Source organism: Pogona vitticeps, chromosome 11 (assembly GCF_051106095.1).
Source record: "Pogona vitticeps strain Pit_001003342236 chromosome 11, PviZW2.1, whole genome shotgun sequence".
Classification (NCBI taxonomy): domain Eukaryota; kingdom Metazoa; phylum Chordata; class Lepidosauria; order Squamata; family Agamidae; genus Pogona; species Pogona vitticeps.
The window spans coordinates 16,001,889-16,073,977 of NC_135793.1; positions in this window are offsets into that span (position 1 = coordinate 16,001,889).

Consider the following 72,089-nt stretch of genomic DNA (forward strand, 5'->3'; position numbering starts at 1 on the left):
AAGATGTCCAATGGAGGTGATGACATTCCAGTCGAACTATTTAAAATCTTAAAAGATGATGCTGTTAAGGTGCTACATTCAATATGCCAGCAAGTTTGGAAAACTCAACAGTGGACAGAGGACTGGAAAAGATCAGTCTACATCCCAATCCCAAAGAAGGGCAGTGCCAAAGAATGCTCCAACTACCATACAATTGCACTCATTTCACATGCTAGCAAGGTTATGCTCAAAACCCACCCAGATTAGTGCTGTGACACTAATGGGAGCAAGATACAAATTGAATACATGCATACATGCATACATGCATACATGCATACATGCATACATACATACATGCATACATACATACATACCGTGGGGAGAAAAACCTTACACTTTCCAAAAGGTGGTTGAGAGACATTGTTGCTTTCTCATTGAAGCTTTCATTGTTGCTTCTCAACGAGGAACAACCTACAGATCCTTTTTTTGTAGGAGAGACATGTCAGCATAAGATTTTCAGAGGTAACACTGAGCATGTGTGACCTTTAAACATGTCTAACCACCCATATTTGAGACCACAAACTATAAAAATAGGCATATTTCCTTTTTTTCCAGTGAAACATCCTCATTTCCAGTAAATGGCCTAACAGAACTTCCTCAGTTCCAGTAAATGTCTTAATTACTGTTTCACCTAATGACACAAGTTTCCAGCAAGATTTCTTGACTTTCATCCACATAATTGCACTTTTTCAGGCAAGAAATTACTTTTATACATTGATACCTTTAATTTCAGCCTTCAAAATGGAGGATGTCGCTCCCCAGAATGGAGACTGATCTCCTCAACACCCATTGCTGCCTTCACTGCCTCTGCTATCCGATAGATAGATCCGATAGTATCAGATAGATTGACAGTGCGGAGGCTATCTTGCTGAGACATTTTACTCATGATGTAAACATGTCAATAAACGTATCTGCCCTGTTGTTATCGTACAGCATAGCAACCATGATTTTAACATGAGTGTATCTTTGCCCCATGAAAACAGCTGTTCACTCTCAATTCTTCTGAATTATGAATTACTCTGAGATAATCTCTATTTTTTCAAAAGGATTCCAAACAGAAAATTGGGTATTTCACTATGCCACTTTGCTGTGAAGACACAGTAATTATAAACACATCCCTGGAATTTGGAAAGCTGCCCATGAAATGCCAAACATTTAAGGATGCAAATGCTGTGATAATGAAAAATATTATTCTAGCTGTTTTGAAGAGCAGCCATGGAGAGTACGTATGTATTTTTTTTCCTTTTACCCTCTGAGTTTTTATAAATGCACACTGAGTTTTTATAAAAATATGCATTGATGTTTGCATCCATTATTTTAAAAAAAATGAAAATTGTGCTACCAAGAAGCAAATAAATAGAGTTCCATTTATTAAACATCAAATTAGCTGTCTATAAATTCAGCTGCCAACACAATACAGTGCTTAGGAGAAATTTGATCAAGATAGGGCCTGATCATGCCAGCCAAATGTACCCTGGTTATGCTCCATTTAAATCATTGCATCAATTTCCAGTCACGTGCTTCATGGCCATGATCCAATCATTTTCCCATCCAGCAGTGGATCCGCTGTTTATTTACCCCTCACCAGGAGGGTTTTTTAAAAATTTTGTACCTATGTTGTATCGATGCATTCCTTACCGATACAGGATGTGTGCACCTCCCTATTGGTTCTTTCCCCATGCAGCAACAGCAGCAGGATGCCCAGAACCAGAGGTGTCTTCATCACTAGGAGTGCTGGCAGCAGCAGTAGCAATGGTAGTGGCCATAGCAGAAACAGAGCCTTAAAGCCTCTTCCTTTCTTTGAAGGCATAAGTGCGAAGCCAGCGTGGCTTGCTTGCCTAACCTTGTGGCAGTAGAAGCTGAGGCTGCTGCAGCTGCACCACCCAGCAGTCTGGTTCTGTCACCTTTTTTTAGTGCCACTATTGGTCTTCGTGCATGTGCTCCTTCCTCCCCCCACCTCGCCTGTGGAGACTGGAGGGGAGAAGCTACTGTAGTTGAACTGGAACTTCCCAGACAGGCCCACCAAAAAAAGGCTCCAGAGAGTGTTGGCACTGAGATACCACCACCTTCTCCACCCTCCCCACCTCCTGACTTCTGTAACAGTAAAGGATGTAAAAGAAGGAATCGCCCCTCAAGTCATGCGCATCTCCCTGCGTACACACAAGCACTCCGCCAAGCATTTCCTGACTAGGTCCTCACCCTCTCCAATGAGGGGGAGACATTGTGAGTGGACTTTTGCAAGACCATTTCAAATAGGAAGAAATGAATCCGTAGCGTGAAAACAAATGGGATCATTCACCCAACTACATACCACATGACCACAATTCAGTATAACAAAGGTATGGAAAAGTATCATTAGAACTGGGATACGTTTGACTGGTGTGATTAAGCCCATGGTTGAGTGCTTACAGGTACTTTCCCCCCTTAGTGATTGCAACACCGTACAAAAAGGTCAAATGGTACAGAAGGAGCTTCTGCGTTAGGAAATACAAGGAAATTGGGTTTGGGGAAGTGGGTGTGGCTCATCAAAATGTAGACGTAGTAAAAAATTTGTTCGTTTGAAGTTAGCAAAACTATATTAATGAAGAAAGTGAGCAAAGGGCAAAGTACACAAGCTGGGACATGTAGAAGGAGATAAATGAGCAAAATTCTGCTGATCTTTACCGCTGGCTAGAACAGTAAAGAGAGATTTAAAGGAAGGGTGGGAATGGGACCCATAAGTACTCAAAGGAGGTTTGTTCAAAGCAAACTTAGAGTGTAAGAAATGTGTACCTGGGGAATACGAATGCAATGTGTAACATATATTCTCACAACAAAGCAATTGTAACCATGTGTAATCATTAGAAGAGCTACCAAAAAGCAAGTGTAATCAAGCAAAATCATTAGAAGAGATTACAGTCAATGCTGTGTGTGCAATTTTTGTCTATACAGCCTGTATAGAAAAGTTGTTTGGAGAGGCACTGATTTGGGCTCAGAGGTCCCGTGTGTCCTCATTCTGTGAAGAATAAAGCTTTTACTTTCAGTTGGTGTGTTGTGCCTTGTTTTTATTTTCCCCCTTTTAGTCTTTTTGGGCTTTTTGCCTGACAGGGGTATGCAACTGGCAATTTTTTTTGCAATGTAGAGATAGACACGTGGTTTGATTACCAGGCATCTATGGTTAAAAGGGTCCTGTGTAGTGGTAGTGATGAAGATACTGATATAATGGCAAAGACACTTTGCTTGAAACTCTGGAAAGCTGCTGTCAGTCACAGTGGATAATACTAGTCAGGATGACCTGCTATGAGGCAACTTCCTTTCTTCCCATTTCTTGGCAATTCATCATCCTCATTATGTTAGAACTACAGAGCTGGAAGGGACCCCGTGGCTCATCAACCATATACCATGTTATTATCGTACCAATAAAACCACACTTCTATGTCAGCTTCTTAAATTATTTGAATTGTTCTCAGGTGCAAAAATGAAAAGCCACATAATTTTATGTCCTTACCTGTGAGACACACAGTGAGATACGTTTTACCAGTCTCATCAGAAGTCGTCGTGTTTTTTTGCACAGACAGTGTTTCATAAATGGTGTAAATTGCACCGATTTCACAAGACGGACCCTAACACAACTTCTAACTTAGCCAATGAAATCACACACAAGGAAAACACAAACATTCATTCACAATCACACACTATCGCACGGTAGTAGGCTGCAAGCGAATATGTAGTGTGCAGTGACCTCAGACCCCTTCCCACTGCATTGATAGTTAGGAGTGCCCAAGGGAGATCTTAGGCTTTATGTGGGATGAGCTGTCAGTCACTTTTTCTTTCGGTAACACAGATTCATCTGCTAATCGTGTCTGCATGGAAATAAAGAACCTGAGATAGGTAGGTGGGAGGGATAAGAAGCACAGAGCAGAACTATCTTGGAAGACAGAAGGAGAAGACAATGAGAAAGAAAAGGCAACATGGGGCTGAGATAAGGTAAAGGTAAAGTTTCCCCTTGACATTTAGTCCAGTCGTGTCCGACTTTAGGGCACGGTGCTCATCCCCATTTCCAAGCCATAGAGCCAGCGTTTGTCTGAAGACCGTTTCCATGGTCACATGACCAGCATGACTAGATACGGAACACCGTTACCTTCCCACCATGGTGGTACCTATTTATCTACATGCATTTGCATGCTTTTGAACTGCTAGGTTGGCAGGAGCTGGGACAAGCAATGGGAGCTCACTCCGATGTGTGGATTCGATCTTATGACTGCTGGTCTTCCGACCTTGCAGCACAGAGGCTTCTGCGGTTTAACCCACAGCACCACCACGTCCCTCTGCATGGGGCTGAAGTCAAATCTTAATCCTAACCTACTGAATCAATGGGACTTAATAAATTTACATTCAGTGGCTGTGATCTGGTTTCGCCCTAAAAAAATGGATTTAGACCACGCTGAACCGGTAACCAGAACAGATACACAGATTGTGGGGAAGGATATTCTTTCGTAGTCTGCTGATACAGTAGCTTGGGGGGAAGCTAGTTATCCGTACTTTAATTTACACAGGAAAACATTTGCTTCAGGCTTTCACTTATTTTTTAATAACGCTGAATGGAAGCCATATTGACTTGCTACTCGCACAGTCACCTATGAGGTATGGAGGCAGGAGATACTGAGGGATGTGTCAGCCATTAATCCAGGCCGGTGTCATTTTGTAATATGTCTAGGCCTTTTCAGCTTGAGAAATATTTTACATCAAGAGCAAGATGTAGGACCCAACAAGCACTGCAACCTGAATGTAGATTAGCAGATACAATGAATACATAGCTGTTTTTGTGTATATAGGTCCTATGCTTGTGTTCAGAAATCACAAAGGTACCTGTGCACAGTGAATTGGTATTTAAACATCCATTGGGCATTCGAGCATGGCTGTGTAGTCCACCCTACCTCCTCATGCAGTAAGATTTAAAATTGAGTTGTAACTCCACCAAGCAATTGCCTGTGTAAGGCTTAGAAGATGTGATGATCACAGATAATGGCCCACAGAGAGGCGGCACCCTACGGTGAAACAGAAGTTTCATAGTGGTAAAATTCTGTAGCTTAGGGTAGTAAATCTCACTAGATCAGGCCCCTTGAATCAATGGAGATTCAGTAAGTCAACCCGTGCATAAGTTTCCTTAATTAAAATGAACCTGTTCTAACAGTGACTTACTATGCTATACTTTGTTTTAGTAGAGCTTCAGAAATTGTTCTTACAAGTGGGCTTCTACATATATATTGGTTGATGTCTCATTGGTCAAATACTTAGCAACGAATGTGTGAACTCACACACAAGGGAAACATTAAGTGAGTCCTTTTTCTTTAACATTAAGAAGAAAACTGAGGATCATGCACACGTGGGAAGTAGGGTCTCTGCATTACTGTAACAAAATCCACATTTTTTCTACTTATTGTTATGCCTGGTGGATGGTTTCCTTGCTTTAACTAGAATTCTGTGTAGCTCAAGAAAATTCTTCAGACTGTCAGTCTCGGAATTGTACAAACTGAGACTGTAGAAAATGAGAACTGGACCATAAAGAAGCCTGACCACCAAAGAATTGATGCTTTTTAACTGTGGTGCTGGAGGAGACTCTTGAGAGTCCCCTGGACTGCAAGGAGAACAAACCTATCCATTCTGAAAGAAATCAACCCTGAGTGCTCACTGGAAGGACAGATCCTGAAGCTGAGGCTCCAATACTTTGGCCATCTCATGAGAAGAGAAGACTCCCTGGAAAAGACCCTGATGTTAGGAAAGTGTGAAGGCAAGAGGAGAAAGGGATGACAGAGGATGAGACGGTTGGACAGTGTCATTGAAGCTACCAACATGAATGCGACCCAACTCTGGGAGGCATTGGAAGACAGGAGGGCCTGGCATGCTCTGGTCCATGGGGTCACAAAAAGTCAGACATGACTAAACGACTAAACAACAAAAACTGTTTTCCTATATTTGAATAGTGAAACTGACATGATGGCAATACCCACCAAGCTACAAACATGTTTATCTATTTAAGATCCCCGTGGATGAAGGATGATGCTTGAGTTACAACATGAAAATATTGGGAATTTATGCATCCCATAATGCATGGTAAGCATGGATTGTGGGATGCATATAGTATGTACCATGATCCACCAATGTATTATTTTCCACTCTGAGTCCTTGTATAGTGATTAGACAAAGCATAAGAACAGTATGAATGATATACACCCTAATTGAGGGACAGCTGTGAGACAACTACTCATGTCTTCTGCTATTCCATGGTGAGCATCCAGAATGACCAAACAACTTGGGAACTTCCATCAGATGTTTCATGTCGTTATGCACCATAACTGTGTATTAATCTATACAATTGCTGGGGCTCATACAGCTTCAACATCCCAATCACATTAACTCTGATACACACATATTGGCTTGAATTTTTTCCCATAAATATCTCTACCCAAATAAGACAACCAGATACTTATACATTTTGGCACTTGTGAGACAAAATGTAGACACCCTTATTGTTCTTGTAGCATAATTTGAAGTGAAGTGCCAGACTAAAACAATTCCTGTTAAACTGCATCATTGAGACAGCAATTGAGTTAAACACAAAATTAGACCTATGTTGTCAAAGTTTGATAAATATGTAATATCTAATGCTGGCACTCTTGTATGACAATGACACAAAATATCTGCAGTGTTAATGTTAACTATATTGGATGAATTGATAAGCAATCCTTGGGAGAGTCTCTTCTGTAAAATAATTAAACTTTCATTTAGTTTAAGGAAGCAAACAGCTGAAAGATGAAACTTCCTCAGGAGCAGAAGCCTAGGTTCATTATTAACATACCTAAATCAAAAGGTTATAACTTTACCTCTCCTCACTCTCCTTTCTCCTTCCACATTTTCTTCCTATTCTCTGATTGCACTTCTCTAAATCTGCTAGCACATCTCAATTCTGGAATGACTCTAAAACACTTATTTAATAGATGAAGGTATATTCTATCTCTGCAAAGTGTCATGCTTATAATTTTTCTATGCGAAATTGCATTCATTATCTATCACAATTTTATGGCAGCTCTTACAATGAGAGCGAGTGAGTATCTTAACAGGCTTCTTTTCACCCTTTTTTTCCTGTTGGGTTAACTGTCTATCTCTATGTCTCAGAAAATTAGACTCTCAACAGATTTGCCATGAGCTTATTATTAAATGTGATCATCTATTGTAAAAAAATAATTTAATGACTATATTACTATCCCTGCTTCAAGAGATACAATAAGAGCTAGTGCCTTCAAGGGATTGCTCAGTGTGCAGATTGTAGTCTTGGAGCCAGTTGCAAAACCAGGAACACACCGGATGGCATTTAGGATGTAATGCAGTAACCTAACTTCATAAGAAAACTCATAAGATGTAATAGCCTTTTTTGGGGGTGTGGGGTGGGGTATCTGAAGGACTCTCATGTGAAAAATGGAGCTCCACAGAATAGGACGTGCAGAAAGGATGTCAAATTACAGGGAAAAAATAGTTTGATGGTACATTAGAAAAGATGGTAAGAATGATTTGACAGTGAAATCGCTGCCTTGGAAGGCGGTGGGCTGCCTTTTATTTGAGATTGGAGGGTCATGTGCTGGGGATGTTTTATCAGTAGATTTCCTGCATTGCAAGGACGTTGAACCAGGTGGCTCTTAGGAGTCTTTCCAACTCTATGGACCAGGTTCTTATCTTATCTTAATCTATGAAAACTCACTGCTTGCCTCCCACCCCACCCCAGCTTGACTGTGGCAGCTGCTGCTCTGGGAGGCAAATACAACATAGTTCCACGGTGTCATTCTGAGGAGCCTGTGAATGAGACCTGGCATTGTGAGTGACTTTCAGCACAACACTAGAAACTGTTTATACGTTCAAATATTTCTATGTTCAAAATTTTATATAAATCTCTCTGTGTGTGTGTGGGGGGGCTTTCTTCAAGCCAAGAAAGATGATCATATTGTACCTGTCAGCAGATTGAGCTGTAGATGAGTAAACTGGAAGATTCAACCCTCTTAATATGAGAATGGTGAGCAGGGCATGCTTGACCTTTGGAAAGAAACCACACACACAGTTTTTGTACAAGAAAGCTACTTTTTATACAATGAATAAAAAGCTACTTTTTATACAATGAATAAAAAAGATTTTGGGAATCCCCGTTATAATAACAAAGGTGGAGATGAAGGAAGCCAGGGCTATTTTTGGAAATATAAGTAGACAAGATGTCTCACCTCCAAGAAAGGGTTAAGGCAGAAAGCTAAAAATGGAGACACTAGTAATTATTTATTTATTGTTTATTTAATGCATTATTATGCTGACTTTCTCCCTGTGACAAGATTCAAGGCAGCTCAAAAACTCGTTCCTATAACAACCATGAGATGTATCATGGAAAGTTACCATAGGCTACAACAGTCTAAGATTTTCTATCTACTCCTGTCCAATGCAAAAAGATGACTCTTTGGTGCAAGCTGAGTTGTCACGTGCAACTATATCTCTTGCCATAGATGTGCAAGTCAAAAGCGGGCAGCCTTTCAAGACCGCCTTTCCGGAAGGAGTTTCAAACCCAGTTTGAAACTCAGACATTTGAGAACCAAGCACTCTAATGTTTGGGCCTGGATGGACAAACCACTTTCCTTAATACTCTCAGTTTTGAAAAATTCTTATTAAATAAAACAATTCAAGCAGAATTCATCCTAGCCTTATTGCCACCCATCATTTAAGGCGCTTGGAGGCTGCTTTTGAATGTTGCTGCTAGCTTGCATCATTTATGGGCTGGCTAAATGTACATTTGGCCAAGCTAGTGGAACTACACCATGCAAGAGGCATGGGGCCACTTAGCTGCCATCAGCCCTCACTATCTGAAGGCAGGCAGCCACCTGTATGGTGCCTGACAGCAACTCAATGCATTCACAATCCTAAACTGGGCCATGGAAATCAGGATTATTGGCATGAATTTTGTTATCCATCAGAGAAAGGCTGTTTATAGCCTCTCAGACGCTACAGAGCTACAGATGTTTAGCTGAGATCAGAATTTGGTTGCATTGTCTGGCACACTTTGAAATATGCACAAATTAATATAACTGATTATTAGCCTCTTCAGCAACAGTTTTTTTGGTCTGTAATGAAATGTCACATATTCATTTTAATAAAATTATTTTTATTTTTGGCTTGCATAAGAAATAGAACTGACAATCAGCAAAAGAATGAGTTCTAATTTTTTTTATTATTAAAAAAAAGCTGGTGACGATGACAGCTGTGCCGAATTAGTCAGTGCATAAGTGATGCTGAGTTAGAACAAAATCCATTTGTCAGCTAAACCTAATACAGTTTGTATTATCACTCTTCAGACGTAGGCATTTATATTGTAAGATTTCATGGAATATTCACCGGTGTCAATTCAATGTAATTGAGTGAGTTTTTCTAGGTCGATATTTAAATAGTAATGTGTCAGTGGGATGAAGATACAGGCAAGCCTATCTATTTCTGGTTGGGGACACTCTCACATGCAGCTACCCATAATTCCATTTTGTTCCATTTCAGCATAGCCTGATTTTGTTAAAAAATATATAATGTCCTCAAAATAGTATATAAGTACTTGTTTCAGAACACATTCTTCTTTCAAACCCATACTTATGAGTAATGCTGGCCCACCAAGAATTTAATTCCTCCTCATATTAAAGCATAACTGTTTGTCTCAAACTTGTATTTAAATGAGCCTACGTGTATGTTTAAAAATGATCAGTGGAAAGAAGCTGTTCTCTACCCACATCTGATGTGAAGGCTGAGTCTCTAGAGAATGACTGAAGTGGGGAAGTTGCTTCAGTGACATAGCTTCTGCCTGCCCATCTTTAAGAAAGGTGTAAGATCTGGTGCAATGTCAGGTATGTTTAAATAGTTGGGAACAGTGTTGGAACCCTAAGAGAAACACAGATTTTATATAGCTAGGTTCCATTTCCATTGCCTTCTCATCAGAACCATAACTAGCAATTCTGGAACCTGCCCAGCCACCTGGACGAGAGCGAGCACAGGAAGGGGGCAGACCTAGAGGTGATCCTTTATGAGGCCACCTCCCCTTGCCTAGTTCTCTCTTCTTCTGCCCAAGATTGAGACGAGGGTTTGCTCAGCAGGGCAAGGAGATAACAATAACAACAACAATAATAATAGATAACATCATGCACACAAAAGTTCAAGGCAGATAACATTGTGCACCCAAAAATTAAAGACCTGAAAGAAAGTGAATATATCAAAAGACTGCGGAAAATCTTAAAAACAAAATTGGTGGTAATACAATCAAAGCCGTAAACACATGGGCAGTTCCAGTGATTAGATACCCAGCTAGAACAATAGATTGGAATCAAAATGAATTAGAAGAATTGGATTGAAAAACACAGAAACTAATGAACATGCATCACATACTACATCCAAAAAGCTATGCGGACAGATTATATTTTCCACAAAAAAAATCGGAGGCTGTGGATCACTGCAAATGCAAGAGGTAGTAGAGGAGGAAAAAAGAACCCTAAAAGATTATATCAGTACAAGCAGAGAAAAATTACTGAAAGCTGTGAAAACGGAGAATATTTTGAAATTAACAGAAACAAAAGCCTAATATAAGAAACAACAATTTGAAAATAAATTAAACAGTTGGGAAAAAACCCACTACATGGACAACACCTGAGAAAAACTGATAGAAAGCATGATAACAATTTAACATGGGCATGGCTTAAACTGGGAACCACTGAGAAAGAAACCAAAGCCTTGATTTTTGCTGCACAAGAACAAGCACTCCAAACATACATGATGAAAGCTAAGATCTAAGGAATTACTGCTAACAGCAAATGTTGACTCTCCGGAGAAAAACATGACACTGTGTCACACCTCATCTGTAAATGTCCAAAGAATGCAGAAACAGATTACAAAGTTAGACATTGTAGAGTGGCAAAATTAGTGCACTGGTTGTTATGCAAAAAAAATTAACTTGCTGGTCTCTAAAAACCCATGGTAACATCAAGTAGAGAAAGCATCAGAAAATGACAAAGTCAAGGTATTTTGGGATTTCTGGATCCAAACAGAGAGATACCTTGAACATAACACACCAGACATAGCAGTAATATAATTATGAAAGGTCTGCATCATTAACATCACAATTCCAGGGAATGCAAGAGTTGAAAATAAAGAATTGGAGAAACTAACAAAATACAGAGGCCTAGCAATCAAAACATCTTGCCTCTGGAAGAAACAAACTTCATTGGTCCCCGCAGTCACTGGAGTTTTGGGAACAAGATCAAAAAATTTCACACAGTACTATAAGCAGTTGCAGATCTGGGAAATCACACCATCAGAGCTAGAAAAATGGCAATATTAGGAACAGCATATATACTGTGCCAATATTTGACAGATACATAGGTTTATCTGTCACATTCGCAGGGGATTCAGCAAGCTAAAGTCCAACAAACCACTCCAAGGTCCGAGAGATCAAAACAGATGTTGAATTGTCAAAACCAAAACACAAACCATAGTCCAAAGTCAGAGTCCAAGAGCCAAGGGTCAGGAGAGCAAGATTCAGGTAGTTCAAGATAAACAAGAGTGTGGATGCAAACCAGGGAAATGACATGTTGCTTCCACAAGTTTCCAGACTTCTGTGTGCATGTTCTATAGAAACAACAATCATATAGTTCCAGGAAAACTCCATCCTGCTAAAACTTTGGACTGGTTGATCCGCTGTTTCTATGAGAAGTATGCATGCGAGCTTCAGATCTCTGTATTGTAAGTTTCTGCCAGAGCCTGTCTGTAACTCTGGCCAGCAGGGGAGAAGAATCTGGCAGTGATTCATCACTAATTGCAGCTGTCTGTGACAACAGAGGGGCCTCCAGTTCCACTAATTGCCCTACACTTCCCTCTGCTGCAATTAACTCCTCCAATTCCAGGACTTTTTCAGCTGAACTCATGATAGCATCTGTTACATAATACCAGTCAATGTTTTTATAGTTTCGATTGACTGTTCCTGGAGTTTTTGAATAATAATAATAATAATAATAATAATAATAATAATAATAATAATAATAATAATAATAATAATGATGATGATGATGATGATGATGATGATGATGATGATGATGATGATGATGATGATGATGAGCAGTGCACTAATTTTGCCAAGCTTTATGACAGGCTGGCATTCAATGGTGGAAGTTTGGCACACAGTTATTTCATATTGGTAGCTGCTCTTGGATATGGAGTGGAAGGGATTTTAAAAAGTGGGTCGGTGATCTTCCCACAGGTACTGCACTTATGTGCATCCCTTGCTACAGTGCTAGGTTACTGGCATTTGTGTGTGTGGGGGGGTTTCTTTTCAGGTCTGGTGATCCTGTTGTCCCCGTTTCAAGTTATGTTGTGGGCTGTCAAGTATGCCAGCCAGAGCAGTTGAGGATGGAACTTGGGTCTGGATGCTTGGGCCACTTTGTAATGGAAGGGATGGAGAGGTATGCTCTGGGACAGGTTCCTCCAGCTGGCATCCTAGGGTACTCTGAATGTGCCCCCTGACATTGTAGTGATTCATTTGTACAGCAATGACTTAGCTTGAAGGACAGGTAAGTCACTTATTGTGGAGATCATCAATGACTTTGCAGGCCTTGGTGGCACATTTATGGAATGAGGATAGTGTGCTCAGCAATTATGCCATGACAGGTCTGGAGGGCTGAACATGACCCTTAATGTGTTGAGGAGTAAACCCTGAGGTTGGTAGGGCCGTGTGGGCTGGCACTGGATCTGTTGTGATGTATCCAGACATTAAAGTGTCTTGATCTATCTAGAGGTGATGGCACCCATTTGTCAGACAGGGGACTGGGCATCTTTCTGCACAATTTACAAGGCCCTTAAGACTGAAATCTTGAGCTGGGTTGGGGGCATGGGGCATACTTAGTAACCCCTATGCTGTAGTGCAAAAGAGAAGTGTTTGGGGTGAGTTCCATGGGGGCACCTGGGGGGTGCAAGACATCCCACCTCTCAGAATTGCAGAACCAGAGGTTTTGGTGACGGGATGGGGAGGCAAGGGGGTCCCATGGGCTGCGGGGCACCTAGATTCAGGAAGCTTGGGTGGACAGTGGTCTTTGCAACACCTGCTTTGTTTGTTTGGCCAAAATGTTTGGCTGGCTGAATCATTCTGTAGAGAGGACAGCATGGATTTAAAGCAGGGAATTTGCTCAGTGAATGGATGGGCTGGAGGTCAGGTTGACTCTGGTTTCAGATCAGGTTTTGCACTATGATAGGCCCCCTTGTGAAAGGGGAAGGTTCAATGTTTAAAGGTTTAATACAGTTATTGCCTTAGTTTAACCCACTTCCTGTGTCTCACCTCATTGTTCCAGGCTGGGTGAGCAATGCAGTGTTCCCCAAAGAAAGCTTATACTTTCAAGGAAACAAGAAAGGAAAATGACTTGAGTCAGGACATGTTGTCATGTAATGGCTTGTAAAAGGATACAACTTTATTGACTCAAATAACTTCCCCCTTCACACATGCAGAAGAAACAGTTTATTAGCTGGTTCGGTGTCTTTAACCACACAATCATAAATGCTTCTTCACTGGTTATCAAACATGGCCAGCTAACATATCTCCAGCAGCAGATATATGACTGGAAGATGACTTGATACTAGGGCTGCAATCACTTATATTCATTGTCTGTGATTAAATTTCTTGTGCTTTGCTTGTGAGACAGTTCAATTGGTAGATCAAGAGTGAACCCCAATTAGATCAGACTCACCAGCTCAGTAGCATCCCATTCACTGCTATTTTGGAGTCAGAGCCTAAGAACTGGTTTGTAAAAGGATACAACCGGAGAATGAACCCTCAAAAATGAACCTCAGGGCCAAAATCTAAGACCTGCCAACCCTACAAATAAGCTCTAAACCCTTCATGGCCCATCCGGGGCCAATGGAAGTGTGAAGTACACGTGTCAAAACAGCTAAATCAACATTGCAATCTTTGGCTTTATCTCCTCCTACATGCCAAACAGAGAATGCAATAGGTGGAGAAGAGTGTCATGTAAGGTCAGCTCATATGCAGCTCCCCCCAAAATTACTGGATAGACATCCTGCTATCACAAAAGGAGGTCAGAGATTGTGTATCCCTAGGAAATAATTGTGTTGCATTGCAGGACAGCTTAATGTTCATGTGTATACATTTGCATGTCTGAGGGGGGGGGAAGCAACCTCTCCCACTTGCAGAGATTGAATTTCTTGAGAGCCTGGATGGGGAAACAAATTTTGGTCAAAGAAAATTGGAACAACTCAGTGGAATGGGCAAAGGTATCTTTAAATTGTATAAGAACAGATGTAAGAGGAAGATATCTAACATACTGAAAGACTCCTCTCATCCGGGATATCAGCTCTTTAAACTATTACCATCAGGAAGGAGATTCAGGGTATTGAAAGCAAGGACAAGCAGATTCAAGAACAGTTTTTACCCAAGTGCAGTATTGAGTTTAAATGTGGGGCCATAGGTTTTTGGTGGATTTTAATTGCTGAGAGAAAACGGGGTATCTATATTTGGATGATGAAAGTTGTGTATATTTTAACTTTTTTTTGTAGTGTTGTCCAGTTTTACCTTGGGGAAGAGCACCTCATTTCGTTGCACCCACTTGTGAGCGCAATGACAAATAAATTTCTTATGTCTTATGTCTTATGTCTTAAAAAGATAACTAAGGTTTGTAATTTACAAGGACAAGAAAAGTGCTTAGTCATCAATTAGCAGTGTATTATGGAGTGGATGATGTGGCGGCATGAGGAGATGTGGTGGCGCTGTGGGCTAAACCGCAGAAGCCTGTGCTGCAGGGTCAGAAGACCAAGCAGTCGTAAGATCGAATCCACGCGACGGAGTGAGTGCCCGTTGCTTGTCCCAGCTCCCGCCAACCTAGCGGTTCGAAAGCATGCAAATGCAAGTAGATAAATAGGGACCACCTTGGTGGGAAGGTAACAGCGTTCTGTGTCTAAGTCTCACTGGCCATGTGACCATGGAAGATTGTCCTTGAACAAAACGCTGGCTCTATGGCTTGGAAACGGGGATGAGCACCGCCCCCTAGAGTCGAACACGACTGGACAAAAATTGTCAAGGGGAACCTTTACCTTTACCTATGTAGTGGATAACTCAAAGTATCATGGACATGTTGTTTGATCTCCATGCTTCTCCCAACCAGCTTGGTCAGTGGTCAAGCCTGATAGAAGTTGGAGTACAGCAACACCTAGAAGCCTGCACACACCCCATCCATAACCTGATATATGAAATGCTTTTCTGCTGCCACCACTACCTAAGCATCTCCTGTTGTTTGCATTCCCATCTGAATCCTGTGCTGTCTTCTGCCCCATATCCTGAAAATATTATTCTAAGCACATCTCTTCTCCTGGTCTGCTTCTCACAGCTAGTGGTATGGCATGGAAGAGTACATTGTCTATCATGCCACAATTTAGATTGTAATCTAGTGGTTCCAAACCTTGCTTAACCCAGGTGATCTTGTACTGCAATTCCCAGAAGCCTTTATCACCAGCTGTGCTGTCCAGAGTTTTTGGGAGTTGCAGTCCAAGAACACTTAGGTTACCTAAGGTCTTGGGAACTATTGTTGTAATCAATGTTTTTAAGCAGAAGTGCTTATGAAGCTCAAATCACAAAGGACTAAGGTCTCCATCTCCTTTTCTATCTCCTTCTTCTTCCTCTTCACTTTTTTCTTCCTGACCTGCTTACGTATATCTGCAGAAGGAATCCAGTGTTCCAAATCATGGCATAGCTCCCTAAACTTGATGTGATTAAGAGGGCATCTGTGAAATTGTGCCCAAATAGCAGGCCTCCAAAAGCCAAATTCAGATGGCTGAGATTGTCAGCAATTATGTTGGTTACCCCTTGTGGATGTCACGTTGCTTCTCAGAATGTCTTGGTGATCAGTCTTTTATTTTAAGTTTGAGTGCTAGAAGCCCTGTCAAAGGTTCAGGCCTTTTGTCATTTACTTCAGGCTCAGATGCTTGGGAGATTTATTAAGGGCTGTGTTTAATGATGCATGCCCAGCTCCTTACATGAGAGTCACTCAAATGTCAAAAACAAATGCAAGAGGAGCGCTGCAAAAATCCAACAGCCTGTTCTCTCTCTTGCTTTCTCCTTTTTCATAAAAGGTTGTTCACTTCACACTTGAGTAAAAATTGGTTAAGCCTTTCCTAGCTGAAATCAAAGTGTCTTTCATTTGTATCTGTTTGGAGAACAAAGTACTGCTAATTAGACACTTGCAACACATTCAGGACAAATTAGCACTGTTTCAGCATGTAGGCAAACTGGTGATTTAGCCGTCCTGGATTTTGCCATTCTTGTGGATATTGCCTGTCTGCATGTTCATATGCATTTTATGTCGGGATAGGAGAAAGTTTCACTCAAAATCATTTCTTAATTAGTTTTTACCAAAATTCACAAAAATTGACTGTAGGGGGAAAAAAACCAACACAAGCCATTGTGGTGACCATTGTGGTTTTGGCCATTGTGGTGGCTGTCCATCTGAGGTGTGCTCATTCCCAGAGTCAAAATGTAACTTTATGTATTTATTTCTCATTGCTCTATCCCCTTTCCTCTGGCTTACATAAAATTGGATGTTAGAGTGCCAGCAGCTCTCATTCCTTGAGATTTCGTGTTGGCTATGGGGACCCATACCTTAGTTACATACTGTGGGAATGTCTTTAAAGATGGTACAGAAATTCCAGCTGGTTCAGAATACTGCAGCCAGGCAACTGACCATGCCTGTTTACAAGGAATGTGTAATTCTCCTATCACAACAGCTTTACTAGTTGCTGGTTTGTATACAGGCCCAATTCAGAGTTCTGGTTATGACTGGAGATCAGGATGAATATAAAAATCGATCAATTTTTCCAATGAATATAGCCGATTCATTAAATATTCATCAATCCTTATCTGTGGGTTCCAGAGACAACCCCCATGAATACAAAATGACAAATATTTACACGTTTTTATTTGTCCTTTGTATTAAAAAGAAAAAAAAACCCAAAACACCATTCTGCCTAGCGGCCGCCAATCTTCTAATCAGCTGCAGAAAGGCAGCCACCACCCCACATAGCCACCCAATACCACAGCCTACCCCGTCCCCTTCCTTTCCCTACCTTAGACATGCCACTCCACCCCACCCCACCCCCACCGACACCCTCTTGCCTTAATCGTCGATGCCGAGGTCTTCTGCCCTCCCAGCCAAGGCATGTAAAAAGGGAAATTGGTTGCCCTTTGCAAAGGGCAGCCTGGTTTCCCTTAGCTTGCTTTAAGGGAACCCAGGCTACTCTTTGCAAAGATGGCAGCTGCAGCTTCCCTACCCTAAATGAAGCCGCAGCCACCATCTTTGCAAAGGGCAGCCGTTTGTTTTTCTTTAACACTGCAAAGGCCTGATGGAGACCTCAGCAGCAGCTATTAAGGTAAGGGGGTGTCGATGGGAGTGGGGTGGGGGCTAAGGTAGGGAAAGGAAGGGGATGTGGGGGTAGGCTGTTGGGGGTGGGTGGCTGTGTGTGTGGGGGGGATGGCTGCCTCTCAGCTTCTGATCAGCTGATCGGCAGTGGGTAGGCAGAATGGGCTTCTGTGCCATGTGGTAAAGTCTCCTGGGGGAACCCAATTTGTGGGTCAATAACTGTGAGATGTCCAATAATCAATCTTCACCAAAGTTGGCAGGCTTGTTGGGGAAATACATAGGAAGCTCCCTGGTGATTCTGGAGTCTCTAAGCACCTGGAGGGAGCTTTCCTGGTGGGTCCTCTTTGTGACTATATAACTCAGGGGTCCCCTTCCCTCTTGTTCTTCTGGCAACATGTAAAGACATTTCTTTTAAACAGGCTTTTTAAAACAGTAGTGAACATGTAAGTTGGATTCTCCCTTACATCTTCGGTATTGTATTTTTAAATGTGTTTTTAAAGGTTTTTTAAAAATGGTTTAAAATTATTAGATTTAGGTTTAAAATTATTAGATTTCAGTGTTGAGAGACTATCGTAACATGTTCTGTATGGAGAGCCTGGAACAGCATCAAGTGTGGCTGAGAAGGCCAATTCAAGAGTGACAATCCCTTCCACGCTGAAGACAAATACAATCTGTCCCCTGTCCAGCTCCCTGATTTTGCTGCTTTTGGGACTTCCTCTTTGCCTCAGCCTACTGGACAAGGGTCTCTTCAAAATGGGAGAGGCCATGATGCCACCTGCCTCCAGGCTGAACACTCAGATGTCAGGTTTTCCCATCTGTTGAGGTCCATTCCTAAGGCCTTCAGATCCCACTTGCAGATATCCTTGTATCGCAGCCGTGGTCTCCCTCTGGGGCGATTTCCCTGCATTAATTCTCCATACAGGAAATATTTTGGAATCCAACCATCAGCCATTCTCACGACATGCCCAAGCTAATGTAGACATTGCTGCTTCAGTAATGTATATATGCTAAAAATTCCAACTTGTTCTAGAACTACTCTATTTGGAACTTTGTCCTGCCAGGTGATACCAAAAATGCATCGGAGACAACACATATTGAACATGTTCAGCTTCCTCTCCTGTTGTTCACAAAGGGACCAGGACTCACTGCAGTACAGGAGTGTACTCAGGACCCAGACTCTATCTTGGTATATGCCGTCAACTTCTTATTAAGCCATAATCTCTTTGTGAGTCTAGAGAATGTAGTAGCTACTTTGCCAATGCGTTTATCCAGCTCGACATCTAGGGAGAGAATGTCAGAGAATGTCAGCCAAGGTACACCAAGTCATGAACAACATCCAATTCTTGTGTGGAGATGGTAATAGAGGGACGTGAGTCCACGCCCTGGCCCATGACTTGTGTTTTCTTCAGGCTGATTGTTAATCCAAAGTCTTCACAGTCCTTGCTAAAATGATTCATGAGTTGTTGGAGGTCTTCAGCAGAGTGGCCAACAACAGCTGCATCATCGGCAAAGAGGAAGTCCCACATGCATTTCAGCTGGCCTTTGGCCTTTGCTTTCAATCTAGAGAGATTAAAGAGCTTTCCATCTGATCTAGTCCAGAGACAGACACCTTCTGTTGCAGTTCCAAAAATGTGCTTCAGCGTGACAGCAAAGATCCCAAATAGAGTCATCGTGAGGACACAGCCCTGTTTCACCCCACTTCGGATGTCAAAGGGATCTAATGCTAAGTCATCAAAAACTACAGTGCCCTTCATTTCCTCATAAAAGGACCTGATGATGTTAAGAAGTCAAGGTGGACATCCAATCTTGGGAAGGATTTTTAAAAGGCCGTCCCTGCTAACCAAATCAAAGGCCTTTGTGAGATCCATGAAGGCCACAAAGAATGGCTGTTGTTGTTCCCTACATTTCTCTTGCAACTGTCTAAGGGAGAATACCATGTCAGTGGTGGATCTGTTAGCTCAAAATCCACACTGTGATTCTGGGTAGAGCCTGTCTGCAAGCACCTGGAGTCTCCTCAGCTCAACATGGGTCAGTAGCTTCCCTACTATGCTGAGAAGAGAGATACCATGATAGTTATTGCAGTTGCCCCGTCTCCTTTGTTCTTATACATGTGACGATGTTCGCATCCTTCATGTCCTGTGGTACTCCACCTTCCCTCCAGCAAAGACAAAAGATTTCATACAGCTCGGTGGTGATGATCCTTTTACAGTACTTCAGCACTTCAGTAGGGATGTTATACTTCCCAGGTGCTTTGCCAGAGGAGAGGGACTTCAAGGCCACTTTTATTTCTGCTAAAGTTGATTAGCAATCCAACTCTTCCAAGACAGGCAGGAACTTGATGTTCTTTAGTGCCTCTTCGGTTACCACATTCTGTCTGCAATATAGCTCAGAGTAATGCTGCACCCAGTGGTCCATCTGCTGTGCTTGGTTCTGGATGATCACACCTGTAGCAGGCTTCAAGAGAGCAGATTTTTTCTGTACAGTGGACCCTCTATTTATGGAATTAATCCGTATTGGAACAGTGGCTGCAGGTCAAAAAGTCTGTAGGTCGAGTCTCCATTGACCTACAATGCATTGAAAACCGATTAATCCCGTAACTGGCCATTTCTGTTCCGTTTTTGTTCCATTTTGGTTTTTTTCTGGTCTGTAGGTCGATTCTCTGGCTGCAAGTCAAACCTAAATTTTGCGGCCAGAGAAGTCTGTAACTCAAAAAGTCTGTAAGTTGAGCTGTCTGTAAGTCGAGGGTCCACTGTATTGGACCTAAAGCCTGCTTGATACCATCATACATTCCCTTGATGTTACCTGTGTCCACTTATATCTGTATCTGAGAGCAGAGCTGAAGCCTATAATTGTTAGAACATCTCCTGGCAGCCTGTTGGACTTGGCTACGAGCAGCTCGAAGAGCTTACAAGTTGTACTCGCTAAGACAGGCTTTGTATGCTGCTAGAGATCTCCTCTTATCCTCGATGGCTGGCATCAGCTCCTCCGAATGGGCTTCAAACCAGTCGGCCGTCTTTTTGGTCTTCTTGCCAAATGTGGAAAAGGCGGTGTTATAAAAAACATTCTTGAAATGTTCCCATTGTTTAGGTTCATTTGCCTCAGGCCTGGAAGGGTTTCCTCAAGAACTTGGGCAAATTCCTCCAGTTTTCTTTGATTGCAAGTCTTGCTGATATCAACACGTGGTCTTCCTTCCTTTTGTCTGTGATACAATCTCTTTGTTTGCAATTTTACTCTACTACACACCATGGAGTGATCAGTAACACAATCAGCATTCTGGCAACTGCGTGTGAGCGTAATACTAGGAAGGCTAGAACGTCTAAGGTAAAGGTTCCCCTTGACATTTAGTCAGTCGTGTTCAACTCTAGGGGGCGGTGCTCATCCCCGTTTCCAAACCGTAGAGCCAGCGTTTGTCTGAAGACAGTTTCCATTGTCACGTGGCCAGCGCGGCTATACACGGATCGCTGTTTACCTTCCCACTGAGGTGGTACCTATTTATCTACTCGTATTTACATGCTTTTGAACTGCTAGGTTGGCAAGGAGCTGGGACAAAGTGTGGGAGCTCACTCCGTCGCATGGATTCGATCTTACGACTTCTGGTCTTCTGACCCTGCAGCATACAAAGGCTTCTGCGGTTTAGCCCGCAGCACCACCACGTCCCTGCAGCCAGAACGTCTAGTGAGGATCAAATTGAGCTGATGCCAATGCTTCTATCTTGAATGTTTCCAGGAATCTCTGTGTTGAAGCTTCATATTAAAGAATGTCTTGCTGACACAGAGACCATAATAACAACAAAACTCCAGCAAGCATTGGCCATTTTCATTCATCTTCCAAATGCCAAAATGGCCTAGATAAGTGGGCCAAGAATTGTATCAGCACCAACTCTAGCATTAAAGTCTCTGAGAATGAACAGTGGCTCTCTCTCGGGGATTTTTTTAATAGTAGCTGCCAGATTGTCATAGGATTTGTCTTTGACTTCTGTTGTGGACAACAGTGTTTGTGCATATGCACTAATGAGGGTGACTGGTCCTGCTGATGAGTGGAGCTTCAGAGACAGGATTCTTTCACTCCCCCTCAATAGGTGGAACAATGGCTCTCAGCAGAGTATTTCTGACCACAAAGCCAATACCATGTTCCCTGATCTCATTCAATGGTTTTCCCTGCCAGAAGAATTAGAAGGTTTTTTTCTTTGACAGATCCCACATCCAGCAATCTCATCTCTTGCAGGGCAACAATGTCCATCTGCAGTCTACTCAGTTCCACTTCAATGACAGCTGTCTTGCATACGTTGTCTATTTCCTGAATGTTGTCAGAAAAGCCAGGGGTCATTGTCCGAACATTCCAGGTGCCCAACTTTAGGTCAGACGTTTTGTTATGATTGTTGCATGGTACAGGGTTATCAATCTGTTTGTTAGCTTTCACCCTAAACCCCACGCACCTCATGAGGTTAACACACCGTGGTGAGGTAGCACCATAGTGGATGGGGACTACCTAGTGAGGTGCAATGACCTCTCCCACCATTGGAAATAACCCCTGGCATCATGATCTATGCCAATCAAGCAAAGACTTATATCCGGTAACTGCTACTTTCCGTGTTGTTTCCAGTGACATTGCAGGAGTTGCCAGAATTACATGAACTGCCTCTGGGACTCCGGCTCCTGATTTTGCCTAGAGGTTAACTCAGATTATTCTTATCTATTCAGTATCTCAATAACTCACTCAGAGACACTGGCAAGAGAATGATCGCGCATATGGGTGTTTCTGCCAATAGCTTTTTCAAGGTTTAAAAGGGCTGCTTTGAGGGAGGACCATACTCAGTGGGTGAATGCTTGCTTTACTTTCAAAACATACAATGTGTAATTCCCCATCATCTCCAAGAAGGGTGAAGATTTTGCCTGAAACCCTGAAGAGCTGTTGTTCATGACTCAGCAATACTGGGCTAGATGAACTAATTTTCTGAGCCAGTGTGAAGAAGCTTCTTTTGTTTTTTGTTTTCCTGTGTCAGCAACTAACATCACTTTTTACCTTTCCAGTTGAAATGGATTACCAATAAGAGTGATTTGTTTTCCTTAAGTAAAATTTGCTCTCCAGGAATTCATTACCAAGTACTCTTACTGGCTTATTTGTACTTCATAGGGTTTCCAGATAAAGGACCTCTCATTGCAAGAATTTTTCCATTGTGTTTTAAGGTTTAATCATAGTTTGTATTTTCTATGCTTAACAGATACCCATGTTCATTTTGTCTCTCCACACATATTCTCTACTTTCCTTCCCAGAATTTTATCACCCCTGAGTATGAAATTAAGGCTGTTGCCCATGAATTCCTGAAGCCTGCTTAAAAAAAAACACCAACGTTTGGGACTTTCAGCATGCTATCCTGGAGTGCTGTGCTACCAAAACCATGGAGTTATTTTCAAAGCTAAGGAGAATGTGTCTAAATACCTTTCAAGTTTATAATAAGCACATATTTCATTGGCATGTTCTATCATCAACCATTAGCAATACCCACAGTGAGAAACCTGTGGTGCTCCAGAATCTTTTTTGTTGCTTCTCCATGGCCTCCCAGATCATAGGGATCGTGATTTTGGCCAAAACCACGTGCATACTTCTGTCTATTGTGTTATAACACCATCTAAGAAGAGTTTTACAGACCTACAAGTAAGTTTTCAGTTGGAGGGCCATAATTTACCACCCCCACCCCCACAGTTCTGGAGTGTGCCAGCTATTTACTGACAACTGCTATTTACGGACAACTAGAGATGGGGACAAATATAAAAACGGACTGTTTTTCTCAACAAAAATTGCCAATTTGTTAAATATTTATCAATCTGTATTTTTCAAATTTTAAGTATTGACGTATACGAATCAATGAATAATTTCCCATTTTTATTTCTCCTTCGTAATTTTTTTAAAGAAAGAAACCATTCTGCCTACCAGCCTCTGATCAACTGATCGTCAGCCCGATAGACAGCCACCCACCCCCACAGCCTACCCCCACCCCTTCCTCTCTCTACCTTAGTCCCCCCATCCCCACCGCAGCCCCCACAGCGGTGCCGGTGATTACCCTCTTACCGTAATCGCTGTAGCCACTGATGAGGTCTCCATCAGCCGGTGATTACCCTCTTACCGTAATCGCTGTAGCCACTGCTGAGGTCTCCATCAGCCGGTGATTACCCTCTTACCAAAATCGCTGTAGCCACTGCTGAGGTCTCCATCAGGCCTCCGTAGCCACGGCATGTAAAAAGGGAGATTGGCTGCCCTTTGCAAAGATGGTGGCTGCGGCTTCATTTAGGGTAGGGAAACTGCAACTGCCATCTTTGCAAAGGGCAGCCTGGATTCCCTTAGCCTGCCTCAGTGGCAGTGGCGGCAATTACAGTAATGGGTGTCAGTGGGGATGGGGGGTGGAGGGGGTGGTGGTGGTGCGGCAGGGAATGGCAGAGGGAAGTGGGGATGGCAGTGGCAGTGGGGGTGGAGGTGTTTTTTAATAACCCCCCAAATCGATTAATAATTCGTAATTTGTAATTCGTCGCTTCATGGGGGCAACTTTGTACTTCGTGAGTCATCAACTTTTGACGACTTGACTCACAAAGAGAACAACTCGCGAAAATAGTGAGTCATCCCCATCTCTACTGACAACCAACCAATTCACCATTTATTCATTCCTTTATAGCCCAGATGGCACAGTCCCAGCACATGAGGGTGATAAGAAAGGAATGGTGTGACAACCACACACAGATGTTCTTGTCCACAGATGAAAAAGAGTGTCTTGAAAAAATGGTGACATATTCACAGACTTACTCTCCCATATGGGAGCAAGAAATCTATTAGCATCGTCCTTCCTTCCTTTTTGGGTCTGTAGCAGGATTAGTTACTTTTAAAAAATCATTTGGAAGAAGGTTCTGTTTTGTACAAAACCAGTATATTATGTGAAAAAACATACACAAATATAACATTTTTAAGAGAAAACATAATATTTTGCATACAAAATACAAGAGTTACTGTATTTCCTTACACAGTGCAAGCTTTATATTTTGAAAACAATGTTGCTTACCACATAGAATTTTGAACACAGGCTGGTGAATTTCTCACCAAAAGGTGTCACAATAACAAAATACAATGCAGAAAACTTCCTGTTATCTCTTCTTGTGGTGAGACAACTTTAGAATTTTTTAATTCTCACCTGGAAGTGATTTAAATAAGTAAAGATTTAAATAAGCAGAGCTTGTTGGTGAATTCCTCATCAAAAGATGTCACAATAATCAAAATAAAAACAACACAAATCTCATGTAATCTCTTCTTGTGTTGAGAAAACGTTTGAATTTTTAAAGTCTCACCTCAAACCAATTTAAATAAAGGAAGATTTAAGTCTCTAGACAGATGATATTGTAACAGAGCATGGTCGTCTGGCTGAACACCTAGCTAGAGCCTTCGGCTTGACCAACTTTCTCTTGCAGGTCCATTTTGTCAGATACAGTGGTATCCGGAATCGTCGCTATACGGGGCAAAAAACCGTAAAAGAAGATCCACTATCCGGCCACCATTTTTGCCACCTCAGTAAGCAAGGAAATCGTGCGAAAACGCTGCGGGCGGCCATTTTCTTCACCCAGTGGCCATTTTGGAACCGCTGATCAGCTGTTCTGAAAACATCGCAATGTGATTTTCGCAATGTGATTTTTGCCCGTCTAAATCATCGCAATGCAATCGCTTTTGCAGATTCGTCATTAAACGGGGCATCGTTATGCAAGGCACCACGGTATTTCAGATCTCAAAATATTAACCTTTCAGTAGAAACTCCATTCGTTTCGTTTCGTTTAGTCGTTTAGTCGTGTCCGACTCTTCATGACCCCATGGACCAGAGCACGCCAGGCCCTCCTATCTTCTACTGCCTCCCGGAGTTGTGTCAAATTTATGTTGGTTGCTTCGCAGACACTGTTCAGCCATCTCATCCTCGGTCATCCCCTTCTCCTCTTGCCATCACACTTTCCCAACATCAGGGTCTTTTCCAGGGAGTCTTTTCTTCTCATTAGATGGCCAAAGTACTGGAGCCTCAGCTTCAGGATCTGTCCTTCCAGTGAGCACTCAGGGTTGATTTCCTTTAGAATTGATAGGTTTGTTCTCCTTGCAGTCCAGGGGATTCTCAAGAGTCTCCTCCAGCACCACAATTCAAAGGCATCAATTCTTCGGCAGTCTGCTTTCTTTATGGTCCAGCTCTCACTTCCATACATCACGACAGGAAAAACCATAGCTTTGACTATTCGGACTTTTGTTGGCAAGGTGATGTCTCTGCTTTTTAAGATGCTGTCAAGATTTGTCATCGCTTTCCTCCCAAGAAGCAGGGGTCTTTTAATTTCGTGGCTGCTGTCTCCATCTGCAGTGATCATGGAGCCCAGGAAAATAAAATCTGTCACTGCCTCCATATCTTCCCCTTCTATTTCCCAGGAGGTGTTGGGACCAGTGGCCATGATCTTAGTTTTTTTGATGTTGAGTTTCAGACCGTTTTTTGCACTCTCCTCTTTCACCCTCATTACAAGGTTCTTTAATTCCTCTTCACTTTCTGCCATCAGAGTGGTGTCATCTGCATATCGGAGGTTGTTGATATTTCTTCCGGCAATCTTAATTCCGGCTTGGGATTCCCCCAGTCCAGCCTTCCGCATGATGTATTCTGCATATAAGTTAAATAAGCTGGGGGACAATATACAGCCTTGCCGTACTCCTTTCCCAATTTTGAACCAATCAGTTGTTCCATATCCAGTTCTAACTGTTGCTTCCTGTCCCACATATAGGTTTCTCAGTAGATAGATAAGGTGGTCAGGCACTCCCATTTCTTTAAGAACTTGCCATAGTTTGTTGTGGTCCACACAGTCAAAGGCTTTTGCATAGTCAATGAAGCAGAAGTAGATATTTTTCTGGAACTCTCTGGCTTTCTCCATAATCCAGCGCAAGTTAGCAATTTGGTCTCGAGTGCCTCTGCCTCTTTGGAATCCAGCTTGTACTTCTGGGAGTTCTCGGTCCACATACTGCTGAAGCCTACCTTGTAGGATTTTGAGCATAACCTTGCTAGCGTGTGAAATGAGTGCAATTGTACAGTAGTTGGAGCATTCTTTGGCACTGCCTTTCTTTGGGATTGGGATGTAGACTGATCTTTTCCAATCCTCTGACCACTGTTGGGTTTTCCAAACTTGCCCCTCTTGAACTCCTCTAAGAAACCCCATAGTGTTGGCCATTTTTGCTAGCAGAGTCTGCCAACTGTGTATAGAAATTTTCCTCTTGCAAACTCTGAACACACTGAAGTGTAAATACTTTCCCCAATTCCTCCTTCCATGCCGACAAATCAATAAGGCTACCCCCTCAACAATTTCATCACTGTAATCTGGAGACCGCAAATCAATCAATATGGCGAGCTTCCGAATTATGAACTCCTCTAAGATGAACATCACAGAAATTTCCCTTTGAATATCTTCCTAGTGGCAGATGTAAATTTTATGTAAATTTTATGGATTTGGAACAGTCTGAGAAAGGATAACAAATAGGTCTGATAACAAAACTGTATCCAGCACAGATTGGTTTATCTCTTGTCTCTGGCTGATTGCTAATAGAAGTCTTTTATGTTCTGAATTCACATCACAAAGCTATTATTTTGACAGGTCCTGCATGAAATACATTCCAAATATTTTTGTTCCTTAAAGAAAGCAACTTATAAGAGTTGGGGGTGGTGGGGATAGAAGAGAGATTTATCTTGTGACATACTCATAAGTTTCCAACCTATCAAAAGGTAGGGGGAAACACAGCTTTTATCTGATTTCGGATTGTGTTGGCTGTCAGTATCCTTTACAAGATTTTTGTTGTTGCTGCTTCTCCTAGTATATTTCTCCACCAATACATACTAAGTGTAGAGGAGGAACATAACAAGAATTTCAGATATTTTCAGCTTTACTCAACTACACATTGCAAAAATAAAAACCTCTCTTGTTTACTTGCCTGTTTGAAATGCCAATGTACAGTTTGCATGAAATAAGAATGTAGGAAGTGAATTTTCTGAATGATATCTAAGGGACATGCAGATCTCTGCAGAGAATTCATACATAGAGCATGGAGGAAGTTTCCCTTCTTTCTGACCCACGAGAATCTTTGGATGTTGGACAACACCAGAAAAGCAGAAGTTAGGAAAATATAAGGAATAATCTAAGTACCAAGATGAGACACAAGTTTAAGATTCAGATAGCAACCTTAGTGGCTCTCTGGGATGTTCAAACTAGAGAGTTTCTAAGATAAGAGCTCAAATGTTGTTCCAGCAATCTCTGCCTGGGTCTTAAACAGACCCACTGCTCCACCTTCAGGAGAGCTACACAAATCTTGAGAGCAAGCTCACCAATTGAAATAGGAGTGATGAATGCGTAGACCTCCAGATGCTGCTTGGACTGCAATTCTCATCACCTATAGCCACCATAGCCACACACACAAAAAGAAAAAAGAACATGCTCATATATCACCTCATAGTGCTTAAAGCAGTCTCTGGTCAGTTTGCAATTTAATTATGCAGGCTACTGGGTACTCAGTTTGTCAACCTCGGAAGGCTGGAAGGCTGAGTGAACCCGTGTTTGTGAGCAGAGTTTGTGGTGCAATTCTGCAATTTAACCATTGCACCACAAGACTCTGTTGAGTATTCCGCTCCTCTTGCACTGACATTTCTAGGGTAGTAGGAACATCCAAGACTGATACCTCCTTATGAATCCATGGCTTCAAACATCAGATGTAAGAAATCAGATCACACATTCATGACAGAAACATCCTTTGAACATGGAGGGTTTTGGGTTTTTTTCATTCTCATGCATAACCTCCTTGTAAAGCAGGATTTTTCAGTTTTGCAGATGACAGGGACATCGTTCACTGAAACTATCAGACACTGCACTCTACTACACTTTTGTTGTGCTGCCCAGTTTAATGTGTGGGGAAAAGAAGCATTGCTTTCACTCAAAAGAAGACAAATAAGGAGCATGGACTTTAAGCTAAATCACACCTCTCTGAGGCTTCAAGGAGAAAAAATTCAGTAAGAAAACAAGGCGGACACATTATTTCAAACATCTTGGCTGAAATTTAAAAAGCCAAGCTTTTTGGCACAATGGCAAATTTAGCTGCAGCAGCATTTGGGACTCAATGACACTTGGATTCTGCAAGTCCCATGAATTAAAATATAGCTAGTGATGACCCAGCCTCTCAGTTATGCTTTGCCCCATGTTCTGGTTCCTTAAACCATATGTTCTTTACAATATTAAATATAAAGGAATTTGTGGATCTTGATCAATTCTACCAAAATAGAGAAACAAAATTCTCCTTCAATTTCATTGATTAAGTTCAATAAGTACAACTATTTCCAGTAAGAACAGGATCATGTAAGTACCTTCATGTCACATGGTGTTAATGATGATAGCATCTCAATGTGATAAACTTAGTCTGGCACTAACATGTTTGACTGAACAATGTTTCAAAAGCCAGAGTTTTTGGAGTTAAAGCAGTCAAACTGCTTGTGCTGAAGATATGAATCAGTCACTTTCAGTTTTTCCTACTTTCATTCCCTTCCTTTAGTGTCAAAATGAAAAGACATGTCATCTTATTATCATTTTTAAAGGAAGGTACTCTCTTTTTTCACTCAGTAAATTAAAAAAATCACACAAAATTCACACTCAATCCCTAAATCTTACTTGTTGTTGTTGTTTCGTTGTTAAGTCATGTCCGACTCTTTGTGACCCCATGGACCAGAGCACGCCAGGCCCTCCTGTCTTTCACTGTCTCATGGAGTTTGGTCAAATTCATGTTGGTAGCTTTGATGACACTGTCCAACCATCTTGTCCTCTGTCGTCCTCTTCTCTTCTTGCCTTCACACTTTCCCAACATCAGGGTCTTTTCCAGGGAGTCTTCTCTTCTCATGAGATGGCCAAAGTATTGGAGCCTCAGCTTCAGGATTTACTTCAATCTTACTACTGTGTGGTCAGATAAAAATATTGCAACTGGTTCACTGCTGATCATCTTAAGTTAGGTCTTCTTGATTTGATCAAGTGTGGCATGCAACACCAAAACCCTATACAGCCATTTTAAAAAATTGTTTAACTTGAAAGTGTGTACATGGAGTGACTTCTTGTCCCACATCCTGTTTCTGTCACTGTCTCTGCAGGAAGTGGGACAATCTGAAGCATAAAACTTCTTTTGGATGTGGAGACTCCCCTGACAAATCAGGATGCTCAAATGCATGGAGATACTCCATGTGGTTGTTGTTGTTGTTTAGTCATTAAGTCGTGTCCAACTCTTCATGACTCCATGGACCAGAGCATGCCAGGCCCTCCTGTCTTACACTGCCTCCTGCAGTTTGGTCAGATTCTGGCCCCAACACATCCTCCCCTTGCATTGTAATTTCATGGTCCTCACTGCTGGGAGGTCAGATGGATTACAACCTCCTTCGTGCTTGAAAGGGAACTCACCAATTGTGATGGATGCCCAAGTCGCTCCTGTCAATCACAGCGGAACCTCATGTGCCAATGAGAGGACAGGAGAGGCAGAGTTTTGTCAGTTAGTCAGTTGGAGAGAAGAAGGAGTAAGGTTTGCAGAGAGAGAGAGAGATAGAGAGAGAGAGAGAGAATTGTTACTAATAAATATAAACTGGTTAAATTGAAAATAAGTAAACAAGAAGTGATCTAGTGTGGAACATAAAATATAATATGTCAATGAGTGTGATCTAATGAAAATGAATAAAGACCATCTGTGATTCTGAGTTATCCTTTTATACCCTTTAATAAAACAAGTTCTGTTGTTGGCAGCACGTCTCAGAGTAAAGTGCTTTACAGTGTGGATAAAAGAAATCCACTGGTGGCAGCGAGAGAGAAAGAAGGAATGTTGCCAGCGTGGATCCTTGGGTTGAAGGAAACAAACAGGGGCACGGGGTGTACGTAACACCAATCTATCTTCATTCTGCACCACTTACCACAGCAATGGGTCAAGTCTGGCTATGTCTCATGCCTGCCATCAGTCCTTCAACCTGAACACAGAGGCCCCTCCATGTAGGCATCCTTCAGTCTCGAGAGACTATGGTAATGTGCTCTGTATGGAAGTCTTGGAACAGCGCCTAGTGTGGCTGAGAAGGCCGATTCGAGAGTGACAATCTCTTCCACATTGAAGACAAATACAATCTGTCCCCTGTCCAGCTCCCTGGTTTTGCTTGTTTCGGGACTGCCTCTTTGCCTCAGCCTGCTGTAGAAGTGTCTCTTCAAATTGGGAGAGGCCATGGTGCACCACCTGCCTCCAGGCTGAACGCTCAGAAGTCAAAGTTTCCCATCTGTTGAGGCCCCTCCATAAGTCCCTTAAAAATAATCCAAATCCAAGTTGGATAAATGTATCACATCACCTCTAAAGAGCTCCAGCCTGTCCAAAGAAATGTTTGGGTGACAAATCACTGATCCAAATTCCTTACAAATTGCATAGAAGACTTCTCTCTTAACCCTCCTGCAAATTGTGTTACATTCTGCTCTCCACACCTGTCAGGGTATAATAGTGGACCATACGATTCACATTGACTGATGCTCCCTTCTCAATACCCACAGATCATGCAAAATATCAATTATTAATGATTTGCTGTTATGCTTGGCCAAGTCATTACCCCCAAGATGGATGACCAATTTATTGGGAGGCCTGCACTGAGCACCATGGGAAGCCCCTCTGAGGAATTCACCCCATAGCATACCACTCCGACCCATTCACTTCAGAGATGCCATGATCTCCAAACCTAAATTATTCCCCCAGGCCATCGTGGCTGCAAAGTGAGCTGCCCAGAAGATGTAGCTGTGCCCATTTAGCAGAATATGCAGTTGTCTCCTGACCAGCACTGGACCTGTAATGAGAACAATAAAAACAGCTAGCAACCAGCCTAGATGTGTGGTAGCGGGTGCACATAAAACTGATAATTACCTGAAGACCAATGGCCCAGCCTATTAATTGCTTCAGGACCATCTCCCAAGGATGCCAGAGCAGAGGCTGCCTCTATTCAGAAGGAGTGAGTTCCAAAGCGACAGCCCTTTAAATCCAATTGCCCGAGTGCCATATCTGTGAGCTTCCAAACCTGTTATTTGGTCAATGAGAGGCCATCCTTATGCAAATATATATTTTATTTATTTATTTATTTATTTATTTATTTATTTATTTATTTATTTATTTATTTATTTATTTATTTATTTATTTATTGCATTTGTACCCCGCCCATCTAGTCAACTGACTGCTCTGGGTGGCTTCCGACATATCTAATAGCAATATAAAAATATAACATTAAACATCAGTAACAGAGTTATAATAGAATATATATATATTTGCATAAGGCTAGCCTCTCAATGACCTAATATACAGTATATATATAATGGTGCATATTCCTTCTATTCAACAGGGACCCAATACAATGTCAGCTCATTTCCCAGCCTGATCTGCCTTGGATCTTTCAACATGCAAATGTCCAGTGTTATCTGCCAGCAATACATCCCTCATCTGTAATTCTGCCTGAGAACTCTCCCCTTTTCCCATCACTACGGCTTCACTAACTCTCAGCGCCCGATAGAATATCACCAGTGATGCTGCCTGAAGCAATGCCTCTTCATAGTTGTTGCTGCATATGCTACCTTACTGTTCATTGATTCTGACCAGGACTGCAGGGGAAATAGGTACCTGCGTATCAGTGGCCCTAACCCTCTCCTTGCTCCAACCCTCTAACATTTTCTGTCTATGACAATCCAACATGGAGTCCAGGTAAACGTGAACCTTGGCATAAAATGCCAAGGCTGACATACATCCTTGAATCGAACCTGGTGAGATCCCCTTCCTATATAAATAAAACACACATTGCTCTAAGTGCTCCACGGACACTGCCCAACTGGCCTCAAGTTCTTCTCTACCTCTGAATTCCTGGAATTCTGTACTCACAGCAGCACATCTCTTATGTATCCTTGGGGCCAATGCCAACCCTATTGCTTGCTCAGCATCTCTCCACCAATTTGACACACCTTGGGCAGTAGTGCCTTGGAATACTTGCAGGCTCCTGGTGCTAATGCCTTGAACCGCTCGATCTGTTGATGGGACAGGGCGTCAGCTATGCTATTATCTAACCCCAGGATGTGCTGTGTCTGCATTGCAATGTTAAATTGCAGTGAGCACAAGCTGAAGGCTCCCACTAGGTTCATCACATGCTCTGTGGATGATGTGGGCCACTGGCAACTTAGTGTCCAACTCTGTGTCCTAAAAGGTCAATAGAGAAGAAGGACCTTCCACTTTCTCATCAGCCAATAGGAGCTCAAGCACCTGAGCCATTGTCTGAAATGCATCCAAAATAAGCTGATACCTACCCAACCTCTTTTCCCTGCAGAAAAGGAAGTCATCTAAATAATGGGCTGTGCTTGTATGCCCCACCTTATGTCCTTTTAAAATTTTATTATTTAAAATTTCAAAGCAAATGCAAGAATACAAAATACTTACTAATACAATCTAAATCACAGTGCACCCCCATACCCATGAGACTCCTTTGGAGCAATACTTTTATTACGTACCTCTTTTCCAAAATTGCATTGATTGTTGCTTAGAGGCTTTCCCCTTTCTTTTCACTAATACAAATTCAGTACATCTACCCCAAATAGCATAAAAAATATTTAAACTTATTTGCCCTCTTTTCATCTTAAGTTCCGTAGTCAATTTATCATTTAACGCACTGTCCCATACTTCATTATACCCATCTTCTAATATCATTTTTATCCTTCCAGAAACTAGCTATTAATATTCTAGCACTTGTCATAAAATTAGAAATCAATTCCTTTGAGCAATAATCAAGTTCTATCTTATCAAAAATTGAAAGCAAAGCAATTTTAGAATTAAGTTCGATAACTTTTTCAAATATATCACATATTTCCTTAAAAATCAATTTCCAAAATTTCTGAATCAATCTGCACTCCCACCACATATGATAATAAGTGCCAATTTCTTCATCACATTTCCAACAGACCTTAGATTAGTCTGAATTTATTATGTTCAATTTCACCGGAGTCACGTACCACCTTAAACTAATTTAAATTCCCCCCCTTTCTTCTTACCAACATTAATCTTAAAATTCTCATCTTCCAAATTTCTATCCAATCCTCTGTTTTACTTTCTGTCTTTTAATCATGTTCCCAAATTGATTTCAAACCTTCTATTTCAGTATCTTTTTCCTCTTGTTCCAAAATTAGGTTATAAATCCTACTTACTACTCCCTTCCTCAAAGCATTTTTCTGCATGTCTTTATGTGATGATAGAAATTGTTCATACTTAGTAATTCTCTGCATTTGCCATTAGTCTTCAACAATTCATTTGTCCAACTATTTAATTGGATATAATTATACCATGATAGTTTATTAGTTTGAAGTTTAACTATAATCAGATCCTTCAATCTTATTTTAATCATCCAATCCGTCAATCTAGCAGCTTTTTTATCTTTAAAAAGATCAGCTAAACCTTTCAAGTTTGCTGGGAAATTTTCTATTTCGGTCACCAATTTTAGTGGTGAAGTAAAGGGACATAACTTCTTTTTATATCTGTTCCAGACCTTTAACATGTTTCTTTAAAAAGAACCATGTTAAAGGTTCACCTGATTTATTGTATTTCTTTTTACTACATTAAACAAATATTTTTCAATATTCCCATTTATTTCTGAGGATTCCATATCCCACCAAATTAACCTTCCTTTGTTATATATAATATATCCAATAAACCTAAGTTGCTTCGCTACATTTTTTTTTATATTAGGAATACCTAAACCTCCAATTTTTTGAGCCTTATACCAGTATCTTTTAACTACTCCTTCCTCCTTTCAAGAACATGGGAGGATGTAATGTCATGTACTGAACTGAATGTTAGGCAGGTACTTCAGAGTATGGCAGCTTTGGGGTAGACACTGCCTCTCAGCCTAACCAATACCTCCATCAGGTTTGGTGTAGGGGTAAAGGAGGGAAGAGGAGAGTTATGTGTGCTGTCCGTGGCATTAGAGAAAAGAAGATGCATGAATATAACAGACAGACGGACAAACAGGCAGGCAGGTAGAGTGATCTGTGAATCTGTTCTCCTCAACTTGGAGGCACAAGATATGAAGAAGAGACAAGACAAGAAAAGCAGGTTTACGAAAACTGAAAACCATGTATACAGCCTATCATGATAACATATGCTGCCTGCCATTTAAATGAACTGACAAGATTGTTGTATTAACATTTTACAAGACAATTTGATTATACAAAGAACCCCAAGAGACTGGAGAGAAGTACAGTTCCATATTGCATGCCCCTGGAAAATACAAGCACACTGTATGGAAAATAATGTGTTGCAGTTTTCTTGTTTTGTTTTAATTTCTATGTTTATTTTTATAGTTAATGTCTGTGTTAACATTGATTAAACCTTTTTAGGCACTTTGCCTACATTTTTTAAAAAAGAAATAAAGTACCTCAAACCAAAATCAAAATTAATCATACTCTCAGAAGAATATGCTTGGCATATCTAAGAACAGATATACTATTTATTACATACGCTACAGAACCACGCTAAAAACACGGGTTCAATAAATAAGCTAACTTCTGTGCCATATCAGTAAGGTTTGGTCAGTCTTGCAGATGTTAAAAGTAGAATAATAGGAACATGTGTTATTAATTATTTATTCTGATTTCCAATTTATTTTATTTCAGCTTTTCCATTTGCAATTAGGATGTCCAATTATGGAGGAGGAATAAGACAGGATTAAAAAGGAACCATACCAATGGATATTTTAGACAACTAAATAAATTCCTGTCACATGTTCCATCTGCCAAAGAAACTCAAATTCCAGCACTTATTCTCCTGCCCGATGATGCAGAGAGGGCACTTTGAGAGGTGAAAGCTCCCACATGTCTGCTGGGCCCTTGTCCTTCCAAGCTTATAAAAGCTGCCAGAAAGGACCTGGACAAATGGGTATGAGGAGTGGTTGAGTGCCTTGTGCAACAGGATCTTTGCATTTTTAAAAGAGGCAATAGGAAGACCATTGTTGAAAAAGCATTCCTTGGATCCTGCAATACTGAATCATCACCAACCTGCCTCTATTATTCCATTCTTCAGCATGGTGCTAGAGAGGGTTGTGGCTTCTCAGTTCCATGCGTTCCCGGATGAGATGGATTATAAAGATCCATTTCAATCTGGCTTCAGGCCTTGTTACAGGATGGAGACTGCTTTGATCACCTTGATGGATGACCTACACCTGGAACTGGACAGGGGGAGTGTGACCCTGTTGGTTCTCCCAGACCAATCAGTTGCTCTCAACACTATTGGCTATGGTATCCTTCTATCCCATCTTGAAGGACGTCAAGAGGCACTGTTTTACTGTGGTTCCGGTCCTTCCTGGAGGAGAGAACTTAGAAGGTGGTGCTGGGGGTCTCCTTTTTGACACCCTGGCTGCTGGCCTGTGGGATCCCTCAGGGTTCTACTTTGTTTCCTATGTTATTTGACATCCACATAAAACTGCTGGGATTCAGTGTTAGCAGTATTTGGATTACATTCAACTCTATCTCTCCCTGCCATGTAAATCTGAGGAAGTTCTTTCAGCTGTACATCAGTGTCCAGAATCGGCAATAGATTGGATGAAAGTGAATGAGCTGAACCTTAATCAAGACAAGACAGAGATGCTCCTGGTCAATCGAAAGGCAGATCGAGGAATGGGGATGCAGCCTGTGCTGCATGGGATTACACTCCCTCTGAAAACACATGGAAGAGCTGCATCTCTCTTGTTGGTTGTGGACTTTGGCTCTCCCTCCCACAGGAGATCCGACTGATCCCATCTTTGTTGTCTTTCCTTCAGCAAGTAAAAAGCTTTCTCATCAGGCAAGCCTTCCCTCAGTAACCGACTGCCTGAGTGGGATTTTTAAATAAATCATTATTCCTTATTATTTTGAATGTATGGTGGTGTTGCTTTTGTTTATTAGTGTGATACTTCTTCAGTCCTTTTTACCATTTGTATATTTATTGTTTTTAGCTTTGAATATTGTCTTTAAATAATGCAAGCCACCTTTGGTCTTTTTTAAAGAGAAGGGGGTGGTTAAATAATGAATGAATGAATGAATGAATGAATGAATGAATGAATGAATGAATGAATGAATGAATGAGCAAGCTCTCCAGTTATTACTACTTCTGCTATACATTATAATTTTTAGTTTAACCATCTCTGCTATTCCCATATCCAGACATTTAAATCGTCATTTCTTTATGGCCAGGAACAGCTGCTATAGCTTAATTGGTGAAAGCAACTGGATATAAAGCCAGAAGCCAGGCATTTGAGTCCCAATTGTACCACACTCATGAAAAGTGCCAGCCAACACCTGGAACATGTGTGGCTGATGGGGATACATATCTGAAGGGGCTGCATGGATACCAAGTGCCAGTAGAAGGAGGCAGAAACTGGTAAAACATTTCTAAGTACTTTATATTTAGAAAGTTCCTGAAAGGTCACCCACAGTTAGAACTGATTTGACAGTACATAATTATGACTGTTTATTGAGAGAAAATGGACATCTTTTCATATCTGAGACAACATGATTTCATCAATGTTGGAATCTTGCTGGTGTTCATGTAAGGTTTGTGTAACGTGCTGTTGCTAATCAGTGCCAGGACATATTACTTGCCTGTCGTGTGCCTAATTGTACAAGCAGGACGTATTCTGCCACCTCTACAATTAGCTGCAATTAGCTGCAGTCAGTCATATGAACCTTACATGAATATGAACAGGATTCTGGCCAATAATTCCACAGTATTATCAAAATTTATTTTTCTTTAATGGAATAAGTGTCTAGTCAATGGAGAATATGTTCATACCGTGTACCTTTTTGAAGAGGTATTGTTCCTGGAAAGAAAAAAGAATGTAGTATTCTCCACAGATACACTTGAAGCAAAATTCAAATGTGCCCTCCACCTTCAAGTGAAATATCTGAGGAATTGTGAAGGATGTCAAGAGACCTTTAAGAGGACTAGCAAAGAACTCTCGGGGTTGTTCATACATCCCTGGGGGGCTGATCACCTGTGTTTTGATCCTAGTCTTTCTGAAAGGAATTTAAAGCACAATCCAAATACAGAAAAGGAAAGCCCCATAAAGAATGGTTGAGGAAGATGACCTTAATTTTAAGAAGAAAAGACAGACAGGTGATAATACTTGAAAGACTGCAAGTAAAAGAATGAGAAATTTGGTTTCTGCTGTTCCACAGCAGACCGAAGCTATAAGAAAGGAGATACCAGCAAAATGGTAGAGAATCTCTTGATGTTTAGACTGGTTTGATGGTAGAATGAATTGTCTCAGAAGGGTGTGGGATCTCCTCCACTGTGTCTAAAACACTTTAAGGGTCAATTTCCTGTATCAGTATGGAGATGGACTGAATGATCATCGAGTTCCTTTGCTGTTTAATTGTTCTAAGATTCTGTGATTTCATATATATTTTTCTCCCACAATCTTACTTCCTGAAAATTCCTATACAGTTGATTTGCCACCAAGGATAAGTGATACATTTTACTTTTTCTGAAACTGCAGTAAACTAAGGAAGTTTCTGATTCTTCCCATTATCTGCTTTGTAATTCTATATTGCCATTATCTATTTGCCAAACTAAGGGACATGTGTGTTCCCTGCAAATTTTCCTTTTATTCCCTGCCACAAAAGATTTTCTTGAAGATATCAAAAAGGAACATTAAACCTGAGTTTTGCCATCCATAACAAAGCATAATAGATAAAAGATATAGATACCTGAAACATATCATACACCCTGACATCTACATTTCTTTCACTGCTTGTGGAGAATTTTTGCAAAAGAAAAAGAGATACACATATTAAAACTGCACAAAAATGCATCTGTGATACTGTGCAGCATAGCAAATCTACATTTTACAATTTTAAAAATGGGACAGACAAAACATAAAATTCTAACTTTGAAACGGATGGTCCGGACTTGCTCTGTGCTAAATTTTGGGGAGTTTGGGCAAAGGATTTTCAAGTTATGATTTTTTTTTTAAAAAAAAGTAAAATTGTCTCTCCCTCATTAAGAATTAGGTAACCCCACATGACCCCAGATTTAAAACAGATCACATAAATTCAAAAGACCAATCCTGCTTATCTAGAGAGAGAATGGCTGGCTCTACTTCTTTTTTGTTTTTGTCTTTTTAATTTGGAAAGATTCCAGGCTGCAGGGGCTGAAAGACTGATCCTAAAAAAAGACATTTCAAAAGAGAAAAACACCCACTTTGTGATAAGACTGAGCATGTGTCATATAGGTTTGCCAGCAGAAGCTTTGCAAAATGAAACACTGTATACATTCATAGGCAGGGGAGGCAGATATTTGGAGAGCAGCAGAGTTGCAGGGCAACAAAAGTTTACTGAAACAGACTGAAAATACAGGCTTGCTTTAAAGTGTAAAAAACCCTGGGGTTCTTTAAAAAAAGGGATGAAGTGACAGTCCTCTAGAAACAGGACATGTTACATACAATAATTAGCATACAATTTTGGAAGGCATATTCAAAGTATATTCCTTTCATTCAGAAAAACAGATAGCAGTTGTGTTTTGTTTTAGCACTTTCAGTAAACATTCTCTCAGTATTTTCAAGACCAAACAGTCTCTTTACATAAGTTTTCAAAGGCGAAATCAGCTCCAGGTCCGGAGTAATCTGAACTTTCCCCCCCTGTTAGTCAGGAAAAGAGATGGGCACGAAACAGAAAAATTGTGGTTCGTTGTTCATGGCTACCCATGGTCACGTTCCCAGGGGGTTTCAACAGGCAAAAGTCCAATATACCAGTCCAATATCAGATGTCCAGAAGATGCAAAGCAGATACCAAAATGCCAAACCCAAAACACAAACTGTAATCAGCAGTCAGAGTCCAAAGCCAAGGGTCCAGAGAACAAGGCCCAAGGTAAGCAGGAGCGTGGATGCGAGCCAGAGTGTTGCCTTCTTGCTTCCACAAACTTCCAAGCCTCTGGGTGCAGATTTTATAGCAACAGCAGTCATCTAAACACTTCATCCTGCTAAAACTCAGGGCTGGCCATCCCTGATGTTCCTATGGGAAGCATTCATGCGATCCTCTGCCCTTTGTGTCATGAGTCCTTGCTGAAGCTTCTCCCTTTCTCTGGCTACTGGGGGAGGAGAATCTGGTGGTGATTCAGCTGTCTGTGTTTCTAATTGCTCAGCATTTTCCTCAGCTGTAATTAACCCCTCAGATTCCAGATCTTTGGCTGAACCCATTACACCCATGGACCACAGACTTTCTGAACATTTAAAAAGAAAGAAAGAAAAAAAGAACCATGAACTGGTTTAATTTAAAAAAATCATACCTGGGGGGGAAGGGAAACTAAACCCCCCCTCTGCCAACTGCCTGCTCCCCTTCGCACTACCCCTGTTGCCTCCCTTTCTTGTGCTGCCACTTTCTCCTGTTCCTCCTCTGCCCGACATTCCCTCTAATTTTCCAGGGCACTGGGTGGAGCCCTTCCCCAGGCATGCAGGGTTCTGGCTGTGACTAGAAGCAAATGGGTGGCCCTGATCCAGTGCCGAATGGCCCCGATCCATTGCTGCGTGGCCACGTGTCAGCACACCTTGAAAGGAACATTGCCTCCACCACTGCCATCTTAATAAACTGTGGGCCAGTTTCCTTCCTGTGGAAGTGCAGAGGGCAGTGCTGGGCTCCTGGAAGGCTGCACTGCCATTAGCAGGACAACGATGGAGTAGGAGTAGAAGGTGGCAGGGCCAGCTAGGGGTTGGGGGCCAACAAGAAGGGGAAAGGGGGCAGGGGGCAGGTTGTGGGAGAGAGGGGGGAGAGAATGGGCAGAACAGAACCACCCAATCAAAATTCACTTTAAAAGTTTGTTGGTTCGGTTTGTTTTGGTTCATCGGTTTTGATGGACCCCATCTGACCCAAACCAACAAACCAGTGATTTTTTTTATGAACTTCCTTGTGCCCATGTCTATTCAGGAGCCAGTTTTTCAAAGAATTTCAATTACCTGGTTTGTCCCCATGTCACTGGACTCTCATTCGCACCAGTCCTAGACAATCCCAAGGCAATGTGGCTGTTTTTAGGGATGACGGGAATTATATCTGAAAGGCCGCACTCCAATCTACTCAGTGAAGTTTCCTCGTGAAAGGCACATGGGAAGGGTACATTTTATGCAAGAGTAGGAGAAAGAGTGTGTCTGAGTCTATAGATCTATGCATGGGGCAAAGTTGTCAAATCCATTTGACATAGTGAATCAAGGAATAAAAAGCACATATGCCCCCAGGGAGTCCGAAGGAAAGTGTTATTCAAAGGAATTGTTCTTGATAACAAACATGTAAGGAAATCTTTGAACATCAAACATAATAAAGCCTGGCACTTTATTTAAAAAAAATATTTGAAGGTTCTGACAAAAAGTAAGTAACTGTTCTCTGTTGCAGTTAATATGTTCCTCATAGCTATGGCCCCAGAAATAACATTTACAATATGGATATGCAGAATATAACCACTTCAAATGAATATTTTTCATTTCTTTTTCTGCATCATGACCAGATTTAGAAAAAAATGTCTTTGTTATGTACACACCTCTTTCTATTGGCCACACGGTCATAATTACAAGATAGATAGAAAGATGTAAATGTTCACAGTCCAGGCACAGGCATGGACCAAGATCCAATAGGTAGTCCCAACTGGAGTAGACCCATTTAATAAACTAGATTTACATATGAATTCCCTTGTCATTCAGCAAATGTCCACTCTGCTCTAGCTGTGATTTAAGCCTTATTTCTTTTCTTTTTACCATTCCTCTGGAAATAATTACACCATATTTGTACCACAATGTGGCAAGCACAACATTTAGTCTTACGAAACAGAAATATAGACCAGAAACTTGCTCTGGGAAATTGATTCCTGACTCCTTAAAATAAGAATGTATTTCCTTCATGCTTGTTGCTCACACAGGAAGCAAGGTCAAGAGCAGTGGTGGTGGCCACTATAGAGAGAAGGGAGAAATGGGGATTACATCTCCTCATATCCCATTGCCCTAATGTGCTAATTAGCAGGAGTACAAAAGTTCAGAGAATTGTGTTTTCCTGATGGTTGCCTCAACTTCACATCTCTCATTACAGGTGGCATTATCAAGAAACTCCTGGTTTAAACTTCCAAGTAACAAAGGAACAGAATTTGGAAGGCTACACAGTATGTCATCATTATACTAGCTATAGTTTCTTGAGATGGATGGATGGATGGATGGATATATCTGATTGCATGTTAGCATAATTTGCCCATTTCCTTAGGAAATGCAAATAAATACCTGCTCGGTTTCCCCTCTCCTTTTTTTCTTCCCCGTTTGATGGACTTGCTAATAAGTGTGTCTCTCACATGAAACCCCTCCATCCAAAATATGCCTCATATCTGTAATGAGCCCACCTGCTCATTTCATTTCATTTCAAATCACAGAATAATTTATTTGCAGGAGTTGTATTATTCTCAAAATAGAGTGGGTTATTAAAAAGAAGGGGGGGGCATAATTTCAAGCTCCTAATTGATATTACTGTTAGTTGTTCTCATTGGAAAATAATTGAAGGCGAGAAACAATGCCTTTGTTTGACATTTAAAAGATGACAGCAGTCTTGGGAGAAAAAAAACCCACAGGATTTCCTTTGTGAAAACAGCAATCAAGTTGTCTAGGGGAAATGCACGTACTGTATTCTAATGGTAGAGACCATTTCACCCAAATTCTGCAACACCCCCCCCCCAAAAAATAATCCAACAATTTAATTTATGTCAGCATCGTGGTTCTTTTCCTTCCTCCTAAGATTTTTCTTTTTCTTATTTTTCTTTCTTCCCATTTTCTCTTTCTTTCTTTTCTGAAAATAGTAATAAAGATATTGTTTTGATCATCGTTTTGCATTCTTCCCTATGTGGCTGCCTCAGCTTTGCATTATTTTCCTGCATTTTGAGGTTGGGGGGGGGAATGGTAGGTATCCTCCAAAGTACTTAACAAAAGAGAAAACCCTACAAACTAGCATTCATTTTTCCAGAGAGAAGAAATCTCAAATTTGTTTGTTTGTTTGTTTGTTTGTTTGTTTGTTTGTTTGTTTAGTTAGTTAGTTAGTTAGTTAGTTAGTTAGTTAGTTAGTTAGTTAGTTAGTTAGTTAGTTAGTTAGTTAGTTAGTTAGTTAGTTAGTTAGTATCCTGCTCCCATTAGTTGCAGCGCTACTCTGGGTGGATTACAATCTCATAAAACAGAAAACACAAATGAAAATAGAAATATTAAAACTGATAACCCCCCCCCCCCAAAAAAAAAAACGCAAAACAGATGGTATGGACTAATCTCAGAGCAGATGGAGGAAAAGAGAGGAGGGAACAGAGAGAAAAAGGGGGAGGAAGGTGGTCAGCTGGGGTTGGTATGGAAAGCCTCCTTGAAAAGCAATGTCTTCAATTGCTTCCTAAAATTCCACAGAGAGGTGGCTAGGCGAAACTCCTTTGGAAGCTGGTTCCCTAAAGTTGGAGCCACCACAAAGAAGGCCCTACCTCTTGTAGAGGATTTATGAGCCTTCCTCAGGGTGGCCCCCTGGAGGAGCCTGGACTTGGATGATCATGTGGGCTGAGCAGATGACATTAAGGAGGGACATTGGCCCAATGTGAATGCTGTAATGAGACATTGGTCCCAGTACCCCGTTGTGGCCTGAATCCAGACTGGAATGGGTCAAGGCAATCCTGCTCCTCCAGGTATGACTGCAGCTGATTGGTCACCACCCTCTTGATCACCTTGCCCAGGAATGGTATGTTAGTGATCGAACGGAATTTGTTAAGATTGTCTGACACTAACTGGGGGCATTTTATGATGGGTCAGATGATGGTTTCTTTTAAGCAGGAGAGAAGCATTCCCTCCCTCAGTGATAACGTTCAAAACCGAATCAATCATAGCCCCATTCAAGGATCGAGCAAGTAGACAGTGTGCCTACAACTAGCCATCATCCTGGAGGCTTCCTCCTTTACTGCACGGTCAAACTGAACTAACTGGGCAATAGGAGATGAGGCAGCAATGGTCACTCTTGAATCGGCTAGACTGCTGTGGAGTCAAGGTCGGCACAAATGACCTCAACATTTGTTCTAAAAAAGGCTGCAAACTGATCGCGGGGGAACTCAAAACAAGCCCTTGAATGGCCAGAACTGGTAAGGTCATGGACCACCCGGAACAATTCCACTTCTCAGTTCGCAAAGATCAAAATTTTTCTCAGGTAACGTTGGAAAGATGTGTCTAAGGTGGGCAGTTTCCAGAGATCTGGAGGTGTCTTATGTCTGCACTCACTCCTACTAACCACATCAAAAAAGAAACACCTTTTTAAAACTGAAATTTAATTGTGCCTTCTCGAAGTCAAACATATTTTACAAATTTAAAAAGTGAGGAAGAGGCCTGGAGTGTTGGGGGTGGGCTGGGCTTAAAACATAGTTAAATTGCCTTTAGGACACAAGGGGAAATTTTACAAATTCCCCCTCTAAAAAGGTGATTTTCATATGTGCATGTGTGTGCACAGTTGTGTTGCGTGTGTTTGTGTTGTGATCCAGAGGGGGACATGTCGGATCCCTGTGTTCCTCATGCAGCCACATGTTTCTCACCCCTGCTGTATGTAATATAGCCCTTATGCTCTTCCTGACACATGAAAAAACAGGACAGAAATGCATAGAATATTAAAATAAATACTGTCTGTTTTTAAAACGTTTTTTAAGGATAGGTCAAAGTGGCTGCATATTTTAAGAAGGAAAAACAGGACCAATATAGTTTGGGAGCAAGCTCAAGAATAAGATTATGTGGCTACTTTTTTGTCCAAACTAAACCAAATGGCATAGGACTTCGTTGAAAAAAGCATGGTCATCGTAGGGAACAGTTTTCTCTTTGTGTGCTTGTAATAATGTTGCCTAAAGAAATCTTGAGTGTCATAATGTCATTTTTATAAACATTCTGAACAGAGCCAGCTCTGTTAGTGGGCAGAATGAAACAGTGACCTCGAACAGCAGATTCTGGATTTTTTGTTTGTTTGTTTGTTTGGCCAGTGGCTAAAATTTGGGGACCTTGTTTATAATTCATCAGGTGACGAAGTCATAGAGTACCTTCATTGTAGGTTTAGTTACGTGCAGATTGTGTTGCAAAAGGTGACTCTGAGGACTATCATTCATGGCTCATCCTGGTAAGTGAGGGTTAACAGCCTTTTTTGAAATTGAGAACTGCATACTTGCATTTTGAAAAGTATGAAATCTGAAGAATAATTACTTCCTTCTCTGACATGGATTAGGTTTTTTCATATTTGAATTCATAAATAATAATAATAATAATAATAATAATAATAATAATAATAATAATAATAATAATAATAATAATAATAATAATAATAATAATAATAATAATAATAATAATAATAATAATAATAATAATAATAATAATAATAATAATAATAAACAATAACAACAACAACAACAACAACAACAACAACAGAAATGAATGAATGAATGAATGAATGAATGAATTCTTCAGCCATCCCTTAGAACAGGGGTCTCAAAACTTTATTTATTTATTTATTTATTTATTTATTTATTTATTTATTTATTTATTTATTTATTTGATTTTTACCCCACCCCTCTAGACCTCTTTTCACATGGAGGGCCACATAATATATTTGTAATATTTTCAAGGGCAGAAGGAAAGTGTGCATACACACATGTGTGCATACGCATGCACTCCCACCCAAATGCATGCATGCACTTCCACTCTCATGCATGCATGCACTCCTGCCTGCCTACATACATGCATTCCCACCCACCCACCTGTCCACATGGAAGCACACATGCACGTATGCATGGACGGGCTGAATAAAAAGTCCAAGTGTGCCAGATGTGGCCCACAGGCTGTACTTTGGAGACCACCGCCATGGAACAATAAGACAACAGGGAAATAAAATATCTCTGTTTCTTCCTATAGTCAGGAACAGGGCTGGCTCTACCATTAGGCAGAGTGAGACAGCTGCCTTAAGCAGCAGATCTGGAGTGTTGTGATAGATCAGCTCATTCTTATTAATGGCTGAATTTTTCTTACATCTGTGGTGGGAGAAAGATGCTAGTGGTGGTGGTTGGAAAATAGTTTTTCTGACTCAGGTGACTTGGATAAGATTTCATGCTGCAGAAGAGCTGCTAAGAGCACTTTCATGCTAAGGGAAATGCATGATGAAAATTTAGTTCCTTTTGGTTCAGGTTCTTTTGCAAGTGCCTATTTCATATTCCATTTTTCCTTTTGTTTCTTGGTCCTTTTGAGTAACTAAAAAAGATTTCTTTCATTTTGAGATTCCCATTTGTATTTTTACTACCCCCAAATCCCCATGGAATCCTTAAAACTACCCCCCAAAAGCAGAGGCAAAGCAATAGAGAATAAATCTATACCAAAATCAGGCAACTGTACATGAAAAACAAAAATAACCATCAGACCTATGCAAGCAGTAGTTTATAGCGACAGAAAGCCTTTGGTAGTTTTCACATGCCACCGCCCCCAGTATACACCACTACCAAAAAAATGCTCCTCCGGCCACAATACACCACTACCTCCAGTCCTATACACAGAACAACAACAACAAATCACTTGGACACCAAGACAACAAAAAGCAATAAAGTATCAGAAAGTTATAAAATAGAGAATGGTATGAGTTTGGTGCCACACATACAGAACAGCAGAAACCAGCTGGGCCTGGCAGAAGAACAGGAGAAAAAGTGATAAAGCAGCTGGTCAGTGAAGCATTGGCTTGCCTGGCTGACACACAGAGGCATCCATTCATCAAAGCCACCAACAGCAACGCAAAACACTCTGCCCCAAACCCACCAAGATACACAGCTTTAACAACAACAGCAGCAACAAAAGTGCAGTATATTAAACAAATAATATTTTTAAAATAATAATCAAACAGGGAAAGCACCACCACAGAAATAGAGGAGAAAAAAAGAGCAAAATCAGCAAGGAAACAAAAATCTCTTCCAAAAACCCAAGAAGAGCATCCAAGCAAGAGAGGGTAAAAGCCCACCCAAATCAAAACTAGTAGTATATGAGGAGATTTCTTCCCCCCATACAGGGATGCTTGCTTCCTTTGAGCCCAGCAATCAGCAGCAGGCAGGGCAGGCAGCAGCAAAAATAATCCAAGAAAATTAGGGGAGAAATCCTAGGGGGAAAAAAATCAAGAAAAAGGCTGAAAGGAAGGAAGGAAGGAAGGAAGGAAGGAAGGAAGGAAGGAAGGAAGGAAGGAAGGAAGGAAGGAAGGAAGGAAGGAAGGAAGGAAGGAAGGAAGGAAGGAAGGAAGGAAGGAAGGAAGGAAGGAAGGAGGGAAGGAGGGAAGGAGGGAAGGAGGGAAGCACGGAAGGAAGAAGGAAAGAAAGAAACAAAGAAGGAAAGGAAGGAAGGAAGGAAGAATGGAAGGAAGGAAGGAAGAAAGACAGAAAGACCGAAAGACAAAGAAAGAAAGAAAGAAAGAAAGAAAGAAAGAAAGAAAGAAAGAAAGAAAGAAAGAAAGAAAGAAAGAAAGAAAGAAAGAAGGAAGGAAGGAAGGAAGGAAGGAAGGAAGGAAGGAAGGAAGGAAAGAAAGAAAGAAAGAAAGAAAGAAAGAAAGAAAGAAAGAAAGAAAGAAAGAAAGAAAGAAAGAAAGAAAGGAACGAAGGAAGGAAGGAAAGAAGGAAGGAAGAAGGAAAGAAGGAAAAAAGAAGGAAGGAAAGAAAGATAGAAAGGAAGGAAGGAAGGAAGGAAGGAAGGAAGGAAGGAAGGAAGGAAGGAAGGAAGGAAGGAAGGAAGGAAGGAAGGAAGAAAGAAAGAAAGAAAGAAAGAAAGAAAGAAAGAAAGAAAGAAAGAAAGAAAGAAAGAAAGAATCTGCAATGGAGACACAGAGACAGGCAGGCAGGTGGCACATACTAAGATGGGGGGCACCAAGAACTCACAGTAATCCCACCCACAAGAATTACCAATGGAAAATAATTCTCCTCTCTAGGTGCTAATTAATCCATTTTTTAAAATTGATTCAAAATCCCAGCTTCCTCTCTCTGATGTTCTGATTGACAGCAGCCTCTTCGATGTGATTGGATAAAAAAATTCCCAGGGGAATTTGACAGACAGATGAAAGAAAGGTTAAACGGAAGAGGGAAACATGAAACATACAGTATATCCAATTGTCACCTCTTATGGCCTCTGATTTATAGCACCTGCCTACAGAATCTTCTCAGGCCCCACTGGCTTCAAAAAACAAAACTAAAAATGCCCACTGTTCCTGAGCAACGTATAGAAGAGGCAATGCCTACAAAAATGTCCCTTTTTGGAGAATGCCTTTTCTTTGGGCTTTTATAAACAGGGTTCCTGTGGAACCATGCCAGTTTTCTCTTTTTATCTTACACTAAAATCTAGCTGACTCCAAACATCACAAAAGTCCCACCGAAATTTTTTTTTAAAAATGATTAATTTGAAAGTGTGAACATGGAAAGAGTTCTACTATTCTGCAGTAGAATTCCCGGAATACCTTAGCCAGCAAGGTTTCTTTTTTCCATCTTTCTTGGAAACTTTGTCACAAACTAATATAACAAAAGCACAAGAGTTTGCTTTAGGGTCTCATTGCAGAGTTTTTCCATCGTACTCTCTCTTCTGAAAACCAGTATTACCATACTTTCTTGATGGTGTCTCAGCTCACAAATCATTTTCCCCCCTTATCCTACCCAAAAAAGAGAGAGCGGGATATTTACAGAGAGAAATAGGAAAATTTGCCTTCTGACAAATGCATCCTTAATGCCTTCTTTGACTTGCAAAATGAAACTAAATACGTTGGCACTGAAGCAGCTTGTAAAGTGCTCTGGCACTTTGAAGTCCTTTGATAATTTTCTTCCATTTTGTCACAGTGCCATCTGAGCAACTGGCAGGAAGACCCTGGCGTGATGACAGAATTATAGGTGACAGAATTGCAGTTTGACCTACGGAGTCTCTCTCTGACGTGCACACCCACACCTACACATATCTGCCTACCTCAGGATACCTTGTTTTAAGTACCCAAAGGGTGAGCCTGTACCTTGCAGAGGGAGCAGCTCGTGAACATTGACTAGCTCAAGGCCATCTAGTCTTAAAAACCTCCTGATATATTTTCTGCTAAACTACTTTTTACCATTTATGGATGGAAAATAGGTTCTTTGAGTCCAATAGTCTTCTTGAGACTTCTTGTGAGGAAAAAAAATGCAAATGATACTGAGAAGTCACACACTTGCATAGCTGATGGGGAGAAAGGAAATGCACAGAAGATGGTGAAAAAAGAAATAGGTTTTTAAAAAAGCTTTAAACAGTAGGGAAAATACATTAAAAGTGTATAGATTTTTGGTGCAGGAAGTGAAGGAGAAGGGAGTGGAAAGGAAACTCAATACAAAGCAAGCTGTTGAGGAAGGTGGCCAGTGAAGTGGTGGATCCAGTCTATGTTTGAGGCTGAATTTTCCAGGAGCTTTCCATGGTGCTGGATTTTATCCCCCAAGCAAGCTCAGCTTACAGAGGACTTTTCCAGTTGCGAGTAAGAACTGGAGCAGGTGCACCATCACTTTGAAGCCACTTGTCTCCACTGGAAACTGGCCCAGGAGGAAAATACAGGTGGGATTTGAGTAAACATAATGAAATTGAGAAGAAAACATATTTCTGCAATGGTCTTAGGTTTGAACTCTTGAAAAAATTATGTATGTATGTATGTATGTATGTATGTATGTATGTATGTATGTATGTATGTATGTATGTATGTATGTATGTATGGATGGATGGATGGATGGATGGATGGATGGATGGATGGATGGATGGATGTATGGATGTATGTATGTATGGATGGATGGATGGATGGATGGATGTATGGATGGATGTATGTATGTATGTATGTAGGGACGTGGTGGCACTTCGGGTTAAACTGCAGAAGCCTCTGTGCTGCAAGGTCAGAAGACCAGCCATCATAAGATTGAATCCACACAATGGAGTGGGCTCCCATCACTTGTCCCAGCTCCTGCCAATCTAGAAGTTCAAAAGCATGTAAATGAGAGTAGATAAATAGGTACCACCACACTGGGAAGGTAACAGCGTTCCATGTCTAGTCGCACTGGCCACATGGTGGAAAGGGTCTATGGACAAATGCTGCCTATAAGGCTTGGAAACAGGGATGAGCACTGCCCCCCTAGAGTCGGACATGACTGGACTAAATGTCAAGGGGAACCTTTACATTTTTATTTTATTTATTTATTTATTTATTTACAGTATTTTTAGCCGCACCATTATGCTTCTGGGCGGTGTACAACAATATTAAAACTTAAAAACATTAAAAAGACAATATAAAATATCCTATATTAAAACAATTCTTAAAACATTAACATTAATAAGTCCTGCTGCTCACGTGGCCAGCTAGAGAATACTGTTTAATTAAAATGCTGGCTAAACAGAAAGGTCTTTGCCTGGCACCAAAAAGCCAAAAGTGTTGGAGCCAGGCGAATCTCTATAAACAGGGTGTTCCAAAGTTGGAGGGCAACAGCCGAGAAGGCCCTATTTCGACATGCCATCCCCCTCACCTCTTTCAGGGATTGCATCTTCAGAATCTTAGAGGACAGGCAGGCTCATATGGAAGAAGGCAGTCCTTTAGATAACCAGGTCCTTAGCCATTTAGGGCTTTATATGTCAAAGTAAGCACTTTGAATTGGGCCCGAGCAGCAACCGGCAGCCAGTGTACATTTTTCAGAACCGGCGTGATATGAGTCCATGCGGCACGATCACTTACTAGCTGCGCTGCCCGGTTCTGTGCCAGTTGCAGTTGCTGGACCGTCTTCAAAGGCTGCCCCACGTATAGCGCATTGCAGTAGTCCAGTCTGGTTGTTACCAGTGCATGAGTGACTGTTGCCAGGCTCCGCTCATCCAGGTAAGTGCAAAGTTGATATATTCTCCGCAACTGTAAGAAGGCACCCCTGGACACCGAGTCCACCAGGGCTTCCAAGGTCAGACCAGGGTCAAGGGGCACCCCCAAGCTGTGGACCCTGTCCTTTAGGGGGAGTGCAATCCCATCTAAGCAGGGAAATGGCCCTTTAACCTATCTGGTGGGGAACCTACCAGCAGCACTTCTGACTTGTCTCAATTGAGCCTTAGTTTATTGACCCTCATTCAGACCATTATCGAGTCCAGGCACGAGTTCAGAATGGTGACTGCCACACCTGGCTTGGTAGAAAATGAGAGGTAGAGCTGGGTGTCGTCAGCATATTGCTGACTCCTCAGTCCAAACCTCCTAACAACCTCCCTCAGTGGTGTCATGTAGATATTGAATAGCATGCGGGACAGTATAGAGCCCTGAGGAACCCCATGATGCAACCGTCATGGATCAGAGCTACTGTCCCCAGCACCACCTTCTGGACTCGATCAGCCAGGTAGGAGTGGAACCACTGTAAAACAGTGCCCCCCATTCCCATCACAGCCAATCTGTCCAGAAGGACACCATGGTTGATGGTGTCGAAAGCCGCTGAGAGGTCGAGGAGAATCAACAGGGATGCATTGCCCCTGTCTTTCTCCCGGCAAAGGTTGTCAAACAGGGCAACCAAGGCAGTTTCCATCCCATAACCCAGCCTGAAACCCGATTGAAATTAATCTAGATAATCCGTTTCATCCAGGAGAGTCTGGAGCTGCTCAGCCACCACACGTTCCAACACCTTGCCCAGAAAAGGGAGGTTTGCTATTGGTCGATAGTTGATCACTAGACCTGGGTCCAGATTAGGTTTTTTTAGGAGTGGGCAAATCACTGCCTCCTTTAATGGGGCAGGAGCCACTCCCTCTCTTAATGAGGAGTTGATGACCTCCAGGATCCAGGTGCAAGCTCCCCTGGCAGATTTCTTTATTAGCCGTGATGGGCAAGGGTCGAGTTGTGTAGTTGTGGCACAAACCGATCCAAGCACCCTGTCCACATCCTCAGGTCGCAACAACTGAAACTCATCCAATAAATTATGACATAAGTCCAGAGCACTGGACACAACCATAGGCTCTGCATCAACAGTGGAATCCAACTCTTTGCGAATCTGAGCAATTTCCCCCTCAAAGTGTGTAACAAATTCATTACAGCGAGCCACTAAGCAGTCCAGGAACTCCACCAAACCATTAGGTTGAAGAAGGTCCCGGACCACTCAAAATAGCTCTGCTGGACAACACGCCGAGGAAGCAATATGACTGGAGAAATACTGGCGTTTCGCCATTCATATTGCCACAGAGTAGGCCCAATAATGGGCTCTAAGCTGTGTTTGGTCAAAGTCGCAGCGATATTTCCTCCATCTGCGCTCAAGCCGTCTCCCCAACCGTTTCATAGCCATAAGCTCCTCTGTGTACCATGGAGCAATATAGGCTCTGCGGGCAGGGAGAGGGCGCCCAGGTGCGATCGTGTCAACTGCCTGGGCCATCTCCTTGTACCACAAGGAGACCTGGGCGTCGACAGGAGCATCGACCATATCAGCTGGAAACTCCCCTAGACCGTTCAGGAATCCTTCAGGATCCATAAGTCTCCGGGGGTGGATCATTTTAATTGATCCCCCACCCCTGCAAAGGGTAGTATTGGCAGAGAGTCTAAACTTTACCAGAAAATGGTCCGACCATGACAACGGGGTCAAAGATAAATCCATGTATGTATGTATGTATGTACGTACGTACGTACGCACGCACGCACGCACGCACGCACGCACGCACGCACGCACGCACGCACGCACGCACGCACGCACGTACGTATGTATGTATGTATGTATGTATGTATGTATGTATGTATGTATGTATGTATGCATGCATAAGACCAGTGCACATGGTCCTTCAATCCAACTATTTTGTTGTTTTGAAGAGAGAGCAGGTCCACAATGATTTCCCTCATGGATCAGTACAACATTTAACACAGATGCTACATGTGCAATAAGAATGTAAACATCCATTTATTTCATCACTAAAAGTAAAAAGGAAATATTGAACACAGTTTTCTGCTACTCACTAATGCCATAATAGGTTTTGTGTGTACATGTGTGTATGTGTGTGTGTTTTGGTCATTTTTCATTATGCATGAGAAATAATGAAATTCTGGCTTATTGTCCCCATATGAAATAGTGACCTCCAAAAGTTTTATTTGTTTATTTAAAATACTTATCTGCCACCTTTTTCCTAAAAAGGATACAAGGCACCTTACAGCATTAGAAGAAACAGTATTAGATGCTAAAACAATAAATTATTACAATATTTTAAAGAGAATTAAACAAATATAATATTAAAATCAGTTGTTGTTGTTTAGTCATTTTGTCGTGTCCGACTCTTCGTGACCCCATGGACCAGTCAATAATAGTAAAACACCTTTAAACTAACAATAACAATAAAATCAAGCAGTCCCATAAAAAAAAACAACTATGAGATAGCCAGTCACTATGAAAAAGCCTGGCTGAAAAGGATAGCAAAGAACCTGGGAGCAGTGACAGGGAAGCCCCTCCCCTGTGTGGATCCCCAAGTGCATCTGTGGACCGAGTGGAAGGCATCCACTGATGATCTTAAAATTCAGGCCGAATCATAAAGAGAAATGCTATCATTGAGATCTCACATCTGGTCTTCATGCATTTTGACTTGCCAATAACTGTTATGTATTCTGTAGTGCTTTCTCCCTAAGAAATAAGAATTTCAGCCTGAGAGTTCAAGCTTATGTACATATACTTAGAATGAAGACTCGGTGACGTGAATGATACGAACTTCCATGTAAGTGGAAACATATCACTTCTACGCCACTTTTGGAGGACTCAGCGTGTCTTCTGTCAAAACCTACCTGCAGGGTTTTATTGGACAGAGGATGTTAAATTCAGTGGCTACTCTGACATTCCTGACTCTGAGAACCTACATTAACCTCACAGAAATGCATTTTTTACTGTGCCTCAGAATGCCACATATGTTTCTCCAAGGAAGAACAAACATCTTCCCAATTCATCTCACATTTCACTACAGGTAAAATTCAATGGCAGTTCAAGTCATGTTTTAAACAGGTTGTGTCAGCCTGAGCAACTGACTGAGGGAAAAGGAGTGGTAATATATATTTTTCTTTAAAAATACAGGTTTGTTTTTTCTGTTTGTATTGTTGCCATAATATACTAATAGGTATTATGTTTGTTTGTGTATGTTTGTGTGTACATGGACACATGCATACATATATCCATGGCCTCCTGGGAGAAAAATGAATAAAATTTCATCCTACTGAGGGCAGGATTGAGATACAGTTGATAGTATTATGCTGGTATTGGAGTTACAATATTAATGAGCAGACGTTTCCCTGGAGACGTCAGTCTAGATTTGAAGAAAAGGAAGAGGACTAAATCAAAAATTGGTTCAGCCAAAACATCAACTACGATAACAAACGTTGTCAGCAAATGCTCTGCAATTTTAGAAATGAAAAACCAATACAAATCTATTCAAGAGATGGACAGCCGCATATTGGAGTATGAGGTTTTCCCATCCAACTGAATATTGCTTTAATACTAGTATTTCATATCTTTGGTTGTTGCATTTTGGTATCCGTGCTGAACCTGACAGAAGAAAAACAGCAATATCTCTTATTCTTATGACTGCCTCCTTCATGTGTAAGGAGGAATGGCGGCGGTGGTGGTTAACTCCTCAGGAAACAGAACAGCAAATGTAATTGCCAGACCAGCAGTGTCCCATTCTCTAAGACTTCGGGGTCAAATCCTGAAACATCAGAATGGGCTCTTGTGATAAGGCAGGTGGAAAACACAGAGTGAGACACCTTGACATTGACCTCCGGTACCTCCAAGGAGTGGATGAAGATAAGTGCTGAGGCTTTAAAACCAGCTCACACAAATAAAACAGAATACCTTCATTTTCTGCACTGCTCACCCTGAGATTTATCTCACCACTTGGAGATCTAGGGGTACATAACAATGCCCTGCAACTTCAGTTGGCTGCTGAGATCTAGCAACCCGAAAGTTGTAGAGTGTCAGTTAGGGTTACTATCAAATAAATGTTAAGCTCTGACTTTGAACAAAATTCTCTCATCTCCAGTAGAACATTTTCACTCCTAAGGGTATGAATGGCAAAAATCCGTGGTAAAGTGGAGTTCCATAGAATCCATATGAAGTTGGCATGGCTGTTAATTGTGTACAAGTTATATCCTCTCATGTGTACAGAATTGGAAGGCAAAGGGAGACACAAACTCAAAGGTAAAGATAGACAGATGAAGACTTATGCATGATAATGTTAGTTAGTTAGTTAGTTAGTTAGTTAGTTAGTTAGTTAGTTAGTTGGTTGGTTGGTTGGTTGGTTGGTTGGTTGGTTGGTTGGTTGGTTGGTTGGTTGGTTGGTTGGTTGGTTAGTTAGTTTAACTTGTATATCATCCATCTGTTCAAAAAGAATGAAAAGAATGGAAAGGGGGGTGAGGTAGCAGTATATGTAAAAAACCTGCATAGAAATAAAGGGGAAGGAGCTTGGTTTCCCCATCAATCTGGATTAATATAATTGGAGTTGAAAATAAAATGAACATGGTAGTTGGACTTTACTATTGACCACCTAATCAGCAAAAAGATGCTGGAAAAAAATGCAAGAATTTCAGAGGCATGATGTAGTAGTAATGGGAGATTTCAATTATTCTGATATTTGTTGGGAGACAAATTCTGCCACATATGGATCATTCAAGAAATTCCTGGCTTGTGTGTCTGATGACACAAAATTGGGTCAAATAGCTAATAACTTGGAAAACAGACACAAAATTGAAAAAGATCTTGATTAGCTTGAGCGCTGGGCTGAAAGCAACAGAATGAAATTTAAGAGAAATAAGTGTAAAGTTCTACACCTAGGGAGAAAAAAAACCCAAAATTTTCAGTTACAAGATGGGGGATACTTGGCCCAATAGTACTACAAATGAGAAGGATATTGGATTTTTTTATAGATCACAAGCTGAATATGAGCCAAAAGTGCAAAGTGGCTGCAGAAAAAAAAGGCAAATGCTATTTTAGGCTGCATTAACAGAATCATAACCTCCAAATCCTGTGAGGTACTAGTCCCCCTCTATTTGCCACTGGTTAGGCCTCATCTAGAGTATCGTGGCCATTTCTGGATGCCACACTTTAAGAAGGATGCTGACAAAGTGGAACAAGTCGAGATCAGGGCAACAAAGATGTTCAACTTTCCTAGGAGGAAAGACTGAACAAACTGGGTATGTTTAGCCTTGAGAAAAGAAGACTGAGGGGAGATATGATAACACTTTTCAAATAGAGAACAAGGGCAGTCATCCCAAAGTATAGGACACATAATAGGTTCAAGTTATAAGAAGCCAAATTCTCAGATTTTCAGGAAAAACTTCCTAAATTTTAGAGCAGTACTACTGTAGAACCAGTTACCTTGGAAAAAATGGTGAATGCTGCAATGCTGGAGGCATTCAAGAGAAAATCTGTCAGATCTACTTTAATTTTGATTCCTGCCCTGAGCAGGTAGGTGGTTGGACTCCATGGTCTTATACTCTTTGAACTCAATTATTTTATGATCCTATGATTCGGTGAATCCCATTTTGACTATACACAGTTAAAATGTATAGAGCAGTCCTGGAATGAGTGTTTCAATCTCCTTGCCCAAAGATGTCCAGGAAATGGAAAATCATCCTCACAGCACTTTAAAGGATCAAGTCCTAACACTGCTGCTTGCCACCTATCAAATACAATAGAGAATCAAGATGGCATCTCCTTGCCTCTATCTGTTTTTAACCCTCACCTGAAATGATCTCTTTCTTCTACATTCATATTTCTTTTCTTCAAAGTATTAACTATGTCTTTATACTCCCCCCCCTCCTGAAGCACTGAAAAGTTCAAAGGCCCTTTTATGGGGTCAGTTCTTCTTTGGATAAAGTGAACAAGAAATCTTTGGTGTTTTCACAAAAAAGTCTGAACGCAGATAAGTTCTAGAAGCTCTGCATTTGCACTCAGAAACTGTAAATAAAGGAAGGAGACAAAGGTCCTGGGGTTGAACTAGGGTTACATTTTATCTTGCAGTTTTTTTTAAATAAAGATTCACACAGGTGTGTAGCACCTATTTCTTAGCCTACAGGCAGCCATGTCTGAGGCCGTGTATCCTATTGCTAGTTCTGGCTACAGTGACTCATTCCATTGGTGTAAGTGTTGACTCACCATTCAGCAATTGTTTCATTAGGGCTATTTAGAATATACAGTGGTGCCTCACTTGACGATTACCTCGTTAGATGGGGAAATCACTTGACGATTAGTTTTTTGCGATCACTATTGCAATCGCTAAATAATGACTGAATGGGCTTTTTTGCTTAACGTTGACCGGTTCCCTGCTTCAGGAACCGATTTTTCGCTTAACGATGATCAAAAACAGCTGATAATCAGGTTTCAAAATAGCCACCCGCTGTGCAAAATGGCTCCCCGCTGTGCTTTAGGATGGATTCCTTGCATTACAGGCACCGGAAAATGGCCGCCCTATGGAGGATCTTCACTGGACGCTGAGGTATTTCGCCTACTGGAATGCATTGATCCGGTTTTCAATGCATTTCAATGGGCTTTCGCTTGACGAGGATTTCGCTTAACAGCGATTTGAAGGGAACGAATTATCCTTGTCAAGCAAGGCACCACTGTAGACTAGATTTGCTTCAAGAGTACTGGCCAGTGTGCTTGAAGTAAATCTTCACCCAGAAAAGGGGCAATAAATTACACCACATGCTCCCATACCTCTTCAGGTGAGAAGGTGGGATCTCCTGAGTCATGTTCACTCAGTACACTGCCCCACTCGGCTCACTCCATATGAGTTCAATGAGTAAGCCCTAAACTTGATCCCTAACCTTCCAATGAGTGTTGAGTGGCAAATTTAGGGGACCCCCTTCAACATATTGATGCTTCTTTAAGTTCCTCAACTAGTCCTACTGTTCTACACTGCCTCACTAGACCAGGCTCTCTACATTCTGTTTTCAATGTCAGTTCTGTGAAATATTCATGCAATTTGGATGCCAACACCCAGCATTGTGAGAAAGGGAGAGTAATTTAAAATGTCCCTGATGAACGTGGGATTCTGCTTTAGTCAGACCCTCATTCAGATTAGGGCAACATTGCTATCAGTGACCAGGAGAGATTCTCCAAAGTTACGGGTAGAATCCTTCCCTAATCCTACGTGGAGATATCAGGGAATTCACATGGGATCTTCTCTTTGCAGAACTACAACTTCAGGTGGAGAGCTTCCTAAATCACCTGAACAGGTATTGCTAGATACAATACACACTCTTGTTGCATTGGAGATGTTCTGACTCACAACCCCACCCTCCATGAACAATGCATCTGTGAAAGCATGACAATAGGTTTTTAAAGATTAGAAACATTTGATAAATCGCTTATGTCATTTTTTTAACCATTAGCCCACATACTACATGTTGGTGTGAAGTCATCTCTGGGTGTGTTATTGTGTGTTCTTTCCTTCTCAAAGGATATGGACACTAATTTTGTGCTGAGTGTCTCTGCTAATTATGGCTAAGAAAAATTTTTTGCCTGGAAGGGAGGAATCTTGCGGGAATTGGTGATCGTTCTCCAGTTAAGACAGCCTAAGTCAACAAGAATGAAGAATTTAGGGTTTGTTTGTTTGTTACATTCTTAGGATGAATCAGCTGAGTAAAATGAGACGTTATCTTTCTCATCCTTACTGATCCTGAGGGTGAAACAGTAGAAACCACCGTGTATGTCTGTACGTTGAGTAAAAACTGCTTCATGTCCACAACTGTTGCATCGTAAATACAAGCTTACAACAAAAGCAAAATATGCCGGGGCAGTTATTACGGCCCATAAACTTTCAGTGTGCCATTCTGTTCATTATGTCCCTGTGAATAATTGTGGAAGCATTTAATGAGCACTCAGTAAATAGCATTACTGGACCATCTAGATCGCAAACAACAACAGATGTTTTCTTGGTAGGATACAGGAGAAAACACAGCGTGTTTGGGTTGAAGGAGTCTATCTCAGTGATAGTGATAAATAACCCCTCTGCCAAGTCAATTTGCTCTTGCTGTATTTCTTCTCTGAAGCGGTGAGTGAGTCATACCACCCTTTGTAGCGCCTACTAGTCAGTGAGGGGCACTTAAAGGCAACATTCTTGAGCCAGCACATGCATTTCCTTAGCCACCAGACGGCTGGCGTCATTCCCACAGGTCCTATTTTTCTCTGCAATCTCACTACAAGCAGGATGGCACCAGTGCATTTAAAGCCTCAGCAGAGAACACCCCAAAGTCTATTAAATCTTGCTATAACAAGTCCCCAGATGAATGCAATTAAAGCACAAAGATTTACTGACAGCACATGTGGATGTCTTGAAAAGAACTCTAGTGCAGGCAGGAAGCAGAAATGGAGAAAGGACTCAGGAAACAATAATTGAATGTGTACGGCACAATAAGCCAGAGCCTTTAATGTTGGAACATTTATTTTGTCTTCCACAAAACACATTTAATCCAACAACCTCACAGGCTAAGCGTCTCTCCCTCTTTCATTCTCTCTCACCCGCTTTCATTTATTTTATTAGTTGCCTTTCTAGCCTACCTTTCCCCCCCAGCAAACTTAAGGTGGTATAGACACTTCGCCTGCTCTCCGCTTTGTTCTGCTAACCATCCTATGAGGTTTGGAAACATTTCTTTTTCGGAATCGGATGGTGTGATTGTGCAGCTGCAAAGGCTCGCACCTGATAACAGTGAAGAGGATTGTTCTAATGGGAGCAATCTCTCTTTAAGTGACCCTGCTGTCTGCCGGGGAATTGTTCCAGTCCAGCCCCCCCTAAGCAGATTGGATTGGGGTCAGGGTGGAGAGCATTACTCCATGTGTTGTGTGATTTGTGGAGAATAGATTGCACTGGATCACTCCACAAGTGTTCCAAAATGCAATCTAATTCCCTTTGTGGTCACATCCGGACTCCCACCATCTTCTGCCAGCTTGGTTTCTTGGGCATGTACTATACAGAACATGATATTTAAGAGAAACATTAAAAATTGTATAAAAGAACTGGAAAATCCCTTTTTGTAAAATGTTCTTCAAATTTGGTTTTAAAATAGACAAATAATTTCCCCACCAATCTTTCCTTTAATACCTGTATCTGAATCAGAGAACTTCCCAGAAAACTTGAAAATAATTTTTCAGAATATATGGAAAAGGAAACAGGTATATAGAAAAAATGGATTGGGAAAATGAACTCCAGGGGGAAAAATAAAGAAGATGTTAGAGGGTGAAAGGATATCTTATATTTATGGAAATCAACTACATAAATTGTCAGATAAAAAAAATGGGAAAAACATGATGGTGGCTGCTGAGAGTCAACAAATTTTGTGAAAATTATAATGAGAGAAGGAAAGGAACAGGCCTAGGAAAAGGATGGTGGCTAAGATTTATAATGCATTCTTAGATGCAAAAACAAAAGCAAAAAACAAAACACCCATCAAGAAGCTCTTTAAGCACTATGGGAAATTGATTTGGGTGAGGAAATAGGTACCAACATGTGGAATAGTATATGGCAAAAGAAAATTTTAAAGTCAGTATCTGTTAAAATAAAAGAATTTTTTACAAAGTAATATGGACTCTGGTGAAATTAAATATTATAGATTCCAGTTATTCTAAACTATGTTGGAGATGTGGACAAGAAGTTGGTGTCTATTTTCATAGATACTGAAATTAGTATTTAAAGAAATGGGGAAAAATACATTTAACTATAGAAGTTTCCCTATATGTTACAAATATTCCCTATATGTTACAACCACCATCAGTTTATTTTTGAAGAATAGTATGATTGGACCAAAAAAAGTGAATTATGAGCATAGTAATGGCAGCTGAACTAGTGTTTGCAAGAAATTGGAAACTGAAGTATACATTTCAATTAATAAATTGGTATAATGAACTTTGAGAGTTAGCTATCAATGATAAGCTGACATGATATTCAAAAAGGGATTATCAAAAGAGAACAAATTAATTGATCTGGAATTTGGCCTGCCAAATAGTTATTGTGGCTATGACTGGGAATAATTCCAGGGATGGCTACTTTTGTGCACACCAACTGCCACTGAAGGACACCGCAAATCCCATGCTTCCAGCTGCATCCGACTGAATCACTGAAGTCTGACAGGATGGTTACCATACTTGGAGATCCTCCTTTATCCCTTTTGTCGACTTAATGTGGCGATGCGATGCTCTCACCCCTGATGTTGCTCTAGCAAGCCTGGCACAAAATACCCTCCCATGGTGCACACAAATTTAAGGTGCCCCAGGAGTACCTGCAGTTTCCTTAGGGTGCACCTCGTTCATGGCATGAGAGTTGTGATTGGGCCCCTTAAGCACACCCACTTGCCTTGTGGCAGCTGAGAGGTGCCAGCCACAGTATCCACCCGAATACCCAAGTAAAGTGGGGAAATCCCATGCCCTTCCATTTTCTCCTTCACTAATAGAACACCTAGGTTGGCTGCCGAGTTCTGAAAAAGGCTCAAGAGATCAATGCATTCTGCTCTCCCAGCCCTCCCAATAAACAAAAAATCATCAAGATAATAGATTGTGCACCCCCCAAGTTGGCCTTACTCTGGAGCACCCATTCCAAGAGGGTGGTGAAGGCCTCAAATGCTGCACAGGAAAGCATTCCATGGGCCTCACCTTGTCGATGTGCCAATGACCTTGAAACTTAAAACCTAGCAGGGAGAAATCCCCTGGGTGGACTGGTAGCAGCCTGAAGGCAGATCGTATGTTCCATTTTGCAAGGAGTGCCCTAGGTCCTAAATTTCTAATCAGGTTTGCTGCATGGTCAAAGGATACCTAGCGCACTGTAGTGTACTCTGTTAGGATAGCATCATTTACTGATGCCCCCTGAGAGCATGACAGGTGGTGGATGAGGTAGTACTTTTCAGGTGCCTTCTTAGGTGCCACCTCCATGGGGAGAGACCTGCAAATTATTAAGAGGTAGGTGCCAAAATGGCTGTGCTACTCACCCTGCCAGCAACTCCTTCTTAATCTTTCTTTCCACTATACATGGAAGGTCTGTGGCTCACTTTGAGTCCCCTGAATCCATTGCCACATTCTGTCCCTCATAAAGCATTCTAAATCCCTGAGTAAAACCCTCCCAAAGATATAGGACTGCCCTCTGATCCTTATAGGCTAAGGGGATGGGGCATAAAGCTGACAGCATGACAGGTGATTTGGTTAAAGATAACAGGCTGCCTGTGTCCCTGGGAAATTCATTTATGGGCTCCCAGGGGGAATGGCCCTGAGACTTTCTCCCTGCCTCAAGCAGCCGCACCCTTTAATTTTCCTTCTATCAATCTTATGGTACTCTCGTGGCGCAGTGGTTAAACTGCTGTACTGCAGCCAAAACTGTGCTCACGACCTGGGGTTCAAATCCCAGGTAGCCGGCTCAAGGTTGACTCAGCCTTCTATCCTTCCAAGGTCGGTAAAATGAGTACCTAGCTTGCCGGGGGTGAGGGCAATGTGTAGCCTGCATAATTAACTTGGAAACCGCCCAAAGAGTGCTTGAAGCGCTATGGGGTGGTATATAAGCAGCACGCTTTGCTTTTTTAATTTGCTTTGCTTTATGCAAAACACTCTTGTTTCCATTTAGTGGTATTGGGTGTAAATTCATCAGTCAGCAGTGCTGCATCCATGGAGTTCGAGCCAAAATGAACTTGTTCAGTTTTGAGTGGACTATTACTCATCTCAGATATCTCTGATTAATGGTTCTCAACCTTGTCAAATATGGACTTGTAACAGAAACATGTGGTGGGAAATAAATACATAATTTGAATGGAGTGCAAAGGTGTGGCTTTAAAAAATGAAAAGTTCTTTTTTAATGTGCCTCAGAGAGGTGCCTAAAAAGTGAAAGCATTATTGAAAAACTACAGGTGGGTTATAAAACCCAAAGACAACCTGTTTGTTTTGGTACAAGAACTAATAAGAAAAGACAGCAGTAGTTCATTCATTGAGTTTTGTGCCAATGTTTGCGATGAAAGAGCAAACAACGATGCTTACATTATGTGAACAGATGCAATAACAAAGAGGAAAAAATATAGTGCCATTTACTTTGCTGCTTGAGGAACATTTGCCTAAATGTTGATTAACAAAGAAATAGATGTGGAAACCTGTGTTAAACTAATGAGGATAACCATATAGTCTAAAGAAGAAGCTTTTTACAAAACAGTGTAAAAGAAGAAAAGGATGAATTTAAGTTTATTGGTTTCTAGATAAAAAGGTAGAAAAGAAAAACAAAATGCTCATTGTTTCATAAGGCTTCAACCTCAAAATAAGTAATAAATAATTCCCTAATTCAGTGTGGTGTATGAACTCATATAATAGTATTCTGTAGCATTTATATGAGTGAAACTTTTTAAATGTAAAGGCATGTAACAAAACAAACAGACAAAAGGTCAATACAATACAAAATAGTATGGCAATACATACGTTCACAATAAACCATCTAATGCATTTACAATGAGTCAATGAAGGGCTTCCATATATCCTCATACATAGATATCCTCATGGAGTTGCTTTCTGTATGATATTCGTTCAAATGAGGCTAATTGTCGCAGATCTTCCAACCATTGTGTGAAAGGTGGAGGATGATCATCTTTCCAGGCTTTTAATACAAGTCTTTTTGCCACCACGAGTGCTCTCAGCATCCAATTTCGTTGATGCTTTTTTAGGTCCCATACAACAGGAATATAATTTAAAAGAATGTGAATATCATTAAATATCAGAGATTTTCCCCAAACTGCACATTAGTAAGAACTTCTACCCAAAATAGGTGTATTACCGGACATGTCCAAACTAGAGATAGGGATGAATATAACAACGGATTGGTTTTTTTTGACTAATAAAGATGATTCATCAAATATTTGTCGATCTGTATTCATAAAATTATAAATCTATACAAATATGGCTGGATGAATATTTCCTCAGTTTTATTCGTCGATCTGTCAATCCGTTAATATTTGTATATGTGAGTTACTGTTTTGGGGGTCTCTGAGCTTGCTGGTGCCAATTAGAGGCTTTGGCGAATCAGGACAGAGATCGTGGATTGGCATGTCAGGCAGCCAACAGTGCTGTCGAAAGGTGCAGAGAGGCTGTATATAAGGTTTCCCCCTCCAGGCATTGCACACTTCTGTTCTTGAGTGTGAACAGTTACTGCTGCTCGCTTGCTGTTGCTCTGGTGGTTTGGTTTCACTTTTGTGGCAGCAAAACAAATGAATGTGCCGCTTATATTTTTCTTTTTCAAAATTATCATTCATCATCATCAACTGTACTGGGAATTTGGGAAGAGATTTTCAGGTAGCTTAGGCTACTTGGAAGGACTTTTTTAATTTTTTTTTCTGGAGGCTTGTGTCGTGCGTCGTCTTCAGGCAAGTGGAGGCTTGCATCGGAGGCACAGTGGGTGGGGGGAATTTGTTGGTGTGACGTGTGTGTGTGTGTGTGTGCTTGTTTGTTTGTTTGTGTGTGTGTGTTTAGCTTGGCAGGAATACATTATTCAATCAGTTTTCAAAAGTTTAGTTTTGGACTTGGGAGGCTTGCATTTCAGGCACAGTGGGTGGGGGGTGTAGCTGGATCAAACCTTTTTTCTCCTTTTACCCAAAACAAAATTGGTGTGTGTGTGTGTGTGTGTGTGTGTGTGTGTGTGTGTGTGTGTGTGTGCGTGTGTGTGTGTGCGTGCGTGCGTGTGTCTTTTCTTTTTGGATTTTTTGGCTTTTCATTCAGCCACAGTGGGTCAGGGGGGAATTTTTACTATTTACATTATACTGAGGGGGGGCTTTGTTTAGATAGGGAGGTCACATTCTAGTATAAGAATTAGTCCATCACCCCACCATTCAAAAAATAAACTTTGCACAGACACTCCCTCTCTCCACTGTTTTATTAATTAGATGATGATGATGGTTATTATTATTATTATTATTATTATTATTATTATTATTATTATTATTATTATTATTATTATTATTATTATTATTATTATTATTATTATTATTATTATTATTGGTTTAGTTGGTTTGGTAGGCGGGCAGTAGAAAATGAAGGGATTTCTTCATGGCCAATCCAAGGGGAAGAAGGCTGTGAAGCTATGTAGACTAGGCAGTGGCAACTTGTCCATCACCACCACGTGTATGTCTACTACTATTACCACCACCACTGTTCCTCCTCTGGTAGCCTTGGAGGAAGGCACGGAAGCACAGCTTCTAGAGGTGCCTAAAGAACTGCCCCTCCTCCTCCTAGAGGAGTCTGAGGAGTTACTGGTTGTTTCTGAAGATCCCCAGTCTGATTTGCCTGATGGCAGGGTAGGCTTCACAGTTTCCCCCACCCCTGTCCCCAGAGCCATCTGTTCCCTTCTCCCAGACCAGCAGCACCCCTGGGATGCAGACTTCTTCCCAGGCCAGCAGTCAGGGGCAGGCAGTGGGTCCTCATTTGGGCAAACATCACAGAGGGGCCATTTGGGATCATTTCACAATGCTCAATGCTGCAATGCCTGCCTCGTGATTATTCAGAGGGGAGCAGATCCCAAGCATTTATTCAGGCGAACAAAGATGTGAGACAGTGATATGGGTTAAATATGGGCCACACTTTATTAAATTAAATTCAGATTCAAGTTTTTTGCCATCCTTTGGCAATAGGAGGGGATGTGTTATACTGTGGAAATAGGTAAATGGCAGCGGTGCCCAAATACCCCTTAATCTACAAATGGGTGAGTCCCCGGCCCCCAGGTTCCAGCAGTCATAAAGACAGCAGGAACCTAGGTGGCTGCTAATAAACAGCCCCAGACCTCAAGCCATCTTTACTCGATGACTTTTGGTCAGGAAGTGGCCCAGCGCATCTTCCCACCACAGGCACTGTAATCGCACAATCTGCAGTGCCATGTGGTTGGATGTGCTGTTGGCTTACACATTTGAAATACCTGTTTTTTCCACACTACCTGCCGGTGTGACCAAAATTTACCACCGGAGTGCCAACAACCCTGTTCCAGTGTGGGACAGGCAAAAATCCCCCCATCCAAAGGCCAACCAGGATGAAGATTAAAACTTCCTATCTGGCCCCCAAAAGACAACCAGAAAAACTCACACTAGAAATAGGGAGGGTGGGGGTGCCTGAAAAAGCAGAGGGTGGCGTGAGGGGAAAAAGCTCTTAAGAAACCTGGCTTTTCTCCCTCCTCTTTTGCGAGCATCATGAGGCCAAACAGTCTTGCTCTATCCAGGCTGAAGGGCAAAAAGTCAGCCATGCTGTTTGAGGTCCAGGGACCCTCCAGTGGCTGCAGCATCTGTTCTCCACTGCCCTCCATCAACATCTGGAGAGGCACCACCTAAGGCTCCTGTCCAGGGAAGGCACTTCATCTGTGCCGTCTGGGACAGAGAAAAGAGCAGTTCCAGGGGAGGCAGGAGGAGGTGCCTCCTTTCAAAAGGGCAGCCACAGGGGTTTCTGGGGCTGGGAGCATGAGGCAGGCCATGCTCCACGAAGTGGCACCTGTTGGGTCCACCATGACCCTCAGCCAGCATTCGAAGGGCAAGGCCCAGCAGGCAGCCACTCATCTCATTGCCGAGATGATTGCCCTGCTCAGACTCCCACTGTCCATTGTGGAATCCCTAGCCTTCTGCCAGTTGCTGCATTTTTTTGCCCCCTAGTATGACCTCCCCTCATGGAGAACTCTCAGTTGTAGGGTTCTGCCCTTGCTCTATGACTCTGTGGGGAAGGTGGTCCGTGACCATTTTTCACAGCTACAGGGGTGCAAGATGCACTTCACAGTGGACCTGTGGAGTGGGGGTCAGCATGGCTACCTCTCGCTCACAGCCCACTGGTAGCAGCCAGAGGACCTGAGGAGTGGCAGGGCATCGGTGACAGGGCTGCAGGGGGAGGCCCTTGCCCTGTCCCCAGGCTACAGGTCCGGCCTGCTGCAGGCACAGCACATGGAAGCTCAGGCGATGGGGAGGAACATCACCAATGAGTTCCTGTCTCCACTGCAGAAGCGGGCACAAGAGGGGGAGGTGACCCATGGCCACATGGTCACAGATGCTGGGCGTAACATGTTGTCGGCGTTGAACGTGGTGGGCTTTGAGGGCATCGTATGCATGGCCCACAAATTACACCTTGTGGTGCACAAGGCCCTTGGCCTGGGCAGCCACGTTAAGCCTGAGTGGGATGTAGGCACCCGGGAGATGTGGGCACTCCTATGATCAAACCCTAATATAGGGGGGAAAACGTTGTCTTATTGGCAATGAAGGAGACAGACAACAAAAGACATGAGTTGCCTTATTGGGAGGGGAGGGGCAAACCCAAATACAACCCAGAGGACATCCAAATCAGTCTCTCTCTTTCCCCAGAACAACAAAGGGAAGTCAGAGCCATGCTTATGAAGTACAAGCAGGTTTTCTCCAACAAGTCTGGAGTAGCCAAGGGTGTAGTGCACAGGATTAACACCGGGGATGCATGCCCACAGGCAGTTACACCTTATAGAGTTACCGGGCCCTATGTTGAAAAGGTTCATCAAGAGCTGGACGCCATGCTGAAGGAGAATATCGTTGTTCCTTCATCCAGTCATTGGGCAGCTCCGATTCTGTTAGTAGACAAGTCGGATGGTAGCATCCGTTTTTGTGTAGACTATAGGAAGCTGAACCATGTGACTAAGCCAGATGCCTATCCGATGCCTCCACTGGACAATCTAATTGAGACCATCGGGGGTTGTCAATTCATTTCATGTCTAGATTTAATGAAAGGTTACTGGCAAGTGGGGCTAGATCCCAAAGACAGGAAAAGATGGCTTTTTGTAGTCCTTTTGGGCTGTATGAATTCCATGTCTTGAGTTTCAGATTACGGAACGCAGCTGCAACATTTCAGAGACTCATGGACCAAACTCTGCAAGGGCTCAGGGAATTTACAGTGGCTTACATTGATGACATAGGGACCTTTAGTCATTCGTGGGAAGACCACCTGGGTCACCTTTAGACTATGCTGCAGAGGGTAAAGGAGTCAGGGCTGACAGTGAAGGCCAGCAAATGTCAGCTGGGTGGCTCTCAAATGAAGTATTTGGGCCACATTGTAGGAGGAGGCAAAATCCGACCTCTAGAGGCCAAAGTAGAAGCAATCAGCAAGTGGCCTAAGCCCAAATTTGGTAAAATGGCAAATGCAATGGAATGTTAATTGTACTGTGTTAAATGTTATATGAGGTGTGTTCAATGGAAAAAAATGTATGTATTAATGTTTATTGATTTTATTGAATAGGCACCTGAGTATATGATTGAAACGGAGAGTATTGTAATTGAACTAGTAATTGAATTACAAGGTTTAATGTTTAGCAAGCATATAGGTTGATTAATTATTACATATGTTCAAGGGTGGCAAGGTTTGATTGTACTGTTGTAAAGTTTATGGTCTATATGTTAAAGCTCCTCATTGTTCATGAGGGTAAACCACTATAGGGTTTACCCCATGAAACAACTTTTTAAGGGGGCAGGTGTGTAGCGGACAGCCCTGCCCTCACCTGTCCGTCACTGCGGAACATTGGAGAAGGAGCCTATGAGTGGACGGAAGGCGGAGCCAAGGTGGGGAGCTGGATATAAAGACTGGTGGAAGGAGTCTGAGGGAGATTCTGTGAGTGAGAGAAACTGTGGGTAACTTAAAAGTATCTGGAAAGTGAGTTAGAGATCTGTAAGAATGATAATTGAAACAGAGGGTTAAAAGAGTCTTAAAGTTATATCAGATGTGATTCAAATACAAATGATTGGCAGCCTGTGATTTATACCCTGAATATTCATCATTTATTTACTTCCCTGATCAAATAAAAGACTTAAATTTTGAACAGCACACTTGTCTCTATAAGTAATTGATATTAAAGAATTAATATCTGGTGGCAGCGAAGAAGGAAGAAGAGGAGAACCTCATGAAGGCCTGGGGGGGATAGGGGCTTCAGAGGGGATAGGGGCTTCAGAGGAGATTGCCACAGAAGTAACAAGTTCTGGAGTGGCCTGGAATTACTGCAGCAATGAAGATACTTATAATGAGATACCCAGATGAGTTTACAAACAGCTTCTGACTGATTATTTGGTTTCATTCTGGTATTAACCCTTTACTGACATCATGTCAGTTATGAAAAATCATAGAATCTGTTTTCTTTACCAGGGAGGTCTGTAAATCTTATAGGACTCCCTAGGAGGATCAGTTGTCTAAATCAGGATCTGACAATCAATGATGAGTACAAAATGAACAAAAAAGCGCACATGAAGAAAAATAATTTTAAATGACAGATACATTAGGAAAAACACCCAAATATGAATTAATTTCCATGCAACCCCCTCTCCAAATCTTGCAACTTAACATGATAAAAGGACAAGAAGATCATGCAGATGGGTTCAGAAATATACAGCAAAATCAGGAGTAAGAGATTTTCATTTATTTGGGAGGGAACTGATAAATCCATTCCTTAAACATCTCATTTATCTTCAAAACCCTATAAGGGTTGCTATAAGTTGGTTTCAGTTTGAAGGCAGATAACACACTCAAGATGGGTGTCACTTTCATATACTTCTGCTCAGCCCCACTTCTGCAGATTTCAGGAACAATGTGCATGCAAATCTTTCTTTAAACATATATTTTAATACGAATCACTCACAATCGATACTCATGAATTTAATGGCTGAAATTCAGTCATTGTTGTTGTTGTTTAGTCGTTCAGTCATGTCCAACTCTCCGTGACCCCATGGACCAGAGCACGCCAGGCCCTCCTGTCTTCCACTGCCTCTCGGAGTTGGGTCAAATCCATGTTGGTAGCTTTGATGAAACTATACCACCACCTCGTCCTCTGTCGTCCCCTTCTCCTCTTGCCTTCACACTTTCCCAACATCAGGGTCTTTTCCAGGGAGTCTTCTCTTCTCATGAGATGGCCAAAGTATTGGAGCCTCAGCTTCAGGATCTGTCCTTCCAGTGAGCACTCAGGGTTGATTTCCTTTAGAATTGATAGGTTTGTTCTCCTTGCAGTCCAGGGGACTCTCAAGAGCCTCCTCCAGCACCACAATTCAAAGGCATCAGTATGATGAAATTCAGTAGTAGGATACAACTAGAGTAGGCACAATGTATCAGTGGGGAGTTGGTGAGTCAGCTCCTCCATAAGTTCCATTGATTCAATGGACCCACTCTAGTTGTTGAATGTTAAAAAGATAAAAATCATGACTACAGAAGAACTACACAAGTTTAGTGTTGACAATGAAGAAATAGAAATAATTCGAGATTTTGAATACAGTAAGACCCCCATATTCACTGGGGATTGGTACCAAGCCCCACCAGAAGTGGCCAATAGAGGGGGGCAGAGGCCATGCAATGTATTCTTCACTAACAAGCATTCACAGCACAGACTATGGTTCCCTCTAGTGACTGCTTCTGGTAATAGTTTTTTCTGGTTTTTTTTTTCTTTTAATATTTTCAATATTTTCAGACCATGGATAAGTGAAACCACAGATACTGATCCTGTGGATATGGGTGTCCTATTGTATCTTGGTTCAATCATCAACCCAGATGGAGGCTGCAGCCAAGAAATCAGAAGGAGACTGAGACTAAGAAGGGCAGCAATGAAGGAATTAGAAAATATCAAGTGTAAGGATGTGTCACAGGAGACTAAGACCAAGATCATCCGCTCTTGTATTTCTGATCACCAGGTATGGATGTGAAAGTTGGACAATAAAGGAAGCTGGTAGGGAAAAAAATGATTCGTTTGAAATATGGTGCTGGAGGAGAGCTTTGCAGATACCCTGGACTGCCAGAAAGACAAACCAGTGGGTCCTAGATCAAATCAAACCTAACTATGTCTGGAAGCAACCAAAAAAAGCTGAATCTGTGATTTCCTATTTTGGGCACATCATAAGTGAGGTCTCTTTCTGAAAAACAAAACAAAATCAATAATGTTGAGAAACTTGGAAGGCAGCAGGAAAAGAAGATGAACTGACTCCTTGCAGGAAGTCACAAGCTTGAGTTTACAAGAGCTGAGCAGGGTTGATGAGGACAAGATATTTTGAAGGGCACTCATTCACGCAGTTGTCAAGAATCAGAGGGACATAACAACAATAACTCTAGTTGTTACTTGGTACTGGATTTCAGGTGTGATATCTCAAGTTACCATGTCGGAGTGCAGTTTATCTCAGAATATACATATTTATATACAGTATAAATGAACTCCAAACATACAGTATCTAGCTCTATTTTTGAAAACAAAATCACATCATAAAATGTGAAGCAAAGTGAAATCTGAAGGTCAATTTGATGTCCCTTTCTGCACTTTATATGGCAAGAACATGGATACCAATCTTAGCCTTTGATTCCTTTTCCGACTTGGCACAGCTCAACATGACTCAGCCTCATTTTCCCGATTTGCAAAGCACATAAAATGACTGATTTCACAAGATTTGTAAGGAGAAAAGAGATTTTAGACAAAGTTATTCAGTGAAGTTGCTATATACAGGATTAATGATAATTACCTAATACATAATGCATATTTCCCCTTACCATTCAGTCCAAAATCTCTTTGATGGGGATTTGGGAGATAATTTAGCTTTTGATTTTGAAATGTTCAAATGTATGGTCTTGTCAAAGATGGTTGACCCCCCTGCCCTGGCTCATTCATGGATACATTCATGTGTGTGTGCATGTGCACACACAGAGAGAGAGACACACACATGCTTTGATGTTTGTATGACAGACCCAAGTCCTCTTGTCTTGTTTATGATGCTTTCATCATTTTGTTTTGTTTTGCTTTGCTTTGTAATGGATGAACCTTTTGAACATTAATCAGCCAGCTTGCCTTTCACCTTTGTGCTTTTCAGCTGTCCTTCAAGATCCAAGAGGAAATAAATTACCTATTAAAAGCTACATCCTAATGTTGTTTGTGTATAGATACTCACAGGGCATATTTGAAACTGGGCAGCCGAACTGGAATTCATTGGCCAGGGAAATGACTTCATTTCTTCCAAAATGAAATCTATTTTACTGTTAAGTACGAGACAGCTGTTCTCTCTCAGGAATGTTAACCAAGTAGGTTATTACAGAAGCTAGAGCGTGAACTAGGAAGTTTATGATCTGAGTCAGAAAGTAGATGCACAGTATTATCAGTTTGCCACTAATTATTGTGGCTCTACTTTGTGGATTTCTGTGACTTATCGTTTGCTTTGCTAGCAAACTCTAGTGCATTCTCCTTAGCTGGAACAACTGAGTTCTCACAAAAGGAATACTCATTCCTCCTCTGATTTCCATAGGATAGAGGTATGACAGCTAAAGTGATATCAAATTGATAAAACGGTGTAATGGAAGTCTTTTTTTTTAGTTAACCAGAGTACGCCATCCAGACCTTTGTGTTACAATAGCATATTGATGGCTAAAGCCACCTTCTACAACAGGTGGGCAGTACTAAGCCTGTAGGTTGACCCAAGAGTACAGGATCCTTGCTTCGTAGCCTTTCCTGCTCAATGGAGTAGAATTGTCAGTTGGGGACACTACAAGCCACAACTCCATGAACTTAAGGAGGATGTGGGCCTCCTT